The sequence below is a fragment of the Vigna angularis genome, chromosome 5 (assembly GCF_016808095.1).
Source record: "Vigna angularis cultivar LongXiaoDou No.4 chromosome 5, ASM1680809v1, whole genome shotgun sequence".
Classification (NCBI taxonomy): domain Eukaryota; kingdom Viridiplantae; phylum Streptophyta; class Magnoliopsida; order Fabales; family Fabaceae; genus Vigna; species Vigna angularis.
In genome coordinates, this window is record NC_068974.1 from 14,794,285 (window position 1) to 14,866,373 (window position 72,089).

At 33.7% G+C, this 72,089-nt stretch overlaps 3 protein-coding genes and 1 long non-coding RNA gene across 5 annotated transcripts; 3 read left to right on the forward strand and 1 right to left on the reverse strand.

The window, feature by feature from the left end:
* The first annotated feature begins 23,598 nt into the window (after positions 1 to 23,598).
* On the forward strand, positions 23,599 to 25,161 carry LOC108319080 (uncharacterized). The gene is made up of 4 exons (XM_017550099.1): positions 23,599 to 24,126; positions 24,210 to 24,433; positions 24,485 to 24,742; positions 24,930 to 25,161. The coding sequence occupies exons 1-4, from the start codon at positions 23,599 to 23,601 to the stop codon at positions 25,159 to 25,161; spliced, it is 1,242 nt and encodes a 413-aa protein (XP_017405588.1).
* Positions 25,162 to 32,507: 7,346 nt separating this feature from the next.
* On the forward strand, positions 32,508 to 35,043 carry LOC128196654 (uncharacterized). Its single transcript, XM_052878146.1, has 5 exons — positions 32,508 to 32,735; positions 33,088 to 33,180; positions 33,261 to 33,362; positions 34,670 to 34,885; positions 34,984 to 35,043. Exons 1-5 carry the CDS (start codon positions 32,508 to 32,510, stop codon positions 35,041 to 35,043), a joined length of 699 nt encoding a protein of 232 aa, XP_052734106.1.
* A 1,730-nt stretch (positions 35,044 to 36,773) lies between these two features.
* On the forward strand, positions 36,774 to 39,845 carry LOC128196534 (uncharacterized). 2 transcript variants are annotated; one of them, XR_008248947.1, is made up of 7 exons: positions 36,774 to 37,023; positions 37,265 to 37,280; positions 37,477 to 37,630; positions 39,257 to 39,370; positions 39,421 to 39,494; positions 39,576 to 39,626; positions 39,717 to 39,845. It is a non-coding gene; the product is annotated as an uncharacterized LOC128196534 (long non-coding RNA). The 2 variants fall into 2 exon arrangements; XR_008248946.1 differs by lacking the exon at positions 37,265 to 37,280 and having other exon boundaries at positions 36,775 to 37,023.
* Positions 39,846 to 67,175: 27,330 nt separating this feature from the next.
* Positions 67,176 to 68,052, reverse strand: LOC108319079 (uncharacterized). The gene is made up of 2 exons (XM_017550098.1): positions 67,867 to 68,052; positions 67,176 to 67,718 (listed from the first exon to the last, which is right to left on the reverse strand). The coding sequence occupies exons 1-2, from the start codon at positions 68,050 to 68,052 to the stop codon at positions 67,176 to 67,178; spliced, it is 729 nt and encodes a 242-aa protein (XP_017405587.1).
* Between the last annotated feature and the right edge of the window lie 4,037 nt (positions 68,053 to 72,089).

The window sequence follows — 72,089 nt, forward strand, 5'->3', positions numbered from 1 at the left end:
ACTCCAATTTAATAGATGGATAATATTATAGATTGGATAATTCAGGAATATATCATTTGTTTTATCTTGTTTTTAGACCTATCTACAAGCATGACAGTTTTATCTTGTGCTATATATTTTTGTTAACGATTATATGTAGTTTTTTGGTCAAACGGTTGTGTATGTCTCATTAAATTAAATTGACAAATTTTTATGATTGATAGCTTAGAATATATATAACAATATATTTCTTTTATTTCATTTTCTTTTATATCAATTGGTCCAATTATTACGGTTTCAATTTGATCGATCAAAGTAACATGCTATAAGAATATGAGAAGATGAGGGTGAAAAAAAAATTAAGTGAGCCAATGAGGCAACCCGTTTAACCCACCAACCCATGGTGGGACGGGTTGAGTTCGAATTTTTTTAACTCGCTAATAAATGAGCTGGGTTGGGTTGGCTCACTAAGTGACCAACCCGTGATGGGTCGGGTCGGGTTACCCGTTTTGACAGCTCTATTGTTGCTGTATTTTCCTCCATCGTCTTCATTTTTACTATTTCAACTTGGGTATTAATAAAATTAATAAAGTAAAGTAATTTTTTAACAACATTATCATCAATTTCCATTAAAGAAGAAAATTAACAAAAAATATTCTAAAAAAATAAGAATTAAGGTGTGTGAACAGGATATTAAGATATAATGTTAATTAAAACTATGAATATGTAACATCCTTATTATAGTGTTTTAAGACAAAAAAATCATTGAAAGAGTGTAATGTGATTACCCTGACAATTTTAATAGTTTTATTATTTTATACATTTTAAAATAGTCTAGTTCAAGTCAAAACTATACATAATTGATTAGGCTGTGAATTTTATTTAAGGATAACCTAGCTTGGCACATAACATATCTAGACTCATTTAATCTAAACTCTAGCTATGAAAACATGTAGCATACCTTAGCTTATTCGGACATCATAAAAAAAGAAACCTTTAAGTCCAATTGAATGATAGTGTGAAGGTTACATTACTATTATTTTCTAATTATTTATATTCTTAATAAACCTAAAGTTTTTTAAAATTATTATTACTTATACTAATTAAGAAATAAGTACGAGAAAGTTTATTATCTTCATTTTATAATTCTATAGTTTTATAATTCTATAGTTGTAATCAAACTTTATCATTCTTTAATAGAAAAATATTTTAATAGAAACATCGTTATATATATATATATATATATATATATATATATATATATATATATATATATATATATATATATATATATATATATATATCAGTCTTCTAATTTATGTAAGCTTCTTTTGTTCAGTTGGTACATTTTAGCGTGTACCAAGTTTTAGTAGACAAAAAAAAAATTTATTGATAAAAAAAAGCATATTATAACACAATGGTATTTTAATATTTTTTTTTAAATTAAAAAAAAAATCATAATCATTCTCCTAACCCTAACCCATGTTCCTCACCTATTCCATATGTTTTTCTCTCATCTTCATCCTCTTTCTCACCCACACATAACAAGCAACACACAACACCACAATATGTTGCTCTTGTATTGTTTGTTTATTTGTTTTCCACTTTAATAATGAAATAAATGATGATATTGATTTTTGATTGGAGGACTCTGTTATATCTTGTCCCTTCTCATTGTTATTAAATTTTATTTTTAAATTTTAGAAGCAGTAGTTTATCTTTAGGAGGTTAAATACTATGTATACTTTTTATTTTAGAAGCAGTAGTTTGCAAATAATTTAAACTTAAAATCTTATAATAATAACTTTGCATAAGTATTATCTTCTTTTTATAATTTTATAGTTGTAATCAAAGTATACGATCTTTTATTAGGAAAATCTTTCCTTTAGAGACGATGTTATATATATATATATATATATATATATATATATATATATATATGAATATGAATATATGAATATATGAATATACGAGTGAAATATAAATATATTATTTTTAGGACGTATTAATTAATTATATTTTATTGATTTAATTGTGTGTTGTTTTTTTTTAATTTTAATATTTTAATTGAATTTTCATTGGTAGGTATTTTTCTTAAATTTTTAAAATATTTAAAATAAATTTGTATTGTATAAAATTTTGCTTAAGTTGTGAGAATAAGAGAGTTGAGGTGGTATTATTGGTTTTATGCTTGATTTTCCTTGATTTGACAGGAATTAAGATGAATTGGATGAAGAAGTTGAAGTAGTAAGGAGTTGGAGTCATGAAAGGCTGGAAAGTAGCACATAGAAGAATCGCAATTAGCATTGAGCGCCAAATTCTTCTGTTTCACGCCTGTGTGCCACCACTAGCGCCAAATTCTTCTGTCTCACGCCTTAGCGCCATCGCTAAGCGTCAGTTTAGTGTCGCAGCCACCACTGGGCGCCCTTTTGGGCGCTGAGCGCCAACGACGTGAGCTTGGACCTGTTTTCTGTATTTTTAATTAACTATTTAAGGTTTTAGACGACCTAGAGACTGTATCTTTTGACAGAACGAAGCATAGAAACACTCATTTCATCCCTCGGAGGCGAATTTTGGATGCAGAAGCTCTGATCTTCAACTTTAAGGGTTTTATCTTCCATTTTTTTTCCATATTTTCATCTAGTTTCACCATGTTTATGGTGAACTAAACCTCCATTGTTGTTGGGGAAACGATGTAATCCTTTGAAACTCTCATGTGTTGAATTGATTTATATTATAAATGTTGTACTTCATTAATTGGTAGGGTTTTTCCTCTACGCTCTATGCATGTTTTGTTTAACTCATTCAATTGCACGATTATTGATGTTATCGATATGGAAACATATGGGTAAATCTAGAACTGGAGAAATTCTCCCAAAAGTAATATTACCTAGACATAGGGATAGGAGGGTTGATTGCCTTTAAGCTTCTGCGCGAATATAATGCATGATAAATTGCTGGGGATAGAAGACATTGTGATCTAGTAATTAAGAGTTGGTTTTCTTCACCGAGACATCGGATTTAAGGTAAATTAGAAAGTGGCATTAACATTAATAAAGAAGATGAATTCATAAATACATGAGAGTGGATAGGATAAGTCGGAAACCCCAACAACAAAATCATTCCATATTTTATACACCAATCACCTGTGCATTCTTCAAGTCAATTGATCAACACTTGCATTCATATTTACTTTTTAGAATTTGCCTTCTAAACCGAAAAGAATTTATTTTCAAGTCTTATTTAATCAAGAAATCACATAATTGTCTATGCCGTGAGTCTCTTGGGAAACGATACTCAATCTTAGCATTTATTATTACTTGATATGATTCGGTACACTTGCCGAAGTCTTAACAGTATACTAGATTATGTTAGAACAATTTTCCTCCAATAAAGCATACAAAAAATATGAAACAATTTAACTGATTACATGGATTGCTAAATGTTAACTCACTGGCAAGTGTACCAAATCATATCAAGCAATATAAAATGGTAAGATCAAGTATCGTTTCCCAAGAGACTTGTGTAACACTAGTTAATTGCACAATTAACAACTCATTTAGATTACCAAATATAAGAATAAGTGCAATAAAATAAATTGACAAAGAAAATAAAAGTGGTCTTTGACATCTAGAGATGCTTAAGAGCAGAAAACACTGGAATTGGTATGAGATGGCAATGTTAAGGTTAGTTTCACCTATTTAACTTTCATGCAAATTAGAACTCATCTGCTTCACTGGAATGCTAATGTCACTTACTAAATTACTTACACTAGTACAAAAAAAGCGTATAACATCACGCGTTCAACATCCAACCGTTGAATAACCAATGTTAAAAATGAGCGGTGGCATTTTTGTAAATAAATTCAATTATTAAATGTCGTTTAGAATTGTAATTTGACGTAAACAAATATGAAACATCGAATGGCTTTTAAAATTGATGTAAACAAATATGAAACCGTTATTTTTATAGTTAATTTTGACACTAAAAACATCCTTTATCACTTAGAAACTAGCTTGAAATCATGATTTTGCTTAAGTTATGGAAATAAGAGAGTTTGATAGGTTTTTTGCTTGGTTTTCCTTGTTTTGACAGGAATTAAGATGAATTGGATGAAGAAGTTGAAGTAATAAGAAGTTGGACTCAGGAAAGGAAAGAAAAGTGCACAAAAGAAGAATCGCAACCACTGCTCAGCGCCATTTTCACCGCTCAGCGCCAATATTGTTGTTGAGTTCTCTACCTAACGCCTAAGCGCCATCGCTAAGGGCTAATCCAATTATCGTAGTCACTGCTGAGCGGCAGAGTCTGCTGTTGAGTACATTGTTTCACGCCTGGGCGCCATAGTTGAGCGTCATTCTGAGTGACGCACCTACCGCTGAGCACAATTCTTACCGCTGAGCGCTGTCAACTTGAGCCTGGGGCCAGTTTTCTATTATTTTTATGTTATATTTAAGGACTTGCACGTCCTAGGTTTAGTATCTTTGGACAGAAAGAGGCGAAAATACACCCCTTTCACCCCTTGGGGGAGAATTTTGGATGTGGAAGCTCTGATCTTCAACTTTTAGGGTTCTATCTTTCCTTCTTTTTATTATTTTCATCTAGTTTCACCATGTCTATGGTGAACTAAACTTTCATTGTTGTTGGGGAAACGATGTAATCCTTTGAAACTCTCATGTATTGAATTGATTCTTGATTATATATGCTTTACTTCATTAATTGTTAGGGTTTTTCCTTTATACTCTATGCATACTTTGTTTAACTCATTCAATTGCATGATCATTGATGTTATCGATATGGACACATATAGGTAAATCTAGAACTGGAAAAATTCTCCCGGAAGCAATATTACCTAGACATAGGAATAGGAGGATCGGTTGCCTTTAAGCTTCTGTGCGAATGTAATGCATGATTAATTGCTAGGGAGACAAGACATTGTGAACTAATAATTATGATTAGGCTTTCTTCACCGAGACATCGGGTTTAAGGTAAATTAGAAAGTGACATTAATATTAATGAAGAAAGATGAATTCATAAATACATGAGAGTGGATAGGATAAGTCGGAAATCCCAACAACATAATCATTCCATAGTTTACATCAATCGGTTTTGCATTTTTCAATCCAATTAATCAACACTTGCATTCATGTTTATTTTCCGCAATATAAATACAATTATTTCGTTAACAAGTCTTGGTTAATTAATAAATCACATAACTGTTTAGACCGTGAATCTCTAGGAAAACGATACTTGATTTTACCATTTATTATTACTTGATACGATTCGGTAAATTTTTTGGAGTGTTAACAACACTATTTAGTTTTTTTAAAATAATATTTTATTAAAAATAATATTTAAACTTTCCAGAAAGTTGCTCCCCTTAACTCCACTTAAAGTAGTTTTTTCCTTTTGAAATAATTTTTTTTACAAAAGCTTCTAAAATAAATTATCAAAATTTTGAATTCCACCTTTTGAAATTACTATAATTCTTTATCCTAAATTTCTTATTAATTATATTTTCTATCCTTAAGATTATTACTGCTAACAAAGAAAAATTGATACTATTTATTAAAATAACTAAATTTTCATCAACTTTACAAATAGACATAAGAATACAACTAATTTTCTTATTTTATTGTGTTTTGGAATTCACTTAGTCTAACGTTATACTTTAAATAAATATTACACAATTGTTTTACAAATAGTTCCTTTTACTCAGCAGTAAATAAAATTTAAAGTAATTATTGTTTATAATTTTAAATGACAAAATGTTTTGATATTTGTGTTTCACGAAATAATAATTTAATAAGTTTTTATGATTTAGATATTCCCTTTTTACATCATGAAGAGATGACAATAGAACCTTATAAAATAATATCATTATAATATGAATTGATTATCTACTATGCACCAATTATACTTAGTCATGCATAATTGATATTATAACATTGCGCATTTAACAAAAGAAATTAAGATAATCTGCATAAAACTAAGATTTATATTACACCTACATGGACACATTAAATAGTCCAAAAGTAAAATAGAACAAAAAACTATTAATTGCAAAGAAATTATTACACTTTTATAATATTACATTAATTAATTTTTTATTAAACACTGCAAATATATATATATATATATATATATTAAATCAATTTTATATAAACAATTTAAATACTATATTTAAATATACGACACATAGTAAAAAACTACATTAGTTGAATATATTAATTATATATTAAAATAAGATGTAAATTAATGATATTTTTTTAATGAAAACATATTTTATTGACTAACTAGTTTTAAAAACGAAAAAGTATAAAAATAAATTCTTTATAAATTCGTGTTTAGATTTCAATATTTAAATATTGTATTTTAAATATCAAACACAGTCAAAATTTACCTTCAAAGTAATTATATCTTAATGTAATAAATAAGTTATTAATATTTTTATTATTAAATAGATTTAATTGATTAACTATTTTTAAATGTGAAAGCGTATAATAATCTTTTTTCTATAAATTCATTGTTAACTTTCTTAAAACAATTCAAAACCTCTACTCAAGATTTGAATCCTTAAACAATACTTAGAAAAGAAATATGAGAAAAGTTGAGATAAAAACTATTGGAGTTTTAATTGTTTTGAGTTTTTCACATGCTGAATTAAATGGCAAAATTGATGGACTTTTATGCGAAGTTAAATGTGCATTAAAATGTGATCTTGAACAAGCATTCCCTTCATTATATAGAAAAAGTTTTCAGGATTGTCAATCAAACTGTAATAAATTATCCTCTATTTATAAATGTTTTACTAGTTGTGACTTAGTGAAATCAATTGCCCAGAACACTACCATGCGCTCTCTCAAAATAATTAGAATTGTTTCCATAGTTTTACATTTTTATTTAGATTTCATTTTATTAAATATTTTTTCATAACTTTGATAATTAGCTTTCCTTTTTCTTATTATTTTAAGACTTAATATCACTAATGGTCCCAATATTTGTCAGCTTTGTTCGAAATTATCCTAATTTTTTTAAAATGTTCAATGTAGTCCTAAAGATGGTAATTTGTGTTAAATTTAGTACTTTTAGCTCGTGCCGTTTAAATTGTTAATGACCAGTTGTCCAACTGTGCAATATTCAAATATGATGGCATTTAATTGCCCATGTGGACGTTTTAATCGCGCCACCATAGAGCGCCACCACCACCGTTGTTCTTCTTCTCTGTCCAACAATCCAACAATCAACCAAAAACACCACCATGACCATCTTCCCTTTCCTCCACCGTTAAACGCCGTCAACATCTTGTCAAAAAGCATACCATCTTTAAGACTATATTGAACATTTTAAAATCATTAAGACCATTTTGAACAAAGCTGACAAAAATTGAGACCATCAATGGTATGTTAAGCCTAATTTTAACCGTTTACTTTACTGTCTTATCAAGTGTGCATGTTCTTACAAATAACATGATGAATACATGCGTGTAAGAGTTTACAAAAAAGTTATAATTTGTAAGAATAACTTTTGAGTGAAAAATTGATAGAAGAAATTGTATTCCTATACATTTTTAAGAAATAATCATGACCATTAAAAAATATTGGTTTATTTTCATACTTATTGTTGATGTACTTTCCTCCATCTTATGTCTTCATTTTTACTATTGCGACTTGGGTAATAATAAAATTAATAAAATAAAGTAATTTTTTAACAACATTGTCATCCATTTCTATAAGGAAGAAAATAAAAAGAAAATATTCTAAAACAGGTGATAATTAAGGTGTGTGAGCAGGGTATTAAAAGATAACGTTAATTAAAACTATGAATAAGTAACATCCTTTACAAGTTATTATAGTGTTTTAAGACAGAAAAATTATCGAAAGAATGTAATGTGATTACCCTGACAATTTTAATAGTTTCATTATTTTATACATTTTAAAATTTAAAGTAATTATTATTCTAATTTTACATGACAAAATGTTTTCATATTGGTGTTTCACAAAATAATAATTTAATAAGTTTTTATAATTTAGATATTACCTTTTTACATCATTAAAAAATACAACAGAATCTTATAAAAAATATCATTATAATATGAATTGATTATCCACTATGCACCAATTATACGTAGTCACTGTATAATTGATATTACAACATTGCGCATTTAACAAAAGAAATAAAGATAACACTTTGCATAAAAAATAAGAATTATATTACAACTACATATACACATTAAATAATCAAAATTTAAAATAGAACAAAAAACATTAATATAAAGTGACTATTTACACTTTTGTAATATTACATTAACTAATTTTTTATTGAACAATGTATATATATATAGTAAATATATATATATATATATATTAAATAAATTTTTATATTAACAATTTAAATACTATATTTAAATATATGACACATAGTCAAAAAGTATATTAGTTGAATATGTTAATTATATTGTACCACTCAAAGAAGTTGCAACCAACAAATTCTCCACTCCTCACCCTCTTCAACAAGAACACACTCCTTTGTCAAAACCTAAATAAATAGACAGAGATTTATGGTTATATCAAACTGACCTTGAAGTTACGGCAACCCCATAATTTTTTCCCTTGTTTTTTTAGGAGTTCTCGCAATACTGAACAGTGCATTCTGACCGTAGAAGCATGTTGGTTTTTTCCCTTGTTTTTACTACTTGTGACTTAATGAAGTCCATTGCCTACAACATTGGTATGAACTCTCTCAAAATAATTACTTGTTTCCATAGCTTTACATTTCTATTTAGATTTCATTTTATTAAATATTTTTTCATAACTTGGATAATTACCTTTCCTATTGCTTTTAATTTTAACCATTTACTTTACTTTCTTATCAGGAGCTCATAGTCTTGCAAATAACGTGATGAATACATTATCATCAATTTCCATCAAGAAAGAAAATTAAAAAATATTCTAAAGAAAGTGATAATTAAGGTTTCTGAGTAGGGCATTAAAATATAATGTGAATTAAAATTATGAATATGTAACATCCTTTCCGAGTTATTATAGTGTTTTAAGATAAATTTTTTATCCAATAATGTGATTAAGGCAATATTTTAATAGTTTTATTCTTTTATACATTTTAAAATAGTTTAGTTTCAGCCAAAACTAGCTTGACACATAACATACCTTAACTTATTTGGACATAATACAAAAATAAACCTTTAAGTCCAATTGAATAATAATGTCAACATTATATTATTATTATTTTATAATTATTTATATTACTAATAGATCTAACGTTTTTTAAAAAAATTATTACTTATGAGAAAGTTTATTATCTTCTTTTTATAATTTTATAGTTGTAATCAAAGTATATGATTTTTTAATAGGAAAATATTTTCTTTAGAGACGATGTTATATATATATATATGAATGAAATATAAATATATTATTTTTAGCACGTATTAATTAAATATATTTTATTGATTTAATTGTGTGTTGTTTTTTTTTTAATTTTAATATTTTAATTGAATTTTCATTGGAAGGTATTTTTCTTAAATTTTTAAAATATTTAAAATAAATTTGTATTGTTTAAAATTTAGAACTTAAATAAAAATATTTAAATATGTAAAAACTTAAAATTTAATTTATTATTTTAAATTATCTATGAGTCAAACTATGCAACTCTATCCGATAATATTATCTCTAATCAGAACACTACAAAAATAATACATTTTAGGAGGGTTAGTTCCTGGGAGTTTTAGAAACCCCGAATAATTTCCGACGGTGTAGGACTAAAACCGTAGTTACCTTTTTTTTTTTTTGCTTCTATAACAGAAGATGACCCTAAAATTTATTTTTTTTAATGTATTTCCCTAAATAATACCCATCCCTCTTCACGCCTTTCATTTCTTCTATGTTTACTCATTTTCCCTGATTCTCTAATTTCTCATAAACCCTAACTCTCTCCCTCCCCTTCCTGCGTCTTCATTTCCCTGCATCATAATTATTTCTCCCAAAACCCTTCCTCGCACCATCTTCGTTATGGTCTTCCCCTGCTAGAGTTGAGCGAAGTGTCGTGGCGTCGAGGCAGCGTGGAGGTGCCTTATTGTTCGTCGAGGTGCTCTCGGAATTCCTCGCATCTACGGTTCATGCAACTCAAAAAGCTGGCAAGGTCACTTCATTTTCTCTTCGTTCATTTTCACTCTACATGTTTGTCTCTTGTACGTTACTCTATTGAACGCGTTATTGATTCGATTGTGTCTAACTCTTTTATTTTGCTGTTGTTGTTAACTCTTGTATTCGATTATGCCAACTACTATTACGATTGCCCCACATCCACCAGCAGTGCGACCTAGAGTGCGCGCTAGAAGAGGATAAGCTACAAATCCACACAGTATAGCTGAAAGGGTGGGCCACTTGATATTTTGGATAATACAAACCTTTTACTTGTTGTAGAGATTATTATTTAGAATAATGACAAAATAAATGAAGTTATTTTCATGATTTTCTAATTTTTATTTTTCATGTATCCATTCAATGACAATTGCGTAAAGAGAGAATAGCTAAAAGAATCAAGGTTTTGCAAGAATTGGTTCCTAGTGTCAACAAGGTATTCTTGGATATGCATGCAATTTTATTCCTAAATGTAGTTTGATAGTTATCTGGAGGACTTGTGAGATTTTGCTCGTGGATAAGTAATGGATTGTGTTTCATCACCAGACTCTATAATCACACGCTTCATTAATTTGTGGATAAACAATTAGAGATTTTCAAGGAGTGTGCGTGAATGTCTCTGTAATTTGTCTTGCTTGATTTTTTAACTATTTAAAGCGTTTCTAGTTTTCTCCTCAATATAAAACTATTGTATCAAAATGAATGTTAAACATGATAAGGTGATACTGACTAATCAGATAAAAAGCACTGATGCTTCTAATTTTGAACTTGGAAGAAGGCCAGAGAGGAGAACCATCATATAAAATGACCACATTTCCAAGCTGTTCGAGATAACATAAATAAAAAATGGAAAAAGAAATTGTGTCTTTTGAATTAAAAATGTGTAGGATTGGGAAAAGCAATGTAACTTTGACATGAAAGAGTGTTGATAAAAAATGTGCGAAGAGAATATACCAAACCATAAAAATGTGTGAAGAGAATATACCAAACCATAAAAATGTGTGAAGAGAATATACAAAACAATACTGTATAACAGCACACTCAACTATAAGTCCAAAGGTTACACTGAACCTAAATATGTCCAACAATGTGTTTGGGTCTATATAATTCAACATCATCACAACTATACTTATTTCTCAATCAAAATAAATCACTATCATATCAATTTGTTAATAGTTACGTATTCTATTAAATCCTATCAAAGTCTCTTTCTCTCTGTTATCATTCATTTTCTAAATACACCCAAACCCCAACCAAGTAGATGTGTTGAGAAAGTATTTAACTTATTCTTAAGAAACTTGAACAAAAAACCAAACATATCATTCTAGACTTAGATAAGAATCCATATTTCCATGTTAGATTATATACAAAAATACCCCAAAAAACTACATGCATGCAAGAGAATATTAAAAGATAAAAGAAAAGATAAAGTAGGAAAAACTTACTGAAATCAAAATTCTAATTGGTAGAATTTGATTATTATCAGCACACTAATAGCTACCTGGTGAAAAAGATAATAAAAACTTAGGTATCACATAAAGAAGACAAAGTAAATTACGAGGTTTAGAATTTTAAATAGATAGTTAACAAATTTTGGAAATACAATTTTCATTCATCATCTATTTTTAATCTCTGTTATCTGATAATCCTAAATGTATTCATTACAACTTAAGAAAATAGTGATTGATAGATGTCTCTGAATTTTACTGTATTGAAGTTCGAATGTCAAACTCAAACTAACAGATTTAGGCAATTTTAGCATGATAGAATTTAAGATTTTAACTTATAAGATGAAGTAAAAAGTAACACCTAGATCAGAAAAGTCATTAAATATTTCTAAAAACTGACATGGACAAGTTCAAGTGATTGTTGTTGGAGTTGAAAAAGACATATATCAATGCAGGTTGAATCTTCTCCTCGCGTTGCCGTGCTCATTACGAACTGTGATTGATTTTTTTCAGTAGTTGTTTAGTTTAGAATAGTTCTGTGTGTAATCAAATTGTTCATACTCTCTTTAAAATAAGAATTGTAATCAAATTTTCATATTGATGTCAATAGATGATGACATTAATCTTCTTAACAGGATATTTTGGGTAATTTGTATTTCTTAATTGACTTAGCCTTGCTGAACGTAAACATAAGGTGTGTTATGGCCTTGTGAAAGTTGTTTTGCTATCACATCCATCATTTGTCCAAGTGAATAACTTCCGAGGTGTGAGTTTTCATCAATGTTGATTATTTCTTAATTTACATATTTACATAAAACAAAAAAACAATATATATATATATATATACATAAATTTATTTTTATGACATTTAAAAATATTTTGTTAATAGTATTAAATTGTTTCTTAGAAGTAGTGATTCAAAGTCTAGTAAATATTATTCTTGAGCAATGTTATCGTAGTTGGTACTTAGTGTTTTATTCACCATTTACTTTTAACATTAAGTAGGTGTACTACTTAGTATTCAAAACTTATATGAAGGATGTGATAAATATTCAAAACTTTCTTTCTTGGTGAAGTTGTATCACATCAAATGTCTATGCAGAATAAGTGACAAAGCTATGTCCATGATACTGTAGTTGCTAGCAGATGCATTTGAACATGCTAAAATTCCAAATTCATTCTATGAAGTCAAAAAAGCTTGGTCTTCATTATACACCAAAATTGATGCTTGCCCAAATGATTGTATGTTGCATGTTGGAGAAGACAAAGATAGAGATTCTTGTAAGAAATGCAAGACATCAAGATGGAAGCCAAAAAGGAGAATACAATTGGTGACGATGTTGTTGTTAATAAGCGAAAGAAGATTCCCGCAAAGGTGTTAAGGTATTTTCCTTTGAAGCCTCGATTACAGAGGATGTTTTTGTCATCTAAAATAGCTAAGCATATGAGATGGCATGCATCAGAAAGTACAGATGAAGGCATGTTATGACATCCAAGAGATTCTGAAGCATGGAAGAAATTTGACTTGATGCACCCTAAATTTGCCTTAGAGCCTCGAAATGTGAGACTCGGTTTATCTACTGATGGGTTCAATCCATATGGCAACTTGAGCACCAATCACAGTATTTGGCCAGTTGTTCTCATACCATACAACCTTCCTCCTTGGATGTGTATGAAACAAAGTTCATTCATTCTATCCATGATCATTCCTGGAAAGCGAGCACCGAGCAATGATATTGATGTTTACTTATAACCATTAATAGAAGAGTTGAAGGAGTTGTGGAACACTGGCATCAAAACTCTTAATTCATATGGGAATGAAGTATTTGATATGCATTGATGACTGAAGGCTTGAGCGGAATCGGAGGACGACGTGAAATCTGGACTTGATCGAACTGAAGATCCGGGAAGCAGCGGAAGAAACAGATTTACTCGAGAACCCTAGGTTTTGGAGGTTTAATCGGAGAAAACTCTAGGGATGAAGGTAAGGGAGGATTTGATTGGTGGAGAAGAAGATCTAACCGATGGAACTGAAGGAAATCTAAGAAATAACCTAGAGGCGGAAGAAACCCTAGGCTCCTGATGATATTCGGTGAAGAGGCTCGAATGGATGTAGTTCGAAGGTTGGATCGACGACAAACTGAAGCGAGGAACCTGATTGGTGACGAGAAGCAGCACGGTTAAGGTCCAGCGATGATGAGGATGAGGTTTGTGGTTGAAGAGTTTTAGACAGAGAAAACGGAGGTGAAGACGTGAAATGAGGATATGAAAGCTATGCTGATGGAATCTCATAAGAGAAAAGGCACGCGTGGTAGTAGACCTGACGCAAGCCACGAGGACGCTAGTAATTGGTGAGAGTGGCGTGAGATGGATGCTACGAAGGAGAGAATCTGATAATGGAAAATGAGAGAATGATAGTGTGAGATGGAAGGTGGCTAGAGGAGATCCTCTGGGATTCTCTAACCTTGACTTTCAAGGGAACTATATTCTGGAGTTCTCTCTACAGAAAGTTTAATTCATTATTCTCAAAAGTATCTTACAAGAGGTGGTGACATGTCTATATATAGGACTAAAAGTCTCTCCTATCTAGCACATGCCTAACACCTTTTACACATGCTTTAATAAAAGTAAAAGAAATCCTACACTAAACTAATTGGGCTTGGGCCCAAGTCATCATCCCCTCCCCATTGGAAAGGATTTGTCCTCAAATTTGATGGTGCTTCTGAAGACTTATTTTTGTTAGCTTCATAAGGGTTCCTCCTGGGTCAAATATCCATCTGCAATAAGCATCAAACATATCTCTAGTTAGTTTTCTTTGACCCAATAAGATATATAAAAGAATATGTGTAGAAGAAGGTTTCCTAATTTTGATGTTTTTAATTTTAATATAACAAAGAAACCTTTCTTCATTTGAAATTTTATTTGTATCTTGAGTTATTTGTAACCATAAAGGTAACCATAACCCAAGTTGTGACTTTGCATGTGTTGAAAGTGATAACATTTTTAAAGATTGAGTGACAATTTCTTTGAAAGAAAAGTGAAATTTGGGAAATTCAAATATAAATGGAGAAAAGTGAGAGGATAGAAAACCTCCCCTTAAGAATCTAGCTTCTAGGATAGGAGGAGATGTTGCCTTTAGTTGCTTTTTCTTTTCTTCCATTTCCATTCTTTCAACTTCTTCCTTTTCTCTTCTTTCAACTTCTTCCTTTTCTCTTCTTTGTGCTTATTTTCTCTCTTCCTCTCTTCTTTTCTCTTCTTCTCTTCTTTCTCTTTCTTCCTCGTCTCTTCTCTCTCTTTCTTCCTCTTTTCTTCTCTTGTTTTCTTCTTCTTCTCTTTTATTTCGTTCTTCCTCTTCTTTTCTCTCTTTTTCTCTTCTCTCTTTTTCTCTTTTCTCTCTTACTTCTTGCTTTTGTTTTTCTCTTTTTAATCTCTCAATTCTATATTTGCTTGTCTCTTCCCATAGCCTCTTATGTTTTTCTAGAAACTCACTTTCGCTACGAGAGAACCCACTTACATGTTGAATGAACGACTCACCTTCTCTAATAAGCTCTCTCATAAGTTCTAAGTTTCTTTCAATTTCTCGAGGCACAAACTTTCTTCTCATACAAGCTTTCAATTCATTCCAATCATGAATGGGATATTTTCTACCTAACTTAACATGATATTGTCTATCATCCCACCACTCTCTTCCATGCTTTTCAAAACTAGAAGTGTAGAGACTAAGAATATAAGATTCATTATCTCTAGAATAAAAGGATTCAGATTTACTTTTTCTAACCATGAATGAATGCATGTCATCAATTTCCTTTTCCCAAGCTAGGTATGTTAATGCACCTATATCATCACCAAAGAATGGAATATTTTCACTAGCTTGTTTATACAAATCATCTTCAATCCTATCAAATTCATAAGATGAACATGACTTCCTTCTAGCTTTATCATGTTCTCTTTTGATGCCTTTGTAACTAAGTTGCTTATCAAAATTAAAATTCCTAGAAGACCTATATGAATAACAAGACATCTTTGTTTCTAAAAGTTTTTCTAGTATAAAAGATATACAAGATTCACACTTAGACAAGTCCCAGGTAAGAGAGGTGAGTCATGAAGACTGCTTAAGTACCAAATCTTGCCTTGCCAGAAATGTCTTAGGTTACTACAAGTTACCCTTTAAACTAAAATCACTTTTAAAATCAAAAGACACAACTCACAAACAATCACAACAATTAAACACTAAAAGACGAGACTCTTCGGACTCTAATGTGACAAGGCTTAGAGTTTAATCCCTTTTAGCCTAAATCACCCCTAAACGTAAGACACAAAAATTTAAACACAAACAAGAAAAGTTTTGCCAATAGTTGAAAGAGCACCAAGGACTCTTCCAAGACACTTGGACTTTGAATGGCCTTTTACAATGAAATTAAGAAAACTAACAATAGAGCCTATTACAAAACCAGATGAACTCAAATCAATTACAAATAAAGACAACTGCTACGGTTGTGGTCCACTTCTTGTGCTCAACGAATACACTCTTATTGTTGTTAACCAGCCTTGGATCTCCTAGCTTTTGCCTACTCTTCCCTTTCACTCGGTCTTGTGCAAATGAGACATTGAATAATTCCTATTTTCTCTCAAACTGTTCCAAGTATTCTGCACAGTTAATTTTCAACCAAAATCAGCAGGATATTCATTCAATATTATCACTTACATCACTTACAAGCTAAAACAGAATATCAATTCACAACAAAGGGTAAGTTAGACAACTTCCCTGTTTGAATGGTTGTTTCTAGCCTGTTCCAAACTCCACACTGAGGTGTTTCTGCTACTATTTCTTCAGTAATATGCTGCTCAACTAATGATTCATTCACATCACCTATGCACACATAAATCTCAACAAAATCAAGCAAGTGCAAATGGACAGTGAATTAAATTCAGATTGGATGTAATTCAATGCAGAAACTAACCATCTAATTAATTCAACCGCCAAGTCAGAACTGGAATTTAGGTGCTTTAATCATTTCTTAAAACTGGAGGATGCATTGGCAATTAAAAAAAAACAATTTGATGCACAACTGATTATGACAAGAGCAGCCTTTTCAGCAAATCAATGAACTACACTGGGTAGAAACAATGGACCAAACCAGTCAAGAATAATGTCCTAAACTAATTCAGAAATCAGTGGACCATGCTAATCAAATCAATGGACAAAAAGTAATGTGAGGCAACTCAGAAATTGGCAGTTTTAAAATAGTGTTGTTGCACTTCCAGAGATGCTCATAAAACAATCAGCACCTTATTTGCAATTCTTATGCATCTACCAAATTCCCATATGTCTTATCAAATAAGACTCAGCATTCACATTCAAAACAATTAATATACCAATGATTTTAGTAAACAAATTAAGATCTAAAATGAATGCAACAGAATGCAATAATCAGATTCAATGCAAGAAAACTTTCTCTCTTGGTCAAATGGGTTGCATTCCCGCTTAATCAATCTCACTTTCCTGCACAAGTAAACCGTCAGCACACAGTTAAGTAAAACTGATTCTCTCATACAAATGTGCCAAGGAATTACTTTAATTTATTTTCCTACACAATGAACACAACAATAAATGGTTAATTGAAACTGAACTCTCTTGCAAATGCCAAGGAATTTAGGCTAAATTAGCCTTACTAAGCTCACAACACTAAGGTTTCTCTTGAAAAATTTAAAGCACTCAAATGAAAGGTTTGGAAGAGAAATTTTTAGTTTAAGCCAGAGAATCCTATGGATCACCACCACCTAATATGCTACCATTCACACTTACCTTCTTTCAAATCCCAAAAACCAGAATGGAATCAGATTTCTCAATTCAGGAAAATGGTTAGGCTAAGACAAAGTGATGGACAAACAGGACAACCACTCAAACAGCATAGCAGACTCTAACCCAGGAAACTCTAGACAAGATGAAATAAGCAATTAAAAGCTTCAATTAAAGATTGGCAGAATAGTTTTCACATGCATTGCAGACAAAACTAGATAACCAACAAAGATAAGCAAAAAAAACAAAGTTATCAAGAAGGGAAGCACTCAAAAAATGAACCTAATGAATAGAGCTAGAACAGATTTTTAAAGCAAGAAAAGACAAACAAGAAGCTGTTGGACTGTCAAGGATAACCCAGGTCCAATTTCCAAAGTCTGATTCTGTGTTTTAGTTTTTAAAATATGGATTGCACAGGCCTATTTGGCTTTTCAGAACTTTTTCTTGATCTTTTGAAGGATATTTTTAGGCTATAGATAATGTGACCATTCCTTTTGCTACAATCCAATTACAATGCTCAAAACCAGAATCATAATTATACATCTGCTGCAGCAACTTGTGAATGAAACATGTCAAAATTTTGGTGGTTTAAAGCATGAAAATATGTATGGCAGCTATAACTCATACTATTTTTGCATCAACAAGTTTAATGCATAATTCAAACTAGTTTAAACAGCTTAATGATGCAGAAACAAAATACTTCATAATTTTGATGTTCCAGCCCCCCATATTCATTCAAAACAAGCAAATCAACCCACCAAAATTTGACTCAATGATTCAAAAAGAAACTTTCTCACAGTTTTCTGGACACAGGAATATCTATTAAATCTTGAACAAAACACTAGAAAATTAATGCAAGATGTCCAGCAATGATCTAAAGGCCAAACAGATTTAAAAACATAAAAAGGACTCAAGAAAGCATGTGCAGATCGGCCAACTGCAATTTGAACTCTGTTGGAGTTTTCTCAGTGCAACCAAGCATTGCCTAAGCAAGTCATTACTTATATGGTATGCACATGGTACTTGCTCAAATGTCTCACAGAGTTCAACTCTCGTTCACTTGCAAATGAACACAAAGGCAATTATAATACTGTAAAACAAATGAAGGCTGAATCTGATGTCATCCATCATGCACTCGAGCGCTAAGTGAGTTTATCATAGCTCATATGGGGTGCAGATAAGGAACATTCAATCAGATTGTTCAGCTCAATCAAAGCACGGTTTCAACCCAGAATTTATGACAAATAAGCAACTCAACATGACTTTGACAAAAAAAGAATATGATGCTCAAATAAAATGACTCAAACAACCGATTAAGATGAGGAACAACAATCAAAGTAAAGTTGGCACATACAAATTGACTCAACCAGAACCTACTGTAGGTAGCAATGGATGTACAGAAACCAACAATAAACAAGACAAAGTAAAATATTCAAGACATTGCACACGAAAAATTTGAAAACAACCAACGCACAGATTAAATCTCAAGAATAGAGAACAGATCGACACCGAAAATTTGAGAATCGACGAAGAGTAAAACTCAGATCAGAGAAAAACGAGATACTTAGCTCAAGCGGACGCGCCTAACCTAGGCTCTGAATACCACTTGATGACTGAAGGCTTGAGCGGAATCGGAGGACGACGTGAAATCTGGACTTGATCGAACTGAAGATCCGGGAAGCAGCGGAAGAAACAGATTTACTCGAGAACCCTGGGTTTTGGAGGTTTAATCGGAGAAAACTCTAGGGATGAAGGTAAGGGAGGATTTGATTGGTGGAGAAGAAGATCTAACCGATGGAACTGAAGGAAATCTAAGAAATAACCTAGAGGCGGAAGAAACCCTAGGCTCCTGATGATATTCGGTGAAGAGGCTCGAATGGATGTAGTTCGAAGGTTGGATCGACGACAAACTGAAGCAAGGAACCTGATTGGTGACGAGAAGCAACACGGTGAAGGTCCAGCGATGATGAGGATGAGGTTTGTGGTTGAAGAGTTTTAGACAGAGAAAACGGAGGTGAAGACGCGAAATGAGGATATGAAAGCTATGCTGATGGAATCTCGTGAGAGAAAAGGCACGCGTGGTAGTAGACCTGACGCAAGCCACGAGGACGCTAGTAATTGGTGAGAGTGGCGTGAGATGGATGCTATGGAGGAGAGAATCTGATAATGGAAAATGAGAGAATGATAGTGTGAGATGGAAGGTGGCTAGAGGAGATCCTCTGGGATTCTCTAACCTTGACTTTCAAGGGAACTAAATTCTGGAGTTCTCTCTATAGAAAGTTTAATTCATTATTCTCAAAAGTATCTTACAAGAGGTGGTGACATGTATATATAGGACTAAAAGTCTCTCCTATCTAGCATATGCCTAACACCTTTTACACATGCTTTAATAAAAGTAAAAGAAATCCTACACTAAACTAATTGGGCTTGGGCCCAAGTCATCATCCATGATCATTCCTGGAAAGCGAGCACCGAGCAATGATATTGATGTTTACTTATAACCATTAATAGAAGAGTTGAAGGAGTTGTGGAACACTGGCATCAAAACTCTTAATTCATATGGGAATGAAGTATTTCATATGCATGCAGCCATATTGTGGACTATTAGTGACTTTCCAAGACTTGTAACCTTATCTGGGTGGAACACACATATAAGATTGGCATGTCCAATATGTAATTTTGATACTACTCCTAAGAAGCTTGTCAAAGGTGGTAAATTTTGTTTTATAAGTCATTATCGTTAGTTAGATGGAAGACATAGGTTAAGATTGGCTCATTGGAGGTTTGATGGAACTATTGAAAATAGAAGCGAACCAGTGACAATCTCAGGACATGATATCTTACAACAAGTTGGTAATGTTCACGTTGAATTTGGGAAAGAACCTATAATTGAAGAAAGCTTAAAAAGACAACGCATCTCTAAGGTAGAGACTCTACAATGGCGAAAGAAAAGTGTATTTTTTGACCTTCCTTATTGGGTAGATAACTTATTGCACCATAATCTGGATGTTATGAATATTGAAAAAAATGTTTGCGACAATATATTGTTTACATTGTTGAATGATAGTACAAATAATAAATGCAAAGACAATCTAAAGGCAAGAAAGGACTTGCAACTTTGGGGTATAAGACTAGATTTGTGGTCTGACGAGCATTCTAGATATCTTCCTGCTATATATACATTGTCAAATGTAAATAAGGATATGTTTCTGAAAACTTTGAAGAATATAACTGTACTTGATGGTTACTCAAGTAATATCAGTAGATGTGTTGATGTCAAACAACGTAAGATTGGAGGAGTAAAAAGTCATGACTCACATGTGTTGATGGAGCAACTTCTCCCTTTGGCAATAAGAAAGACACTCCCTAAAGAAATCTCGTCTATTTTAGTGGATCTATGCTCTTTTTTTAAATAATTATGTGATAATGTTTTGAAGATAGATGAACTTGTCCAATTACAAGATAGAGTTGGAGGTTTCACTTATTTCACTCTATCTGCAAAGGAAAAGTTACAGGCACATCGTCATAGCCTAACAAATAGTTCCATAGTTCACCCATTTCTTCAGTAAGTATTTTCACTTCGTCAATTCTTTTAATTAGTCTTTTATTAAAAAGTAACTATGTATAATTTGGACACTTCGTGTAGGGAATTTAGAGACACTATACAGAGGCAATTGAGAAGTCGGAGTCGACAATCATCTTTGATAGACTAGAGAGTTCATAGGGAATTTGCAAATTGGTTTTCACGTCGTGTACGTATATTTATGCCAATGAACATTTGTTTCATTCTATGTTATAATTGATAATTGATATGGACATGTTATTTTTTTTGCCTTTTAGATAAGGAATGACTCAACTAGCCTTGACTCAACTGATTTGAAATTCTTAGCCATGGGTCCGATTGATTGTGCAAAGCGATATAGTGCCTATAATGTTAATGGATTCAAGTTTAGGATCTCCATGAATGAAGTTGAATACAAGATGAATGGAGTATGAGAGAATAAATGAATTAAGTGAAGTCCCCCCTAGGTCTCTTTATATAGGGCTTGATTGGGCTTGGACTCTGAATATTCAGTTGACAAAATCTTTTATCTTATATCTTCCAAATAACTAAAAGATTTGAATAATTATAACATTATTTGGAAGATATTTTCTGTTGATATTCTCTAATTAAATTAATTTAACAACTGAATTTTATCTTTTAACTTTTCTAACTTTCCAAAATTGCACAAATGCCTTGAAATTTCCCCTATCTGCACTTTAGCCCCTTCAGAATTCTCCAAATTTGCACCAGAACCCCTGTTGACCAGCTTTGACCAGAGAAAGGACACGACCAATAATGCGCTGCCACCTGGCATGATCTGGTGGAGTCTAGCTTAGGAGGGGTATGGGTACGAAAATTTAGGAGGTGTATTTAGAATAAGGTTATTGTTTGGCTTAGTATTGGGCCTGTTTAAGAGAAGAGGGGTGTATGTAGGGAAATTGGGAGATGCAAGGGTAAAAGTTGCCTGTTTGGCCCATCTGTACATTATTTTTCTAATAAAATCTGATTTTGGGCCTTGAATTGCCATTTGGACCAATAAAACTTATATTCTCAGCTGCACAAATAAACATTAGAACATCCAAGAATAATTTATGCGCTAAAACTTACTTTTTACGTCTCTTTAATTCCCAAATCCAACAATTCCAATCATCACAAATTCACGTAAAATCAATCATTTAAGCATAATTATCCTATCAAAAATTTGAATTTTAAAGCATAAATGTGAGCATAAATATGCACTCATCAGAGAGAGCAGAATGGTCTTGTGATCCAGACCTATGGAGCTATTTTTGGCATAGTAGCTTCTGTCAAAGAATTAGGTCATATGGACATCAAAGAATTATGGTACGGTTTAGGAGGTCAGTCTGTGGACCAAGATAGGTTAGAATTATTAACTGATGATAGGGGTGCCATGCATATGTTGAACATTGCTAGGTCAAATGATGAAGTTCATATGTATGTGGTTCATAATATGATGGAAATGGAAATAAGAGAAATGATTGATTGAGTTGGTGGTCATCTTGATGATGAAGGTGATGTTGCAACACAAGTGTAGGAGGTTGAGGTTGTTGGTGATGGTCAACTTGGAACAGAAATGGTGGAGGGTGAGGGGGATGCCCATGAGGGTGATGGTGAGGTCCATACTGAAGTTGGAACAAATATGGTGGAGGGTGAGGGGGATGCCCATGAGGGTGATGGTGAGGATCATACTGAAGTTGGAACAAAAATGGTTGAGGGTGAGGGTGATGCCCATGAGGGTGATGGTGAGGTCCATACTGAAGTTGGAACAAATATGGTGGAGGGTGAGGGGGATGCCCATGAGGGTGATGGTGAGGATCATACTGAAGTTGGAACAAAAATGGTCGAGGGTGAGGGTGATGCCCATAAGGGTGATGGTGAGGATCATACTGAAGTTGGAACAAAACTGGTTGAGGGAGAGGGTGATGCCCATGAGGGTGATGGTGAGGATGTTGAGGTCCATGAGGTTGAGGATGGTGAGGTCCATCATGTAGAGGAAGCTGAGGTACATGATGTACATGATTTTGAGCTAGAGGATTTAGGAGAGGATGATGATGTAGAGGATAGTGAGGGTGATGATGTACATGAGGTAGAGACTGAGGACGAAGATGTAGATTGAGTGAAGAAAGTCTAATTGATGTCAGCGTGCATTGTGACATTGGGACTTCTAAAGGAAATGTGAGACAAGAAGCTTCCAATGCAGTACTTGAGTCTTGACGGTCAACAGATAATGATTGTATTCATGATGGCCGTGGGTTGTCTGACAATGAGTGGCTATCAGAGGAGTTGATTAGTGGATCAGATAGTGAGGACAATGATGGGTCCACTAAGATAAGGTTTCCCACTTTTAGTATGCCTAAAACTTTGGAGGGTTATAAATGGGAAGTAGGAACCTATTTTGCTGAGAAAAATGAATTCACAGATTCCATAAGGACTTATGCACTAAGTAATGGGAGAAGTTTAAAATTTATTAAGAATGACAAGAAAAGGATTTTTGTGAAGTGATTGGGTGGAAGAGGAAATTGTAAATGGTACGCCTATTGTTCCTTTAGGAGTGATGTCAATGCATGACAACTAAGAAAAGTGTTTGATGCTCATAGCTGTAGTAGAGATTGCAATATAAAGTTGATGACTTCAAAGTGGTTGAGTCAAAGGATGGAGAAAACTGTGAGAGAAAACCCTACAATGAAGGTCATGGACATTAGGGACAAAGTCACTAGGAAATGGAATGTAGGAATTTCAAGAAATATGGCTTTTAGGGCAAGAGCCATGGCAAAAGATAAGGTTGAAGGGTCATTCAAAGATCAATTTATAAGACTTCATGATTATGGTCATGAGCTGCTGAAAACAAATCCAGGTACAACAGTACAAATTAAAGTTGATAACAGTAATGGTGAGGTCATATTCCAAAGATTTTATGCATGCTTGAAGGCATGCAAGGATAACTTCATTTGTTGTAGACCTATTATTGGGTTAGATGGATGCTTTTTGAAAGGCAAGTATGGAGGAGAGTTACTAACAAGAGTGGGAAGAGATGGAAATGAACAAATGTTGCCCATAGCAGATGTTGTTGTTGAGGCAGAAAACAAAGACTCCTGGACTTGGTTCTTGGAGCACCTTATTGAGGACCTTGGTGGGGCAGCTGTATGTGCACGATGCACATTTATTTCATGCCAACAAAAGGTCAGTCAATGTTCAATATCTTGTACATATAACTGAATATCTTCATTACACAAATGTTAATTAAAATATCTTGAATATGTCAGGGTCTTTTGCCAACTATCCAAGATCTTCTGTCTGGTGTAGAACAAAGATTTTGTGTTATGCATTTATATTCGAACTTCAGAAAAAAAATTCCTGGAAAAAACCTTAAACGTCTCATGTGGAGGGCAACAACAGCCACACATCCACAACAATGGGAGGCTGAAATGAGGAATATCAAAGACATAAATTTAGACGCATTTAAATATTTGCTTGCCATCCCACCTAGGTATGTATTAAGTCTTATAATTATTTGATAATTATTTGCCATCCCACCCAGGTTTTGGTCAAGATCTAGATTCACCTCTAGATCACAATGTGACACTCTTGTAAACAACATGTTTGAGGGCTTTAATAGTGTGCTAGTTGATAGTAGGTCTAAGCCTATTATTAGCATGTTAGAAGACATTAGAGTTTACATAATGAAGAGATGGGCTGCCAATAGGACAAAGATGGCATCATATCAAGGTTCAATCTGCCCCAAGGTTTTTAACAGATTTCAGAATGAGTCCTGGTTAACTAGATATTGGTTACCAAGGTAACTTTTATGATGTGTGTTTCCATTCATGTTAACTTTGTTTCCATTTATATTGATCCACCTAATTGTGTTACGAATTGTGTATTAAATACAAGTGGTCAAGAGAAAAATTATTTGAAGTGAAACATGTTTTACAATTTTGTCAGCAATTTGTTGTGAATGTTGACAACATGGACTGCACATGTAGAAAATGGGCAATTACTGACATTCCTTGTACTCATGCCATAACTGCAATGAAATTTTTGAATATAAATGCAGAAGAATACATTGGGCACTGGTTTAGGAAGTCTACCTATGAAGAGACTTACAACACAATAATTAACCATATCAATGGTCAACATGTCTGGGATGTTACACCCTATTCAAATATATTACCACCAAAGAAGATGACAATGCCAGGAAGGCCCAAGAAGAAATGAAGACTGGAGGATTGGGAGTTGAAGAAGAATAACAGTGAATTAAGAAAACTAGTTTGACACATAACATACCTTAGCTTATTTGGACATAAAATAAACCTTTAAGTACAATTGAATAATAATGTCAACGTTATATTATTATTATTTTAATTATTTATATTATTAATAGATCTAACGTTTTTTTAAAAAATTATTACTTATGCTAATGAGAAAGTTTATTATCTACTTTTTATAATTTTATAGTTGTAATCAAAGTATATGATTTTTTAATAGGAAAATCTTTCCTTTAGAGAGGATGTTATATATAAATATATTCTTTTTAGGACGTATTAATTAAATATATTTTATTAATTTAATTGTGTGTTGTTTTTTTTTATTTTAATATTTTAATTGAATTTTCATTGGAAGGTATTTTTCTTAAATTTTTAAAATATTTAAAATAAATTTGTATTGTTTAAAATTTAGAACTTAAATAAAAATATTTAAATTTGTAAAAACTTAAAATTTAATTTATTATTTTAAATTATCTACGAGTCAAACTATGGAACTTTATCAGATAATATTATGTCTAATCAGAACACTACAAAAATAATACATTTTAGGAGGGTTAGTTTCCGGAAGTTTTAGAAACCCCGAATAATTTCTGGCAGTTTAGGACTAAAACCGTAGTTACCTTTTTTTTTTATGTTTTTTGCTTCTATAACAGACGATGGCCCTAAAATTTATTTTTTTAATGTATTTCCCTAAATAATACCCATCCCTCTTCACGCCTTTCATTTCTTCTATCTTTACTCATTTTCCCTGATTCTCTAATTTCTCATAAACCCTAACTCTCTCCCTCCCCTTCCTGCGTCTTCATTTCCCTGCATCATAATTATTTCCCTCAAAACCCTTCCTCGCACCATCTTCGTTCTGGTCTTCCCCTGCTAGAGTTGAGCGAAGTGTCGAGGCGTCGAGGCAGCGTGAAGGTGCCTTATTGTTCGTCGAGGTGCTCTCGGAATTCCTCGCATCTACGGTTCACGCAACTCAAAAAGCTGGCAAGGTCACTTCATTTTCTCTTCGTTCATTTTCACTCTACATGTTTGTCTCTTGTACGTTACTCTATTGAACGCGTTATTGATTCGATTGTGTCTAACTCTTTTATTTTGCTGCTGTTGTTAACTCTTGTATTCGATTATGCCAACTACTATTCTAATTGCCCCACATCCACCAGCAGTGCGACCTAGAGTACGCGCTAGAAGAGGATAAGCTACAAATCCACACAGTATAGCTGAAAGGGTGGGCCACTAGATATTTTGGATAATACAAACCTTTTACTTGTTGTAGAGATTATTATTTAGAATAATGACAAAATAACTTAAGTTATTTTCATGATTTGCTAATTTTTATTTTTCATGTATCCATTCAATGACAATTGCGTAGAGAGAGAATAGTTGAAAGAATTAGAGATTTTCAAGGAGTGTGCGTGAATGTCTCTGTAATTTGTCTTGCTTGATTTTTTAACTATTTAAAGCGTTTCTAGTTTTCTCCTCAATATAAAACTATTGTATCAAAATGAATGTTAAACATGATAAGGTGATACTGACTAATCAGATAAAAAGCACTGATGCTTCTAATTTTGAACTTGGAAGAAGGCCAGAGAGGAGAACCATCATATAAAATGACCACATTTCCAAGCTGTTCGAGATAACATAAATAAAAAATGGAAAAAGAAATTGTGTCTTTTGAATTAAAAATGTGTAGGATTGGGAAAAGCAATGTAACTTTGACATGAAAGAGTGTTGATAAAAAATGTGCGAAGAGAATATACCAAACCATAAAAATGTGTAAAGAGAATATACCAAACCATAAAAATGTGTGAAGAGAATATACAAAACAATACTGTATAACAGCACACTCAACTATAAGTCCAAAGGTTACACTGAACCTAAATATGTCCAACAATGTGTTTGGGTCTATATAATTCAACATCATCACAACTATACTTATTTCTCAATCAAAATAAATCACTATCATATCAATTTGTTAATAGTTACGTATTCTATTAAATCCTATCAAAGTCTCTTTCTCTCTATTATCATTTATTTTCTAAATACACCAAAACCCCAACCAAGTAGATGTGTTGAGAAAGTATTTAACTTATTCTTAAGAAACTTGAACAAAAAACCAAACATATCATTCTAGACTTAGATAAGAATCCATATTTCCATGTTAGATTATATACAAAAATACCCCAAAAAACTACATGCATGCAAGAGAATATTAAAAGATAAAAGAAAAGATAAAGTAGGAAAAACTTACTGAAATCAAAATTCTAATTGGTAGAATTTGATTATTATCAGCACACTAATAGCTACCTGGTGAAAAAGATAATAAAAACTTAGGTATCACATAAAGAAGACAAAGTAAATTACGAGGTTTAGAATTTTAAATAGATAGTTAACAAATTTTGGAAATACAATTTTCATTCATCATCTATTTTTAATCTCTGTTATCTGATAATCCTAAATGTATTCATTACAACTTAAGAAAATAGTGATTGATAGATGTCTCTGAATTTTACTGTATTGAAGTTCGAATGTCAAACTCAAACTAACAGATTTAGGCAATTTTAGCATGATAGAATTTAAGATTTTAACTTATAAGATGAAGTAAAAAGTAACACCTAGATCAGAAAAGTCATTAAATATTTCTAAAAACTGACATGGACAAGTTCAAGTGATTGTTGTTGGAGTTGAAAAAGACATATATCAATGCAGGTTGAATCTTCTCCTCGTGTTGCTGTGCTCATTACGAACTGTGATTGATTTTTTTCAGTAGTTGTTTAGTTTAGAATAGTTCTATGTGTAATCAAATTGTTCATACTCTCTTTAAAATAAGAATTGTAATCAAATTTTCATATTGATGTCAATAGATGATGACATTAATCTTCTTAACAGGATATTTTGGGTAATTTGTATTTCTTAATTGACTTAGCCTTGCTGAACGTAAACATAAGGTGTGTTATGGCCTTGTGAAAGTTGTTGTGCTATCACATCCATCATTTCTCCAAGTGAATAACTTCCGAGGTATGAGTTTTCATCAATGTTGATTATTTCTTAATTTACATATTTACATAAAACAAAAAAATAATATATATATTAATTTATTTTTATGACATTTAAAAATATTTTGTTAATAGTATTAAATTGTTTCTTAGAAGTAGTGATTCAAAGTCTAGTAAATATTATTCTTGAGCAATGCTATCGTAGCTGGTACTTAGTGTTTTATTCACCATTTACTTTTAACATTAAGTAGGTGTACTACTTAATATTCAAAACTTATATGAAGGATGAAATAAATATTCAAAACTTATATGAAGGATGTGATAAATATTCAAAACTTTCTTTCTTGGTGAAGTTGTATCACATCAAATGTCTATGCAGAATAAGTGACAAAGCTATGTCCATGATACTGTAGTTGCTAGCAGATGCATTTGAACATGCTAAAATTCCAAATTCATTCTATGAAGCCAAAAAAGCTTGGTCTTCATTACAGCAAAATTGATGCTTGCCCAAATGATTGTATGTTGCATGTTGGAGATTGCATGTTGGAGAAGACAAAGATAGAGATTCTTGTAAGAAATGCAAGACATCAAGATGGAAGCCAAAAAGGAGAAATACAATTGGTGACGATGTTGTTGTTAATAAGCGAAAGAAGATTCCTACAAAGGTGTTAAGGTATTTTCCTTTGAAGCCTCGATTACAGAGGATGTTTTTGTCATCTAAAATAGCTGAGCATATGAGATGGCATGCATCAGAAAGTACGGATAAAGGCATGTTATGACATCCAAGAGATTCTGAAGCATGGAAGAAATTTGACTTGATGCACCCTAAATTTGCCTTAGAGCCTCGAAATGTGAGACTCGGTTTATCTACTGATGGGTTCAATCCATATGGCAACTTGAGCACCAATCACAGTATTTAGCCAGTTGTTCTCATATCATACAACCTTCCTCCTTGGATGTGTATGAAACAAAGTTCATTCATTCTATCCATGATCATTCCTGGAAAGCGAGCACCGAGCAATGATATTGATGTTTACTTATAACCATTAATAGAAGAGTTGAAGGAGTTGTGGAACACTGGCATCAAAACTCTTAATTCATATGGGAATGAAGTATTTGATATGCATGCAGCCATATTGTGGACTATTAGTGACTTTCCAAGACTTATAACCTTATCTGGGTGGAACACACATACAAGATTGGCATGTCCGATATGTAATTTTGATACTACTCCTAAGAAGCTTGTCAAAGGTGGTAAATTTTGTTTTATAAGTCATTATCGTTGGTTAGATGAAAGACATAGGTTTAGATTGGCTCATTGGAGGCTTGATGGAACTATTGAAAATAGAAGCCGAGCAGTGACAATCTTAGGACATGATATCTTACAATAACTTGGTAATGTTCACGTTGAATTTGGGAAAGAACCTATAATTGAAGAAAGCTCAAAAAGACAACGCATCTCTAAGGTAGAGACTCTACAATGGCGAAAGAAAAGTATATTTTTTGACCTTCCTTATTGGGTAGATAACTTATTGCACCATAATCTGGATGTTATGCATATTGAAAAAAATGTTTGCGACAATATATTGTTTACATTGTTGAATGATAGTACAAATAATAAATGCAAAGACAATCTAAAAGCAAGAAAGGACTTGCAACTTTGGGGTATAAGACTAGATTTGTGGTTTGACGAGCATTCTAGATATCTTCCTGCTATATATACATTGTCAAATGTAAATAAGGACATGTTTCTGAAAACTTTGAAGAATATAATTGTACCTGATGGTTACTCAAGTAATATTAGTAGATGTGTTGATGTCAAATAACGTAAGATTGGAGGACTAAAAAGTCATGACTCACATGTGTTGATGGAGCAACTTCTCCCTTTGGCAATAAGAAAGACACTCCCTAAAGAAGTCTCGTTTATTTTGATTGATCTATGATCTTTTTTTAAATAATTATGTAATAAAGTTTTGAAGATAGATGAACTTGTCCAATTACAAGATAGAGTTGTCCTCACATTGTGTCACATGGAGATGTTATTCCCTCCTTCTTTTTTCACAGTGATGGTTAATTTGATTGTGCATTTAGTAGAAGATGTCAAGCTTGGTGGACCTGTCCAATATCGATGGATGTATCCTATTGAGAGGTACTTGGGAAAATTGAAGTCTTATGTGCGTAATAAGGCACAAGCTGAAGGCTCAAAAGCTGAAGGTTACATGGTTGAAGAGTGCTTAACTTTTTGTTCTAGATACTTAGATGGAATTGAGATTGTGTTTAATAGATTGCGTCGTGTTAATGATGAACCAAGCATTGGCTCTTGTACTGTAAGCACTTTATTCCCACCAGTCGGAAAACCAGTTGGAGGTTTCACTTATTTCACTCTATCTGCAAAGGAAAAGTTAGAAGCACATCGTCGTAGCCTAACAAATAGTTCCATAGTTGACCCATTTCTTCAGTAAGTATTTTCACTTCGTCAATTCTATTAATTAGTCTTTTATTAGAAAGTAACTATGTATAATTTGGACACTTCGTGTAGGGATTTTAGAGACACTATACAGAGACAATTGAGAAGTCGGAGTCGACAATCATCTTTGATAGACTAGAGAGTTCATAGGTAATTTGCAAATTGGTTTTTACGTCGTGTACGTATATTTATACCAATGAACATTGGTTTCATTCTATGTTATAATTGATAATTGATATGGACATGTTATTTTTTTTCCATTTAGATAAGGAATGACTCAACTAGCCTCCACTCAACTGATTTGAAATTCTTAGCATGGGTCCGATTGATTGTGCAAAGCGATATAGTGCCTATAATGTTAATGGATTCAAGTTTAGGATCTTGGAGCGTGACATATGGCTTAAAACACAAAATAGTGGAGTGTTTGGTACATTTGGGACAAGGAGTTATGCAAGTAGTAGTGATAATCAAATGCAATTTGGAGATGTGCCTTATTATGGTCGATTAGTTGACATAATTGAAATAAATTATCATGGTTGTTTCTCAATTGTCTTGTTCAAATGTATGTGGGCTAATACAACAACATGTAAGGGGATTATGACTGATGAGTTGGGATTTACAAGTGTAAGTTTTGGACGCTTGATTCATAGCGGTGATAATGATGATGATGAACCATACATTCAGGCGTCAGAAGCACAAATGGTATATTATGTAGATTATGAGTTTGATAAAAATTGGTGCATCCCAATACATATAAAGCCTAGAGATTTGTACAACATGGGTGAAGATGATGTTGACAATTTTCATGAATGTGAACCATTTCAACAACAAAATTTAGAAATATTATTTCTAGATGATGAAAGAAATATACCATTAACAAGGTTTTAATTTGAATTATTAGTTATTATATATATTGTTATTCTGTTTATTTTCTTGTTTATTATATTTATAGCTGGTTTAAGTTTTATTTATGAAATTGTTTGTAGAGCACCTGAAGATGAAGAGAATGATAGTTAAGAACAATGAGACACAACATCATACACAAGCACATAATACATGGGGTCATATAGTAAATCATCCACCAGCACCTCAAAGTGCAACACCTAAAGTCCAATCATCTCCATCTCTATCTACCCCTCAAAGAAGTAAGTTCCCTTTACTGATTGTTTAATTAAAATTTATTTATGTTGTTGAAATTTTTTGACATTCATTTATTTGTAGAACATACAAACTAAAGTTACCTCCGACAAGCCAAAGCCTATGCACTCTTGAAACCATTCAGCCCCCAAATGCAATTGGTGTTCAATCAGCAAATCAAGTATTTTCGTTTGGTCAACCCCCAAATGAAGTTATCCAGTCACCCGTTGAAGTTGATGTAAGTGTTCTTTCAAATATGTTAAATATGTTCTTTCAAATGATAAAATATGTTATCTTAGCATATACTTTGATGAATTTTGATAGTCATGTTGTGACATTTCTAGGAACCAGAAGTACACCTTGAAACTAAAACTAATTAGAAAAAAGAATTTGTCAATATAATTTGTTTCTCTGTTGCTTGCATCTGATCTCTATTCCTATCAACTACATTCATTTAATCTGACATTTAACCTTGTGTAGCAACAAGAAAATTCACATGTACAAGATGAACATGAACAAGATGAAAATCAAGATATTTTGTTGGAAGTGCAACAAGAAAGACCATCAACATACAAGAGATCATGGTTGGTTGATGTTATTGGTAAGCCACTGTTACTTATATCAATAAATATTGTTGAAGTTCTTTCACACAAGGGTATTTGACACAAATTTGATTTCTTCACATATGACCAATGCAAGATGACTACCAAACACTTAAAAACAAATGATGTTTGGAATTTGCCTCAAAATGAAAGGATTATTGTACGTTGGAATGAGCAGCATCAACCAATTGGAGATGGTGGCGCATTATTGAATTGGTTCTTAGGGAGTATTACTAGAAACTTCAAGGCATTCCTTATTTGTTATTCTACTTGGAAGAAGATTCGTAAAGATTACAAAGAAGACATAATTCATAATACCATTCAAGTAAGTAATGTAAATTTTCAATTCATAATTAAGTTATTTGATAATTGTTGTTGATTTTGATTAAAATATGTTTTTGAAGACAAAGTTTGCAGTTAATTCTGATATTCAAATCAATTACATCTTGAAATTGCTTAATCATAAATGGAGAGATTCTCGGCAAGAATTGTGGCAACAAAGAGATGATGGCACGCGTACTAGAGATGAATTGATTGCCATGGCTCCAGAAGGAATAGATAAAGATCATTGGCTTCTTTTGTTGATTATCGACTTGATGAAAGAATAAAGGTAAAACCTAAATTTCTTTTCTTAAAATTCTGATATAATTTATTAACTTTTTTTATGATAATGTTAGGAGATTGCCCTAAAAAATAAACACAATAGGACAAAGCAAACTTTTGCTCACACGGGGGGTTCGAAGAGCATTGCAAGAAAGAGGGAAGAAATGGTGAAGTAATATTGTTCTTCAGTTTTCTATTTCTCATTATATTTATGACACACTTAATATGTGTTTGTTCATTTTCATAGGAAAAAGAGTGTGGAAACAAAGTTAGCAGAGGAGAAGTATGGATAGCTACCCATAAGAAGACCAATGGAGCTTATGCCAGTGATGAGGCAAGGAAAATTGGTGTAAGTTATCTAAGCCTAATTATGGTATAGTTACAATTTAAATGTCATGAAGTATTTTTTCCAGTGGCTGAAACTAGTTTTCACCAATTTTCAGAATCTGAATGTAAGACAAACATGTGAACCATGTATTGTAATTTATTTGGTGCTTTAGGTCTTACTATAACGATTGAATGCATTCTGGTGAATTGTTGTGAAGTAATGTGTTGACAAAGATGAAATAAAACCTGTTGAATGGGTACAATTTGTTGAAATTAGTGTCATCCCCTTCATTAGACACTAGAAAACGACATAACCAGACAAAATAGGAAACCATTTATACATTGTAACCCTCTACATTAAACTCCAAAGCCTTCATAAAAAGTAATAGATAATTTTTTTACATAAGTGAATCCCCTACCCCGCCATACCAGAAGAAAAGAAAAAAGAGACTTCATTTTTATTAGGTGAGAGGCTTTGTCTGACAGCGCATAACACCTAGCGGTACCCAACTTTCTTCTCTTTTTAACTTGTTAGTGTTATCCATATCAAACACAGAATAACCAAAAGTTACGGCAAACAAAGAAAACATAATCTTCACGCATTTTCTCTTTCTTCCATAACACTACAACCAATCATCACTTCCAAACATTTCACACCTTTCTCATACTGCAATTATCCTCCATTACACTTACCGTCTTTTCCTTACTGCAAACCACAAAATCATCATATTTATAACATAAATAAAAAGACATGAATCAGATACCTGTAGGCACTATAATTCGTTTATGAAATGATTAACGACTCTGCACATACAGTGTTTCTTTTCCTTAAACCTTAAACTCATTTCTCCAATCATCATTCCTTTGTACCCTCTCCATCAAGTATAGAAGAAATGATTAACAACCATTTATTACAAAAAAATATATAAGACAATACATAAAGTAAAAGAGGTATACATCATCATGCCAACAAATATTTCTCCATAACAGAAATTGTTGAACTATTGAATAATCTTACTGTATTGAATAATCCCTAAAGCAGTAGACATTAATTCCTTAAGAAACTGTTGAACTTTCTCAGTAGCATGTTATTCAAACACTATGGCCACATTAGGGAAATTCTCTACTTTGAGTAAAACTAACTATTTAAGTACTGGAATCACATTTAACTATTTGAGTTATATACAATTTTTCATTTTCTTTGTTGTATTTTTGCTCCTCTTAACAAAGGAATCTCACTTATTTATGTATGGCCTTGTTGTTTTGGAATTGTGCACTTGTTTTCTTTGATTTAGACAATTTCACTGTTTTATTAAATGTTGAATGTAGGAACAAATTGAAGCATATGAATCCACAACATCGTCTCAATCAAAAAAAATATCCAATTCAGATTCATTGGCTCATGCTTTAGGAATCCAAGAGCATTGTGGACGCGTTCGCGGTCTAGGTTTGGGTCCTTGCCCATCTAAAGTCTTTGGAGTCAAAGTTCGTTCTCATAGTGGATCATCTTTAGCTGCCCCTTTTAATGATGAAATACAAACTCAGGTTAATGAATATTTTATCCATTACTTGATTTGTTCCTTTTATGATTAACTTGTTAGGTATCATTTTTCTTACTTTTTAAATAATTTCATCTGTTACAGGTATCTTCATTGACATCACAAGTCAATGAAATGAAAGATATGATAGCATTTATGTTGTAAAATTATCAAGGTCAATTGCCTTCAAAGTTTGCCGTATTTCAACCATCGGTAATAATTGCTAAATTTATTTGTATGATTTTTTTTTAAAATATATAACCAACTAACTATTATGTTATATTGTAGGTATCTGATCAAAGAAGCGTGTCAAACGATGAATGCAATGAAGATCAAGAAAATTAGACATGCATGAACAATTAGTTATGTCTCCATTGATATCCAATATATGAATTTTTGAGGATGCAAATATCACCTGCCATCCTTTTAATTGTGTATGTATTGATATGCTAGTATCTTTAAGTGATTTTATTCACATGCACTATGCAGTCACCAGTAGCAAAATTAGTAACAAGTTTGAGCATGATAGTGTCAATAACTTGATTAGTAGCTGACATACTCTTTATACTCATCATGACACTGATTACAAATAAGAAATTTGAGAAAATTTGAATTTAGATATCCTATTTTAGCACCTCCTCACCTACTTGATTATATTAGAATCTTGTCCTTAATGTTGTATAGTTTTTACTCGTCTTTAATTTAATCACCACATCTTCTTTTAAATCAGTTTTCCCATTCTTAGATGTTTTGAAATTAATTTCTTCTGCTAATATAGTCCATAAAAGACATTTTACATTGATCGACAGAACATTTAAAGAAGCACCTACCAAATTGAAAAAGGTGCACATAATTGGTTAAATTGGCCATTTCAATAAAGAAGTAATATATACAAAAAAGAAATTTCTACCAGGTTATCCAGATGAAAGTGTTATGATAGAAAATGACAAAGGGAACTATTTCAACAATAAGTGTGAAGACAAATTTAAAAAGCAAAAAAGAAATGTTAAGGAACTAAAACTTTAATTTAACCTTTACATCTTTAATTATCTAAACATGAAAAACTAATTTGAACTAGAAGCATGGAGTAACAAATGTCACGACCAATAAAAATTTGAGCTATCACTACATTTCCGACAGTTTTGTAGGAAATCCCTGGAAATCGTCGGTTAAAAGAAACTCCGGCTATTCCCAACGGTTTGCAAAAACCCCTGAAAATAATGGCGGTTTTTCCATAATCCCGGGAAATTGTGGCGGTTTCATACAAAATTGCCGGTAATACTTAACGACATTGCTTTTCCCCGAGACTCTTGTAATCGGGGAAAACAAATTTTCCAAGGGTTAAAACCGCCGGAACTCTAAAAATAATCCTGAAAAAATTATAATTTTTGTAGTGAAAGATGCATATTTTATTTTTTAATAATGTATTATTTGTTAATTTTCAATTTTATAATAACGTACATTAATTATAATAAACAATTGGTTTGTTATAATTAATGTTAATGATAATTAATTGATAATATAAGATACTGTACGTTTTATATATAATGATTTGACTATAACTGTTCAACGTTCACTACAAAATTAACGTATTTTAGAAGGGGTTTATTACTGGGGGTTTTGAAAACCTCTCTTAATTCCTACGGTTTTTGTCGAAAACCGCAGATAAATTGTAATTTTTTTTAATAAAATAAATTCCATGGTTTAATAAGAAACTGCCATAAAAGTATTTTTTCGTTTTGCCGCGCTCATAATTTACATTTCGTCTTTCTCGAAAATAACTTTCATTCTCACACCGTGCCCATGTTTCATCTTCTTCTTGACCAGAATCACTGCGAGCATGGTGGCGACGGTACTGGTGCGGCCAGCTCCACTCTCCACTCCTTCTTCTTCTTCTGCACCTTCGTCTAACGGTTGAAGCTGTCGTCATCCAGCTCTCCTTCATCGACGACAGTAGTTGCTTCTGGCCTGACCGGCATCGTTGTGAGCTCCCTCCCTTTCTTCATTCGATTTTTTCATCTGGTGGGAGGGGTTTTGCTCTTCCTTCTTCATTCTTCCCAAATCTGGTTCCCTATGAAGGATCTAGCGAGGCGTGTCACCGCATTCGGTATCGGTCAGAGTAATCGTCGTGCGATGCAACATAGGGTTTTCATCCTCCCTTTCTTGTGCTAGTAAATTTAAATTTGATTTGAGTATAATGTGATGGTGAAAAGGATATATATTTGGTAATGGAGACAGAGAGAAAAGAAAACCTTGTTCCTTTTGTGATATCCTCTGTCATGGCTTCCTTGGTTTTCTTGTTGAGCATTCTAATTTTTTTTTTTTACATTCTTCCATATATTTTAGAGTATGAATGAATTCATAAACTTGGTTTTGTTTTTTGCAGCTCAACATCAATCACGGTATTGAATAATAATTCTTATTAGATAAAAAGAGCTAAGGTATTGAATAATAATGCTTATCAGATAAAAAGAGCTAAGGTATACTAATTATTATTATGCAAGACATATTGACAAACAGGTTGTGTTCAAACCATGTGGTTAATCTCATTTTACAATGGTAGTTTAAAAAAAGACTGAGAGTTTTTCCTGATGCCAGTGGGAAAGTGAAGATAAAGATATCAAAGAAGGAGTTGGCATAACTTTATGAGAAGCAACACCCGAGAGCTTCTGCAGAACAAGTTCTGCTTCGCTTGATAAAAGCCAGAAATGATGTTAAAGTAAAGGCCCTGTATAACGAGCTTAATCTTAAGGTTTGAACTTCATCTACATCTACCCCATTAATAATTCCATAGCCTTCTTCTCTTTGCATCACTTGGTTTCTGTCTTTTCAAAAGTTTGTTTTAAAGAATATTTTTTTTTAACATCAGTCAGTATTTTATTTTAAAATGTACATTAATTATATCAGTAATATGAACCTAAGGATAGTGATGCTGATAGAGAATTTGAGGTGATGGTCCTTTAGAATTATACTTGAACATGTATTTCCTGGGATATGATATTTCTCTATATTGTATTTCCTGGGATATGATATGATATTTCTCTTTATTGTATTTCCTGGTATATGATATGATATGATATTTCTCTTGATTCTCTTGATCACTTTCAAGATTAATTGTTACAAGCCCTGGAACTAACAAATAAGATAATTTCTGAATGCTTGTTGTGCTTGTCTTGTTTCTCCTATACACACTTCTCTTCAGTGGAAATCATGCTGAAACTGGTATTTATATGAGAGCTGGAGGGGAGCTGGTAATCCAATGGAATCTTGGATAGAACCAATAGAAAACCCAACTTAATCCTTGTGCGGTGACCTGAAAATTAGATATTATTCTTTCTTACTTTTGTTCACCAGTGGACCCCATTTTCTAGTTCCATTTTCCATTCTCAGATAGTACTTTCCATTTGAGTTCCACAGCAGTAATAAAACTTCGGAAATAGTCTACTTTTATTTCCATGCACAACCTTTTTTCCACACACATCATGGGTTTCCTATGCAGGAATTGCATATAGATCAAAACATTTTTAACATTTAGATATGTAAAAAAAGTTATGTGAAAATATCAATTTCTAAACTGCATTAGGTTCCAGAATTGATCCTTCAAATTTTAACCCAATATGCATTTTTATTCGTTTGCCAGGTAAAAGTGGGAATCATATGCTCACATTTGAAGGAGTATTTCCTTTTTTTTTCTGACTTGGTTCTGGAGAATCTGATATCCCTCTCGACTTGGAACAACCATTATTTTTGTTTTAGAGGAAGATTCTTAGAACTTAGAAGCCTAAATTTGTTTGTTTTCATAAGGCTTAACTAGTTATTCTAACTTTTAAGATGTATGTTTCCAAAAATTTAATTGAGAGCCATTATTATCGAAAAACTATAACTTTACAAATTTGTTTTTAGTGTGAATCATATAAATTTTCATTTTCATTTGAGATTTTTGTTATATTAAAATAAATATTAGATGTGTCCTATACTTTGGACATTAGCCATATCCTGATGTCCATGTTAGTTTGTGTCTGGTGTCTAGATCAGAGTTGGTACTTCATTATAGTTGTACCAGCTTTAAATTTATTCCCTACATGAGAGAATATTAAGTACTAGTCCCTACATTTGTATAAAAGATAAGTTTTTGCCTTGTACCCAAAACTAGAGATTTTTCTTGCAGTGTAAATCTGCTACTAAGCCTTGCATTGTTTAATTTTCTTCAAAATTTTATTAGGGACTAAAAATTACAATTTTCTCGTATAGACTTAAACTTAAAATGAGGAAACGGTTGAGACCCAATGAATAGTTTAAATTATTCTTTACTGATATTTGCTTTCCTATTTTCTATTATTTAATTTCTTACATGTATTTCATGTGTCTCCTTTAATAGAGATAAGGCGTTTCTATGGGGTGGAGCATGGTGGGGGATATGATGCTTGGAGAAAAACTTCAGCTTTAGCTACCCCTTTTGATTTTGACAAAGCACAATCCACAAAGCCAAAAGGTCATTGTGTGGCTGTGCGAGTGACAAAGCACAATCCACAAAGCCAAAAGGTCATTGTGTGGCTGTGCGAGTGACTAGTGAGGACCCCGATGATGGCTTTAAGCCTACGAGTGGCAAAGTGCAGGTTAACTACCAAGTCCAACATCAATATCATCTGTTGCTTCATTCATCTTGTAACATGTACTAAGTTCAAGTATTTGTGCAGGAGCTTAGCTTTAAAAGCAAGCCAAATGTGTGGGCATACTTCTCTGTCAAGGTAAGCCAAATGAGTTCATTCTTTTATATTCATCATTAGATATTGAAGCCGCGTTTTAAAATATTAACTAATTATTGTTTTATATTTTAGGTATTTGAAAAAGGAAGCATATCAAATGATGGAAAAAATGAAGAAGTACCAAATGACGAAGACAATGAAAAAGTATCAAATGATGAAGACAATTGAAGAAGTACAAAACTATAATTATTATTCATAACATGTTAATTTTAAATTTTAAGAAACATTAATTGTATTTCTAATGTTTACAATTTATATAATAATATTTTGGTTTATATTTAATGTTTACATTTAATTTTGGTTTCATATTATTTAATTTTGGTTTATTAATGATAATCAAGTCATTTGAATAATAAAAAAAATTAAATTATTTACATTTCCGGCGGTTTTGGAAAACCCTCAAAAGTACCGGCGGTTTTCATAAACCCTCAAAATTACCGGCGGTTTTTTTAAAAACCCCCACTACTACCGGCGGTTTTTCAAAACCCCCGCTAATTGCGGCGGTTTTTAAAAAAACCGCCGGTAATTACTTAGCGACGCAGGTTTTCCCAACGGTTTTCCTAACCGCGGGTAACATATTTTCCGGGGGTTAAAACCGCCGGAAACGGAAAAAATAACCCCCGGTAAAAATCTAATTTTTTGTAGTGGTTAGACTTCGGAAAGAGTTTTAATTAAGTGATTTAAGAACTAGTATTTAACACCATATAAATTATATTGAATATAGGATATATATTTGGATTACAATGTTAAAGAAAACTTAATAATATTCCAAAATTTCTTATAAAATATTTTATTTTTAATATTTTTATTATGGATATAACAATAAAAAGAAATAGATAAAAGGTTTTGGAATATTTTGTTTAAATATAACTAAAATTAATTTTAATTTGTTACAAAATCACTAGGAGTTAATGAATTAGAAATAGTATAACACCCCAAATTCTAATACTGAAATTTAATAGATAATATAATTATTAGACATTTAATTTACTATCATGTCTCGCGCGTATAAAGAGTGCATACTGAAAAATACATTATGCTTTCAAACATCACATAAAACACTCATATTTTTTTTTCTTTCTTCTTAAACTATTCTTCATCTTTTTGCTGCCTCCTACTTAACTTGTATTGATTCAGAAGTCGTTCCCTCAACCTCTGTATAACATATACATTATATGATCATCGCAAAAATAAGATTTTCGACACAAACTAACAAGTAACATGCAACTATTATTATACATAATACATTCACCATTATTATACATAATACACCATTCTAAAAAGGAGACATTAACACTATTATTATACATAATATATTTATCATAAATTCATGTAAGATGCAACTATTATATTAGACTCTATCATTCGGATAAATTAATAGGAAAATTTTTTCTTAGAGACCATGTTTTATATCTATATATATATATATATATAAATGAAAAATAAATATATTATTTTTAAGACGTATTAATTAAATATATTTTATGATATTGAATATTATTTAAATATGAATAAGATCATTATAATATGAATTGATTATCTACTATGCACCAATTATATATAGTCACGTATAATTGATATTATAACATTGCGCATTTAACAAAACACTGCATAAAAACTAAGAGTAATATTACAACTACATGGACACATTAAATAATCCAAAAATAAAATAGAACAAAAAACTATTAATTATAAAGAAATTATTTACACTTTTATAATATTACATTAATTATTTTTTTATTAAACAATGCATATATATATATATATATTTATATATATATATATATATTAAATCAAATTTTATATAAACAATTTAAATACTATATTTAAATATACCACACATAGTCAAAAATTACATTAGTTGAATATATTAATTATATATTAAAATAAGATGTAAATTAATGATATTTTTTAAATGAAAACATATTTTATTGACTAACTATTTTTAAAAACGAAAAAGTATAAAAATAAATTATTTATAAATTCGTGGTTAGATTTCAATATTTAAATATTGTATTTTAAATATTAAAATAGTCAAAATTTAACTTCAAAGTAATTATTATCTTAACGTAATAAATAAGTTATTAATATTTTTATTATTAAATAGATTTAATTGACTAACTCTTTTTAAATGTGAAAGCGTGTAATAGTTTTTTATAACATAACTACTTTTGAATACAACTAATTGTCTTATTTCATTATTTTTGGAATTCATTAGTCTATCAAAATTCACTTAGGCTATCAATAAATATATATATATATACGTATTAAAAAAATATGTTAACAATTTAAATACTATATTTAAATATATGACACATAGTCAAAAACATATTAGTTGAATATGTTAACTATATACTAAAATAATATATAAATTAATGATATATTTTACACTTTTGTAATATTACATTAACTAATTTTTTATTGAACAATGTAAATATATATATATATATATATATATATTAAATAAATCTTTATATTAACAATTTAAATACTATATTTAAATATATGATACATAGTCAAAAACTACATTAGTTGAATATGATAATTATATATTAAAATAATATATAAATTAATGATATATTTTAATTAAAATATATTTTTTGACTAAATATTTTTAAAAATGAAAAAGTATAAAAAAAATTCCTTATAAATTTGGGTTTAGCTTTCAATATTCAAATATACTAATTTAATTATTAAACATAGTAATTATATATTAGAATAATAAATAAGTTATTAATATTTTTCCTATTAAATAGATTTTATTGACTAACTATTTTTAAATGTGAAAAAGTATAATAATTGTTTCTCTATAAATTCATGGTTAGCTTTCTTAAAACAATACAAAAGACTTTATCTTCTATTCAAATTTAGAATCCTTAAAAAATACTAAGAAAAAAGATATGGGAAAAATTGAGATAAAAGCTATTGGAGTTTTAATTATGGTCATGATTCTTTTGGGTTTTTCACATGCTGAATTAAATGGAAAAACTTATGATATTTTTTGCGCAGAAAAATGTGCATTCAAATGTTATTCTGAACAACCACTCCCTGTATTATATAAAAATTGTATTAAGGATTGCGAATCACACTGCAACAAATTATCCTCTGATCCTGTTTATAAATGTTTTACTACTTGTGACTTAATTAAGTCCATTGCCTACAACACTGGTATGCGCTCTCTCAAAATAATCACTTATTTCCATAGTTTTATATTTCTATTTAGATTTCATTTTATTAAATATTTTTTCATAACTTTGATAATTACCTTTCCCCTTACTTTTAATTTTAACCAATTACTTTACTTTCTTATTAGTAGTTCATGGTCTTGCAAATAACATGATGAATACATGCATGCAAGAGTGTACAAAAAAGTTATAATTTGTAAGAAGAACTTTAGAGTGAAAAATTGATTGAAGATATTGTATTCCTACAAAATTTTAAGAAATAATCATGACCAATAAACAATATTGAGTTATTTTCATACTTATTGTTGATCTACTTTCTTCCATCTTATGTCTTCCTCTTTACTATTGCAACTTGAGTATTAATAATATTAATAAAATAAAATAATTTTTTAACAACATTATCATCAATTTCCATTAAGGAAGAAAATTAAAAAATATTCTAAAGAAAGTGATAATTAAGGTTTGTGAGTAGGGCATTAAGATATAATGTGAATTAAAATTATGAATATGTAACATCCCTTCAGAGTTATTATAGTGTTTTAAGACAAATTTTTTATCCAAAGTATGTAATGTGATTAAGGCAATATTTTAATAGTTTTATTCTTTTATACATTTTAAAATAGTTTAGTTTCAGCCAAAACTAGTTTGACACATAACATACCTTAGCTTATTTGGACATCATACAAAAATAAACCTTTAAGTCCAATTGAATAATAATGTCAATTTATATTATTATTATTTTATAATTATTTATATTATTATTTGATCTAACGTTTTTAAAAATAATTATTACTTATACTAATGAAAAATTTTATTATCTTTTTTTTATAATTTTATAGCTGTAATCAAAAGTATATGATCTTTTATTAAGAAAATCTTTCCTTTAGAGACGATGTTATATATATATATATATATATATATATATATATATATATATATATATATATATATATATATATATAGGCCGTTATTCTCTGGTTGTTCGTACACTTTGGATGCTTAGTTCAGATTTAGTGGCTTGTGCTTGTCAGGAAAATGCTGTCTTTGAATGACTGACCCGGCTAAGCTTATGTGTTGTCCTGCAAGGAAGGATGCTTGGGATAGTAATAACCTATCACACCCTAAAACTGGATAAGCCGCTTCTATCGAGAAAAAAATAAGAAACGTTATTTCATTATATTTCTGACCAAGAATAGGGAATGAACTTCCTTGGCCCTAGCTAAGAACAAATAAGAGGAAAAACCCTTGTATGCTCTTTAACCAACCTCAACAGTGGAGAACTCAACCACCTGCCACGATGAAACAAGGGAATGAAAGGCCGCTTTGCGTTGAATGCTCTTGATCCTGCCCACAATGATGGCTCTATTGTCTTGGGGAGCGTTGAAGCTTGCTTCTTCTCCAGAGTTTTCTTTGTCATCAATACAACTTGTCCTTAATAGAACTGATCTTATTCTAGGAATTGCGTACTTTTGTCGGATCCTTCCTATCTCCTGATCGAGCTTGTGTAGAAAGATGTTGCATAGTATAAATATATTATTTTTAGGACGTATTAATTAATTATTTTAAATTATCTATGATTTTATCAGATAATATTATGTCTAATTAGAAGATGCATATTTTGTTTTTTAATAATGTATTATTTGTTAATTGTCAATTTTATAATAACGTACATTAATTATAATAAACAATTGGTTTGTTATAATTAATGTTAATGATAATAAATTGATAATATAAGATACTATACGTTTTATATATAATGATTTGATTATAACTAATCAACATTAACATTAGACTTCGTAAAGAGTTTTAATAAAGTGATTTAAGAATGATTGAATATAGGATATATATTTGGATTACAATGTTAAAGAAATCTTAATAATATTTTAAAATTTCATATAAAATATTTTATTTTTAATATTTTTATTATTGATATAACAATACAAATAAATAGATAAAGGGTTTTGGAATATTTTTTTAAAATATAACTAAAATTAATTCAATTTGTTCTAAAATCACTCGCAGTTAATGAATTTGAAATATTGTAACACCCCAAATTCTCACACTGAAATTGAATAGATAATATAATTATTGTATATTTATTTTACAATCATGTCTTACGCAGTATAAAAAGTTCATACTGAAAATACATTATATTTTCAAACATCACATAAAATAGTCATAATTTTTTTTTTCTTTCTTTTTAAAATATTCTTTGTTTCGGTATAGTAGTCGAGGCCGAGATGCGAATCCGATGAGTCACGTCTTCTCCTTCCAGCAATGTAGTTATTTTTACGTCTTCTTCCTGCCCAGAATTCTTCAGCGATAATGGAGCGAGTACTTGCGAAGGCACTCCGACTCTCAAATCAGAAAAAGGGAAATGATAGCTTTTTCAGCCCAATAATAGAAGAAATAATGTATTCTTCTCCTCTCTCTTGATATTCAGAAAAATGTACCTTTTTTCCTTCTGGTTTTTCATATTTAACCTACCAGTAAGATAAACCGTTTACCTGAAAATCTGGTTGGTTGAAGAACTTAACTGCTTGGAAAACACAACCGCTTGGTCGTGCCTAATATTGGGTTAGTTGGTTCCGCGATTTGCGACATCATGGCCACATATTTCTAACCGCTTATTCTTTGGTTTATCAAGATTAAAAGATCCATTTTGACTAAAACTGATCGAATGTTTGTTGACTCTAACCTTTGAATGGGTTGTCGTGACTCTACGAGCTAAAGTTGACCATTTGGTTTAACCATCAGACGATCGCTAAAAGACGATCACTGGATGATTGATGTTAGAAGCGCCAATGATGAGCATATGATATGACGATCGTTCTGCCTAGCGGGTGGACGATCGTTCGGGAATGGTCATATGACAACTCGTTATTGTGTGACTTGTTTATCCTTGGTGATCGTTTGGATTTCTAGTCGGTCGACTTAGATATCCTACCATACATAATGCCCCTCGAGTCCGAGTAAACGAACGCGATTTAAGCATGTGAGTTTACTGTAGGACGTTGAGGGTACATTTATTGAGTAAGGTAATTGCTACGCACCGTTTTGTGGAAAGGTTTTAGGGTTTCCCGCCTTTGGAGGTATATGTAACGACACGCAAACAGAGCCATTGGATGAAGCTAATCTTACGGTGCGTGGCGTTATGCCTTTAGTTGTGCGTTTAATAACACGAAAGGAAATGTGAAGAGGCGTAACACTTTGTAGTAACACAAAAGCATCCTTTCTACTCCGTTGACGGTTCTCCTGCTTTGCTTCGAGTTGATTCTTCTCCTTTATGAACCCGCCAGGTAAACCTCAACCCTTTCTCCGCTGTAGTGTGTTCATCGTCGATAATGGAAGAAAAGGGGCAGAATGCACGTGTTGATACGCCGGAAGCGTCGTCGACGGTGGAGCGCCATGAAATCACCATTGTTCTTAGCGGCGAAAGTGCGTTTCTGTATGGAAATGTGTTGACTGAAGGTCCAGAAGACTGCGCTGCTCCCTCGACTTCTGGTAACGACTACGATTGGGCTTCGCGGGAAGTAAGTGATTTCCGTAGCTTATTTAGAAGTAGAGTAGTACTAGCAGATTGGGTAGAGAATAGTTGCGTCTTGAGAACCCTAGGTTAAAGATCTTGCGTCAAGTTGGTGGCTTGTCGTGAGAATGAAAGAGTTTTTCAGGGAAGAGAGAACGCCACCAACGATTTCTTCTATTTTTATTCTTCGTCGTTCTATGATTTGTATATTAGGTTGCCCTTAACTATTTTTCAAATGGAGGTTCTAAGAACCCTAAACGTAGAACCAACCCAACTGCATCCCAATAGTTGGGGGTACATCCAGGCGTTCACTGTTATTTGTCAGGCCTTGGCTATTAGGCCTATTGTGCCGCTGTTTTTGCGTTTTTTTAGATGTCATCCTGTCGCTAGGAGGGGTTGGGTGTCTTTAATTTTTGAGCTGGGTAATGCCGTCCTAGAACTTTACTCGTAGTCGTACAGGGGCTTTACAAACAAGTTCTTTAAAGTGTCGATTCTCGACTCAAGGCGGACGCTCTTTTTTGATGAAGATGGGAGCCCGAAATTTTCGTTGTATTGGACGCAGAATCCATTAAGATTCACCTTGTGGTCTGAGGATAAAATGACCATTGAAGAATTAGAAGCTCTGAGTGTGTTGACGACACTGCCTCGCCCCTTTTCTTCCTGTCAACTCATAAATTATCTCGAACATGATGATTTCGACTCGAGGGTATTTGGTATGTTTCTCTTATTGTTGTTTGTGTATGTTACTTGATTGTTGCTGACCGTGTTGGAGGAAGTTGTACTTGAAGAGATAATGGGGAGAAAGGGACCAGTTCGCAATTGGTTCAAAGCCATCGACAGTGGTAAGGAGGGTGTCGGACATCTAGGCCCATCCTCAAGAACTGCTCAAACTCCTCCACCTCCTCCTAATGTGCGGTCGGCTTCTCCGGACGAAGTGGCGATCGTTGAGGAGCAGCCGCTGGTAAGGAAACAGAGAGGCAAGACTGTCGACACCACAGGCACTGCGTCAAAGAGAATGAAGGAAGCTGTAGAAGAGACGAATTGTCCTGTTCCTAACGACGTGTGGGATTCATCCTTCTGAGCCACAAAATTGAGTTCAACCTGGATGATTCTGAGAAGAAGGTAGTGGAGAACATGACGGAATAATAAATGGCTGATGCCATGTTGGAATGGGCGAGTCGAACAACTATGGCTTCTTGGCACAGGGCATACGCCTCCGACAGGGGCGTGTTGAGGGTCGAGCTGGAGAAAGTGCAGACTCAACTGAAGGAGCTGGCGGACGTCCACTCTAACTGTGATCAGAGGCAGAGGTAGTCGGAGCAATTGATGTGTGAGGCCCAAGTGCTATTGAATACTACTCGGTCAGTCGGCCTTGCTCTGAAGAAAGAACGGGATGAGCTCCAGATAGAGCAGGACCAGATGGTGTCCGAGTTAGAGCAGTCAAAGAAGATTGTGGCTGCATTGACTAAAGAAAGGGACGATCTGACTAAAGAAAGAGACGATCTACTTGTTGCGGCTGCCGAGGAGCGAGAAATTAGAGAAGAAATGAGCAAAGCCATAGTCGTGGAACACACTAGAGGTTTCAAGAAGGCTTTGAGGGAAGTCGCGCATCTCCTTCAAGTGTCCACTGAGGGAGTGACATTTGATCTGAGGAAGGACGTATATGAGGGTCAAATGTTGCCCTTAGATGAGATTCCAGATGATGCTTTCATGGAGGCTGAAGTAGGTGTCGACGATGGAGTGGCTGTTGCTGAGGAGCCCAATGCCGAAGCTGCTGGAGGATCCGTTGTCAGATCTCCAAATATTGTAATAGATTAGGTTGTAGGATTTTGGCGTGGCCATGAACTCTTATTTGTTTGTTTCGAACTTTCGTTTTGTAGATACTGATTACCTATGAAATAGATGTTTGCTATCGTGTTGTTATTATTGTTGTATGAACGGTATAGAGAGTAGACGGAGGAGAAGAATCCGTACATCTAGAGAACTTTTTCCTTCTCCGGAAACTCTGTTACAACCATCACCACAAGGTTCTAACCATAGCACTGAAAATATGGAGAATAATAATGCCAGAAGAACTCTTGCAGATTACACAAATATAGCTGGACCTCAACATTTTAATAGCATAGCAAGACCGAGGGTCAATGCAGCCAACATGGAGGTTAAGCCAGCATTAATCCAACTGGTGAAAAGTAATCAATTTAATAGGTTATCTCACGAAAGCCCATATGAGCACCTCACAACTTTTAATGAGATCTGCAACACGGTGAAAATAAATGGGGTGCTAGACGAAGCAATCAAACTTAGTGGGAAGCTTTACAGAGTGGGAAGCAGAGGTGACCAAGTTCCTAAACAAATACTTTCCACAATCAAAAGTAAATAAAGGGAAGCAAGAGATTTCATCATTCAGGCAAGGCATGGAGGAATCACTGGGGCATGCATGGGACAAATATAAAAGCTTATTAAGAAAGACACCCACGCATGGATTTGATGAAGTGGAAGTAGTCCTAATCTTCCTTGGAGGTCTTGGTTCATAAACCAAGATGATGTTTGATGCCTCAGCAAGAGGAAATATCAAATGGAAGACTCTAGAGGAAGCTATAGAAATCATTGACAATATGGCTACTAGTGACAATGAGCTCAACAGTGAAAGAGGAGCTCCTATACAACAAAAAGGAGTTGTACAGTTACAAACCCATGATGCCTTGCTAGCACAAAACAAGATACTAACTCAACAACTGGAGACTCTTACAAAAACACTTGCACAACTGCCAAAAGAGTTAAAGACTGTTGCACAGGTTCAATCACAGTTGTGTGAATTATGTGGAGGTGACCATATCAATGGTTAATGCGCTTTTCCAGCAGAAGCCTTAGAGGATGTTAACTTCATGGCCAATCAATACTGTCAGGGGAATTTTAATCAAGGGTGGAAACCACACCCAAGCATTGGTCATGGACAAATTAGGCCAGCTGGACAAACTGGGCAATTCAATAAGCAACAACAACAATCAACCTTATGGCAACATATTTCTATACTTAACGAAAGGTCAATAAGGATGGAAGAAACTCTTCATCAGTTCATGCAAAAAACTAAGTCTACTCAAAAGAGCACTGAAGCTGCTATTAAGAATTTGGAGACTCAAATGGGTCAGATTACCAAGCAGTTGGAAGAGAGGCCAGACAAAAATTTTGGGGCTAATAATGAGGTTAACCCCAGGGAAGAATGTAAAGTGGTGGAGAGTACAAATGATGAGAGAGTTGAGTTAGAAGAAGGAGAGCAAGAAAAAGAAGAGAGAAAAGAGAGAAAAAGAAAAAGAAGAGAGAAAAGAGAAAGGAGAGAGAAGAGAGATAAAGAGTAATGATATTTTTCCTTTTCCAATAAATCAAGAGAAACAATTTGATTTTACAGAATTATTCAAGATGGTGGACAATGATGTACCTTGGAATCAGATATTACAATAAATTGCAGTTTATACTAAACTTGAGAAGAAGTCTCTACAAAGAAAAGACGTAGAGATGATGATACAAAGAAGTATAAAGCTGTTAAAAAGGAGCCATTCCCTCCAAAAGCAAAAGATCCAGGAGGTTTTTCCATTCCATGCACAATAGGAAAGAAAAGGATAAACAAGGCCTTACTTGATTTAGGATCAAGTGTTAACTTGATACCTTATTCTTTACTGGAGCAGATCGGTGATATTGATGTGAAGCCTGTAAAGGTTAACTTAGTAATGGCAGATGGATCTTCAAAGGAACCCTGTGGAATAGCAGAAGATATTATAGTTTGTGTAGACAAACTCCAATTCTTGGTAGACTTTGTGGTGATGGAGATGGAGACGAAAAAGATACCCATTATTCTTGGAAGACCGTTTATGAAAACGGCCAAAGCCATCATTGATGTGAACGAAGGTATAGTAAGAGAGGCAGATGCAGGAGGAAGAAGCTAGTCATAAAGCTGCATTTCAAGATGTACTCATGACTAGCCCTGAAGATAAAAAGCCCAAGGTTAAAGGTAAACATTGTTTATTGTTTCAGGTACAGGAAAAAGAAAAGATTGGAAGAGGAAGAAAAGTTCCTGATGACTGGATGAAAGAACAACTCCAACTGGGTACACCTGTGAGATTCAAAAACAAGTTGTGGGTTGTAAAAGGCTACAAAGAAAAGGAGATGATAGAGATAGAGTCTGCATATTCTAGAAGAGTCAAAACAGTACACCGGAAGCAGTTGAGGAGTTGGTGGGATATGGACATCAACCATGAAGAAGGAACTTGAACTTTATTGGGTCAAGCTAATGACATTAAAAGAGCGCTTGCTGGAAGGCATTCCAGTGATTTGAGGACAATATTTCTTTTGATTTTATTTTGGTTTTGTAATTTTTAATCAGTTGGACATTATTTCTGTAAATATTTTGTTGGGATAGAGCATCTACTGAAGGATGCTAGGTGGTTAAGTATCAACTGAAGGATACTAGGTTTGTTACACCTACTGATGGGTGTTGGTAAGAAAGTTTTGCACCTACTGATGGGTGTTGGTGGATTTTGGGTCAGGCTCGTGACGTTAAACAAGCGCTACCTGGGAGGCAACCCAGTTGATTGATCATATTATTTCTGTTTGTTTTACTATAGTTGCATAATAGGGTTTTGCATGAGTAATCTAAAAATTCAATTGCAGGGAACCAGTGAGGGGCATGAGAAGGAGGCATCTAGGTTAAGCTAGGAAGAAAAAGAAAACTTCCCGAAAGTGCCGCTGAGTGGTAGTATCGCAGACTGGGCTTAGGTTGCCCCTTAGCAGAACCCGAGCCCATTAGGGTATTTTTATACCTTAAGCTGCGTTTTAGTTTCTCTTTTCAGACTCTTCTCTGCACACACACTCCTACATACCTCTTCAAAGGTTCTCTACATCTTTTCCCTCTTCCCTCTTGAGAAAATCTCCCTTTCATTCACTTTCTCACTAGTGTTCCATCTAAGTTTGGGGTTGGAAGAGAGCATCATAGCTTGAAAGCATTCTCATTTCATCTAGCATATCCACCCAAGTAAGTCAAGCATTTTTCATTCTAGGGTTCTTGAGTTTGAATGTGATTGTTAAAGCATGAAGCATTAGGGGTTTTGATTTTTATGCATGATTTGATGATTTAATTGATGATTAATGTAACACCCCTTATGGAGTGCCACTAGAAAATAACAAAAATCCAAATTTTTACACCAATTTTTTTTTTTTTAAAATTAACATCACGAAACTAAACCATCAAAAGTTTAAGCGTCTTACAACATAAGGTTAAAACATTACAAATATGAAATCCATTATTCAAAGACATAAAATTACATTTAAAACATGATAAATTCCCTATAGTTATTCCCATAACTCTCGTCGTGCTACTTCATCTCTGCCTCATCTGCAACGCCATCTACTCCCGTACAAGTACGATCATCGTAGGAGGAAACCACAACCACAACATTTCGGGGTGAGTAACGAGGAACCTGACATAGCATATAATTTCAATATCAAAGTATCACAACTTAGATTTTCCTAATCACAACCTTACAATACAACATAATATTCAACTCGTAACTCAGATCATCACTACTCAGACTATCAATGTCACAATATTACAATACATCACAGTATTAAACTCACGACTCGATCATTTACTCAAGCTTCTGTTGTTTCCTTGAATTTTTGTCGTACCAAACCTGTTTCACAAAACAGGGCGATTCGAGCCGTCTTCCATCGCAACTTCAGACCTATCTCCCCGACCTCTCAAGGAATTACGAGTAAAAACTTCGGTTAGGCGCACCCACCGAGCACTATACTCACACGAGCTGAAGTCATTGGGCGAGACATTCAACCCTCTCTAGTCCCCGTGCACGAGGAAAGTGTGACACTCGAATCTCAGTCTCCGTAGAGACTCAACACACTATCGTATCACAATACGAACACCATCGATTCGACAAGAATTCTAAGGAAATGACAGACCGCTTGTTCTCACAATTTTACCATCACAATCATCACCCAACATCTCTTTCACTCCTCTCATTCTCATAATTCATTCTTTCCTCTTCCAAAAATGGAAGAGAAATCACAATACCCTCTTACCCACACTCTTGGCCAAAGAGTGTAGATAAGTATTCCCAACGAGTAAAATTGAATGTTGTCTACACTGACCTTTACTTGTTATTTTACTCATAAATATCTGTACATAACTCCAAATGAGTTCATTTCTTTTTTATTGGAAACTAGACTCCAATATATTTCTTTGGACATATAAATCTAAATTTTTGGACTACAGATCTAGCTGCAGTAAAATTATTAAAAAGTGGAAAATTTCACCACGCTCTGGTCTTCTCAGTTTTAACCTTTGCTTACTGTTTTACTCATTACTCTCTCTACCGAACTCCAATTCCGTTGATTCTTACGTTTCCGGAAACTAGACTCAAGTATCTTTCTTTGGACATATAAATCTAAATTTTTGGGCTACAGGGCTAGCTGCAGTAAAATTATTAAAAAGCGGAAAATTTCACTACGCTATGGTATTCTCGGTTTTGACCTTTTATTACTGTTTTGCTCATTACTCTCTCTACCGAACTCCAATTGAGTTGATTCTTGCTTTGTTGGGAACTAGACTCAATTATCTTTAATTTGACTACTCATAAAACTATTTTGGACATCGGGAAGGGTCTCAAATAAATCTGGGAAAAATCGCAGCAGTTCAGTTTTAGATTCTGCGTGTTATATCCAGAACTCATGTTATACTCAAAACTCATAAAACTTACAACCAAGGAGAAAAACACAAGCATCAAGATGTTAAATTTAATCCCAACACACAAGGAAGAAAGCATGAAACAACTTTATATGGTTACCTTCTACCCATCATGTTATATCCCAAGTTAAACCCCCTTACCTTTAGCCTTGAACACTTTAACTTGATCTCTTCTACAACCTTGGTAGAACTCTAGTTTCTTGGAATTCCTCTCTTCTTGCACAGGCCAAGACAACCTCCACACTTAGCACACTTAGAATTTTCGAAATACTCACACTAAGAGCCTTACTCTTATGTCCAAAACACCCATTCAGCTTTGGAATTAAAGGAAAAGATTCCTAGACACACAAGGACCCATGGAATTGTTATTTACTAATGATAATTCAATAAAACAATGCCCCATACTCCTTTCCAGCCCCAAAACATGGAGGGAATGTCTGAAATGGTCCCCAAAATTATTCCCACAAAAGGAACCGCAGCCAAGCCAACTCACATTGTCTACAATCCAAAAAAATTACTGCTCACGCAAATCCCCAACAGCAAAATTTATCGTAACTTTGACAGTCCGGTTGACCCCCTTACCGAAGTCGAAAATACGCGTATGAGTACTCAAATCGAAGCTCTTTGAGTGTACTATCCAATAAAAGAAGAATTAGCTAAATTGATATTTTCCACAAAAAGTTATAATTAAAATAGTGAACCATGTCAAGTCTGACAACACTTTATTTTTACATTATAACTTAACTTTTTACAACTAGGTAAGTTCATGAAGTTCTAGGGTCTTACAATTAAACCGATTGAATTGTTTGATTTTAAGCTGGAAACATGAAAATTGTATATGGGTGGAGTTAGGATAAGCCAAAAGAAGTTTTTCAAAATTCTGCAGATGTACCGCTCAGGGGTAAATTGCCGTTGAGCGGGACTCTGACAGACTTGTGATTTTTGCTGCATTGTGTTCTGGATTGCTGCACTGGTGGCGCTGAGGGGTGATTTTGACCCTCAGCGGTGGTTTAGCCTCGAAATAAGGTGTTTTCGAGGTTTTACTAATGATTAAAAACATGTTTTGTGGTTTGGTATCTGTGTTTGATGTAGGAATGACATCCTCTTCAGGCAAAAGATTGAAGACCATGGCATCCAAAAGAAAAGAAAAGGAACCAGAACAACCCCATTCTAGTAGGTTCCTATCTCGCAAACATGAGAAGCACTTCAAGGTGGTCCAAGATAGGAGACTCCTTATGGAGAGAAAGGTGGGAATGATGCCTAACTTTGCTCCTCAATTTGGAGAGCAATTGTTAGGGAATGATTGGGGGAAGCTAGCCACATACCCTACACCTGCCAATATAGCTATGGTGAAAGAATTTTACACTAATGCAAGAAAGATTGGTGATTATCCAGCTGAGAACTACCTGGGCTATGTCAGAGGCCATGCTATTAGGTATGATCCTGATTCCATCAACAACTTCTTGGATACTGTGTGGGCTGGTGAACAGTCCCAGTTTGCTCTCTATATGGAAGAAGGCGCTGATTTTGATGATGTGGAGAGAGTTCTATGTGTACTTGGAGGACATTTTCAAAGGAATAGAACTGGCTCTGTAGTGAAAATTAGGAGGACTGACTTGACTCCTCTTGCAAAGTATTGGATGGCGTTTTCTCATGCCAACATTCAGTCATGTTCTCATGTGTCAGACATCACTCTTAGCAGGGCACTCCTCCTTTACTGTGCAATCAGGAACTTGAATGGCAATATTGGACAGGTTATAGCTGATGAGATAAGGGTGTGTGCTAACACAACAAACAACAAAGCACCCTTAGGACATCCTTCTTTAATCACACACCTCTGCAAGATAGCTGAGGTGGATACTTCTGCTCCACCATTTGAAAGGCCAAGGAAAGCAATTGATGAGGCCTACTATAGACAATACTGTGTAGGTGAGGAAGCAGCTCAGCCAGTTCCACCACGTCGTACTTGAAGAGAAAGAGGGCAAGCATAGAGTCAAGCATCTGCTAAGACACATGAAGCAGAACCTTTTCAAATGAGGGACATGTACATGTCTCTTATAGGTGCACAATTACAATCTATCCACAGAGGGCAGGTGGCTACTGCAGAGATGATTGTTGGAATGTATGATACACCTCCAGCACACAGGTGGACTATGAAGGAGTTTCATAATGTGGTAGCTTGGCCAGCAGAGCAGGTACAAGGAGGTAGAGCTGAAGCAACTAAAGCTTCAGCTATGGAGATGGATGAAGATGATGTTGATGATGAAGATGATGCATTTGAGGATGCTGAAGATGAGGAAGAAGAGGAGGATACAGATGACAACTCAGATTGATGAGGAGTTGAGATAGCATTTATGATGGAAGACCATCTAAGACGCACATGGGACCTCTTACTAGAGCAATGGCAAAGAGGATTCAAGAGGAAGAAGGATCACCTACCATTTTGCTTTTATGGAAGGTAATTTACATTGATTCTTTTTCCCATAATTAAAAGCACATTTTTCCTTCCATTGTAGGGAGGCCTTCTGAGCTGTGAGGTTCCCACACATACACATTCCACTCAAACACACCAACCATCAATCAATCTCACTCAATTTCCGCTGCATCCACACTACTGATTTCAATCCGCTGCACCAATCTTGTTCTCGGTTTTTTAAGCTTTGTCTGCAAGGTCCAGGTCATTCTAAGCATGGCTAAGTTTCCATCAAGTGGTATCATGAGCTTAGGTCGTCCACGCACCAAGAGCTAAGCTATTTCATCCATTTTTATTCCAATTCTGTTTCTATTTTTGCATTCTGTCCAGTTTTTATTCCAGCACTGTTTCCATTTTGTTTTGGTTCTGTTCTTCTTAATTTGGAGTGTTTAATCATTGTTCGGTGTGCTTCCATTCTGTTATCATGTTTATCCTTTATTTTAAACGGTGAATTTTCTTTGTTTGAGTCATTTCTAGCTTTAATTTTCAATTTCAGTGTTGTCTTGGTCATGTGCAAGTGAATATTGCAGTTTTAATTTCTGTCACTGCTTTGGTATTCTTTTCTGCTGGTTTAATTCGTTTTTCTTGAGTTCAAGTGCTAGATAAGCTATATATCAACCAATAAAGGCAATGAGAATTTGTTGTAGCCTTTGTGATACAAGCTAAAGCACTAGAAATCCATTTTGATTTCAAATCTGTGTTGAACTCTGCTGCAAAATTTCAATTCTGTTTTTAAATCATGAATTTGTTTTCCAGTTGATTTCTTTTTATTCTAGTGCTTTATACAAATTTGGTTGATGATATGGAATGATGCTAAAAGTGTAGCAGACCATTACAAGCAATGAAATGCAATTTGCATAGCTTGGTTGCTCACAATTAATAGCATTCCACTGTTTCAGCTTTTAATCCAAGCTTTTCACCATGCTAAGTTTCTTTGAATTGTCTAATCTGAGTTTGGTCATGCTAAGCACATTAAATCTAGCTTAGATATGTGTTTTTTACACTTCTTAGAGTCATTTCCTTTGCTGTCCAGTTTTTGAATCCATGAAAAACTAAAAGTGGTTGGTTAATTGATGGTTTTTGCTGCATAATTTGGCCATAGCAAGGGTGATTTTCGAATCTTGTTGTTTCTGTTCTTTTGGAAAGCTTGAGCAAGTCTAAATGGATGTTTGAAAGTTGTTAATACTGCTCATTTGGTCAAAAATGAATTTATATGCAGATTGGATATTTAAACTATCATTTTTGAGTTAAAAATGGAAGTGGATCAGTGATTCTGAATATTAATCATTGTTTCAGCTGTTTAAGAGTTTAAACATGTTTAATATCACCAAGAAAAGTTGTTTGAACATTCATTAAAGTTTTTGAATCACTGCCACTCATTTTGGGTTCCAAAACCACCATTTTAGTTCATTTTTCTGGTGCAATTTCTATTTTTTTTTCAGCCACTGTTTTGGTAATTTTAGTGTAAAATTCATTGCTGGATTGTGAAAAAGCTGGTTCAATGTTTAAAAATGAAAATACATGATCAAAAGAAGAAGTATCAAGTGTTAAAAAGTTGTTAGAACCAACCAATCCAGATTATAGGCCCTAAAAAAAAATCAAAAACACAAAATCTGAAATTCATTGGGGCATTTTATCAAACACTTCTGAAAATTATCAAATAGTTTGCATTTGGAATAATTTCTGAACTGTGCTTGTGTTTTTTTTTTGCTTTCTTCATCCATTCTAGTGCCTTTGATAAGTTCCTTCTGTGTACATTTCATTGGTGTGCTGTTCCAAATTATTGTGTCTATTTTTTTTGGCATCCTAAGTTTCAAAACAGCAGCATAGTTTGGTGCAGATTTTTAAACTGAGTGGTGTGATTTTGCTGAGTTTTGGAGTGTATGTGCAAGCTGTTTGGGGCATCCAGCACCAGAATCCTTCTCCTACATTGGTAGCCTCCTAGGAAGTGGTTTGAGCATTGAAAGTGGAGCAAGAAGGAAGACTCAACAGTAGCTAAACAACATTGTCCAGCAAGCTGTAAATTCTGTTACAGCAAGCAACTTGCATCTCCAATTCAATTAGCTTTATGCAGCAGCAAGAAGACAAAGTTTTCATTAAATTCTTGGCCTCATTTCAAGTCTATATCACAGAATTTGCTATTTGAAAAGTGTATTTAGGTTTACTTTTGCTGTTTTGAGTTAAGTGACTTGGGAAAATGCTCTTGAAGCAATTCCAAGTTCACAATTGAACATTGTAATAGTCCAATTTCATTTTCTTTAGTGTGGAAGTGTGTCAAGAGGCTCCAAGTGTCACTTGCACTTTCACTTAGGGCCGTCTAACATTTACATTTTGCATCTTTATTGCTTTCTTTAAATTGCTTGATTGATTCTTTTTTGTTTTAAGTCTCCGTGGTATATAGGATTGCATAGCATTTAGTCAACCTTTCTTTGGTTATAGGTTCATTTCATAACATTTGAAAAGAATTTGAAGAATTTCTAATTAGAAACTTAGGTAAAAGATAACTCTAAGGAAACTCTGGCTAAGGAAGAACTTGGTTTTTAAGCTTGTCCATTAGTGACTCACCTCTTCTTCCTGGGGGCTACTTAGAAACATCTTTCACCTTTAGAATCTCTTTAGAAATTTTTCACCAAAAACAAAGAAAAATTGTGAAAATCTTTTCATTCATTACTTGTCAAATATTTTGAAAACCTTGTGAAAACCTTTTTCATTTGACAAGAATGAGTCAATCAAGTGTGCAAGGTAGCATCAAACCCAATAGTGAGAGTTCTTTAAGGGAGGAATTTCAACAAAAATTTGAACAAAGGGATAGAGAGATTAGTGAGCTCAAAGACATGATTAGTCAACTTTTGGATAATCAAGACAAAAGAAAAGAGAGATCTTCCCATAGGAGAAGAGAAGAATCATCATTTTCTCCTAGTGAGCTTGAGAAATATAGTAGTCATCACAATGATGACCACTACCAAATGCTTCCTAGAAGACACAATAGAGTGAGAGAACACCATCCAAGAGAGCCCAAAATTGATCTACCTTGTTTTCATGGAAAGGATGATGTGGAAGAATATCTAGAGTGGGAAATGAAAGTTGAGCAATTGTTTGAGTGCCACCAAATAGATGATGAAAGGAGAGTCACCATGGCTTCTCTAAGCTTTCAAGGTTATGCCTTAATTTGGTGGACAGCCTTGGGTAAGGATTATAGGCTAAGACACTTACCTCCCATCAGATATTGGAATGAGTTGAGAACTTCCTTGAGAAGAAGGCATGTACCAACCTATTATGATAGGGAATTAATGGATAAGCTTCACAAACTCCAACAAAGGAACATGAGTGTTGAGGAATATAGACAAAAAATGGAGTTACTCATGTTAAGAGCTGGGATAAGAGAAGAACCTAGGATAACAATTGCTAGGTTTCAAAGTGGACTCAACTATGACATAAGAGATAGGGTTGAACTTATACCCTACAATGATCTCAATGAGTTAGTCTAACTTTGTGTGAGGGTAGAGCAACAACACAAGAGGAAAAGCTTCACCAAGAAAGATTACCCTCATAGTTCTAACCATAAGAAAGAGTATAAGAGGGAGGGTAGTCTAACCAAGCTAAGATATGAAGAAGTTAGAGAGAGAGAGAGGAAAAGAAAAAGTCAAAGAACCTTCAAGAGATCATAAGAGTAAGGAGACTAAGTGCTTTAGATGTGGGGAAAAAGGGCACTATGCATCTGAGTGTCGTAATAGAAGGTCAACTTACATCCTTGAGCATGACAGTGAAAGTAAGGGTTTTTCATATAGTGAGTCTGAAACAACCACTTTTGAAGAAGAAGAAGCTTTACCTTGTGATGGTGACTTACTTATGGTAAAGAGACTCCTGGAAAGTAAACATGTAGAATTAGAATAGTCACAAAGAGAGAACCTATTCCACACAAGATGCAAAGTTTTGGAAAAGACATGTTCAATGATTGTGGATAGTGGTTCTTGTTGTAACTGTTGTAGTTCTAGAATGGTAGAGAAGCTTGGCTTAACCATTACTCCTCATCCTAAACCTTACAAACTTCAATGGATCAAAGAGGAGGATGGAATAATAGTTAAAGAACAAGTAAGAGTACCCATTTCCATTGGCAAATATGAAGATCAAATTTTTTGTGATATAGTACCAATGGAAGCTGGGCACATATTACTTGGAAGACCTTGGCAATATGATAAGCAAGCTTTACATGATGGAGTCACCAATAAAATCACCATTCAACACAAGGGAAAGAAAATTATCTTGTGTCCTCTTACACCTTCACAAGTAAGAGAGGATCAAATAATTCTTAAAAAGAAGTTGGATGGAGAAAAGAAAAGTAGGAAAGAAGGAAAGGAGAAAACCCTAAACCATGCCTCAAATAAGGAAGTTGTCCAACCTCAAACTTTGAATATTTCTAAAAATCTTTTTCTTGGACAACCTCCTTTTCTTCTCTATTGCAAAGAGGCACTTGTTTCAATAAATCATGAACTTGGTTCTCTACCAAAGGGGTTGCAAAAACTTTTAAAAGAATTTGATGATGTATTTCCTAAAGAGGTACCAAGTGGATTACCACCTTTAAGAGGAATAGAACATTAAATAGATTTAGTGCCTGGGGCCAGCCTTCCTGACAGGCCAGCCTATAGGACCAATCCCATGGAAACAAAAGAAATAGATAAACAAGTCAATGAATTGTTGAATAAAGGGTGGATCCAAAAGAGTTTAAGTCCTTGTGCTGTGCCTGTGTTGTTGGTTCTTAAGAAGGATGGATCTTGGAGGATGTGTACAGATTGTAGGGCCATCAACAATATAACTGTCAAATATAGGCACCCCATTCCTAGATTACATGACATGTTGGATGAATTACATGGAGCAAACATTTTTACCAAAATTGATCTCAAAAGCGTATATCATCAAATAAGAATTCAAGAGGGAGATGAATGGAAAAATGCTTTTAAGACCAAGTTTGATTTGTATGAATGGTTAGTCATGCCCTTTGGCTTGACCAATGCTCCAAGTACATTCATGAGGTTAATGAACCATGTTCTTAGAGAATGCATAGGGAGGTTTGTAGTGGTCTACTTTGATGATATCCTAATCTATAGTCAAGGCCTTCAAGAACATCTTAACCATGTCAGAAAAGTCTTGCTTCTTCTTAGAGAATATCATCTCTTTGCCAACTTTGACAAATGTACTTTTTGTCAAGAAAGTGTGATTTTCCTTGGATTCAAAGTTGGAAAAGAAGGTGTACATGTTGATCTAGAGAAGATCAAGGCTATACAAGAATGGCCAACTCCCAAAAATGTAGGAGAAGTGAGAAGTTTTCATGGATTAGCAAATTTTAAAGAAGATTTGTGAAAGACTTCTCCACCATAGCTGCTCCTTTAAATGAGCTAGTCAAGAAAGACAAACCTTTTCTTTGGGGTGATAAGCAAGAGTTGTCTTTTGAGACTTTGAAGCACAAGTTAACACATGCACCTATTCTAGTTTTGCCTGATTTTTCCAAAGCCTTTGAACTAGAATGTGATGCATCTAGGGTAGGTATAGGAGCTGTTCTAATACAAGGAGGACATCCCATAGCTTATTTTAGTGAAAAACTTAGAGGGGCAACTTTGAACTATCCTACCTATGACAAAGAATTGTATGCCCTCATTAGAGCTTTAAAAACTTGGGAGCATTACTTGGTAACTAGAGAATTCATAATACATACTGATCATGAATCTCTCAAGTACATTAAAGGGCAAGCAAAGCTAAACAAAAGGCATGCAAAGTGGGTGGAATATCTTGAGCAATTTCCCTATGTCATCAAACACAAAAAGGGGAGTACTAATGTTGTTGCGGATGCTTTATCTAGAAGACATGCATTGTTAATAACCCTAGGATCTCAAATATTAGGATTTGATGACATAAAAGACTTATATGAAAATGATGAAACATTTGCATCTACTTATTCATCATGTCTTAAGAAGCCTTTTGATGCATTCTATCTTTCTGAGGGGTATCTTTTTAATAAAGGAAAACTTTGTATACCCCAAGGATCCATTAGAAAACTTCTTATCAAAGAGAGTCATAGAGGAGGTCTCATGGGTCATCATGGAGTTGATAAAACTCTAAATATTTTGAAAAGTAAATTTTATTGGCCACACATGAGAATAGATGTTCAAAGGCATTATTCTAAATGTATAGCTTGTTTACAAGCTAAGTCCAAAATTATGCCTCATGGACTCTATACACCTCTTCCTATAGCTAATACCCCTTGGGAAGACCTTAGCATGGACTTTGTTTTAGGATTGCCAAGAACTCAAAGGGGGTATGATTCTATATTTGTGGTAGTAGATCGTTTTAGTAAAATGGCTCATTTTATACCTTGCCACAAAGTAGATGATGCTAGCTATATCTCTAGACTCTTCTTTAAAGAAATAGTGAGATTGCATGGCTTACCCAAAACTATAGTGTCTGATAGAGATGTAAAGTTTCTAAGCCATTTTTGGAAAACTTTATGGGAAAAGCTTGGAACTAAACTTCTATTTTCTACTACATGTCACCCACAAACTGATGGGCAAACTGAAGTAGTAAATAGATCTTTATCTACACTATTAAGGGTAATATTAAGAGGTAATAACAAATCTTCGGATGAACATCTACCTCACATTGAATTTGCTTATAATAGAGTAGTCCACAAAACTACTAATCTTTCTCCTTTTGAGGTTGCTTATGGCTTTAACCCTATCACACCTCTTGATTTACTACCTCTTCCAGAATCATCTTTTTTTTTTCATAAAGAAGGTAATTCTAAAGCAGAGTTCATCAAGAAGTTACATGAGAAGGTCAAAATCCAAATTGAAAAATAAACTCAAAAATATGCAGAATACAACAACAAAGGGAGAAAGAAAATAGTTTTTGAAGAAGGAGACCTAGTTTGGCTTCATTTGAGAAAGGAAAGATTTCCCTCTCAAAGGAAATCCAAACTTAGTCCAAGAGGAGATGGTCCATTCAAGGTGGTCAAAAGAATAAATGATAATGCATACATCTTAGATCTCCCTGAAAGTTATAGTGTTAGTCATACTTTTAACATCTGCGATTTAATTCCTTTCACAGGGAATGATCAACAGGGTGAATCAGATCTGAGGACAGATCCATTTCAAGAGGGAGGGTCTAATGGAAGACCATCTAAGACGCATATTGGACCTCTTACTAGAGCCATGGCAAACAGGATTCAAGAGGAAGAAGGATCACCTACCATTTTGCTTTTATGGAAGGTAATTTACATTGATTCTTTTTCCCATAATTAAAAGCACATTTTTCCTTTCATTGTAGGAAGGCCTTCTGAGCTGTGAGGTTCCCACACATACTCATTCCACTCAAACACACCAACCATCAATCAATCTCACTCAATTTCCGCTGCATCCACACTGCTGATTTCAATCCGCTGCACCAATCCTGTTCTCGGTTTTTGAAGCTTTGTCTGCAAGGTCCAGGTCATTCTAAGCATGGCTAAGTTTCCATCAATTTACTGATGAATGCTATCATAACTAGAGCAGGACTTATGCTTTTATTTGGTTTAGTGTTCTGAACTTATTCACTTTTGTTTTTAGAATAGGATTTGATGTATTCAATTGGAAACTTTGTCTGTTATGATGGTTTGCTTATGATTGTGATTGTTTGATAAGTGATGCTTGATGATACTTTGATATGGATTGATGTTGAGATGTACATATTAGATTCTTATACAGGTGATTCACAAGCTTTGTGAACAAATGCATGATGTTGTGATTGTGATTGTGATTCTAAGCAGGATGTGTATGTCAAATGTGAATGAGCTTATATGTGAGGTTTTGAGCTCTAGAGTTTTTGTGAATGAATGCTATTATTTTGGAAGCATGAATAACTTTGCCCAAGTCTTCTATGATTGAATTACTTGCTTGTTTGCATCATATGATCAAGGCCATTTGTTGGTAACCCTTATATTAGCCAATGTCATGAAATTAGCCACTAAAAGAGAGCACTTTGTGTTCTATCCTTTGAACCCTTAGCCTTGAACATTATTTGAAAACCCTTATTGAAAAGCTTTACCTTGAGTTAAGTAGAAAATATTGTGTGGCATTGATAAATGTTCAAGTTTGGGGTTGTTGGAAAATAGAAAGGGAAATTAAAAGCATTGAGCTAAGAATTAAAAAGTAAGTATGTGAAAAGCAAAAGAAAAAGAAAAAATTAAGAAAAGAAAAAGCAAAGCTCAATGCAAAGGAAAGTTGGAAAAGTAAGAATGATTGTGTTTATATGATTCTCTTAACTCAAGGGTTTTGTGATCTAGGAAAACCAATTTTCTTGTTAGCTCAACCACATTATAAGCCATTGAAAAAGTCCTTGTGATGATGCATGCTTGTGAATTTATTTGATTGTGGTTAAATGAAAGGCAAAGTCAATTCATGTGACATTGTGATAGTAGAGTGAATGAGTAATTACCTCTTCTACACTTGTGTTTGAGTGAAACACTTTACCTAGTGAGGAAATATTCCATGAGCACATGAACATCCATGCTTAGTTGATTGATCATTCATGAGAAATAGCATTCGTTGGATATTAAGTGAATTTGTGCACACCAAAGCATATGCACGTCTTGATTGAAATCTTTGTCATGAGTTTGATTGAAGTTTTTACTTATTTTGAAAAGAGGATTTTTGAATGAGTAAACCATTATATGGATTGGTAGAAGATTGAGTTACATCTTGTTTACTTGAGGACAAGCAAAGTTCTAAGTTTGGGGTTGTGATAACAGTTGAAAAACTGTTATTTTCATGCTTAAAATTGATACTAAAAGCAACCTTTCACACATAGAAACTAGCTTGAAATCATGCTTTTGGTCATATTTTTAGAAATAAGAGAGTTGGACAGGTTTATGCTTGATTTCAGTGTTTTATACAGGTTTTAAGGTGAATTTGGTGAAAGAAGTGAAGAAGGATAGAGATGGAATCAAAAAAGACATCAAAAAGTGCAAAAAGGAGAAGCCGCAAGTACCGCTCAGCGGCAGTTTACCGCTGAGCGGCACTCAGAAACCCGCGTTGGCTCCGCTGAGGAGTGAAAAGGCCGCTGAGGGGAGAAAAACAACTCACGCACTTACCGCTGAGCGGTAGTTTACCGCTGAGCGACACTATTTTGGGCTTGGGCCTAATTTTCTGTATATTTTAGAATAGTATATAAGCTTTAGACGTCCTAGGGTTTGTATCTTTGGCTAAGACGAAGCAAACACTCACTTTTCCACCCCTTGAAGGAAGATCGTGGATGCTCAGGCTACCTCCTCCTCTTTCTAGGGTTCTATCTTTCTTTCCTCCATTATTATTCATCTAGACCTTGTAGTCTTGAAGCAAACACTCACTATCTTTCTAAACCTTGTATTGTTGTTGGGGAATCAATGTAGTCTTGTGAAACTCTCATATATGGAATTTGTTTTAACATCTTATTTTAAGACTTATGCTTTCCTTCATCATTAGTTAGAGTTTTTCCTCTTTGCTTAATGCTTGCTTTGTTTAAGTCATTCATTGCCATGATTATTGATTTTGTCGATATGGGAACGTACGGGGAAATCTAGATCCGGGGAATTTCTCCCAATAGCATATTGATTGCCTTTAAGCTCCTGCACTTCAGAACTAATTACTAGGAATGCTAGGAATTGTATGAACTTGTAATTAAGGATAGGCCTTCTTGCAAGGTGATTTAGAGAGTGACATTAACATTGATGAAAAGAATGATGAATTCCTAAAAGTATATGAGAGTGGATAAGATGAAATTGATAACCCCAACAACATACTCATCCATCTAATTCATTAAAGTGTTTGATTTCTTCTTTTCCATTGATCAAATTCATGCATACATGTTTAATTACTGTCTTTTGCATTTAAACCTACAATCAATTGTTTACAAGTCTTAAATAATCAACAAATCATATAACTAACTAGGCCGTGAGTCCTTTGGGAGAACGATACTTGGTCTTACTGAGTTTATTACTTGATACGATTCGGTCACACTTGCCGAGGGTTAAACAAGTTTTTGGCGTCGTTTTTCGGTGTTCATAAATTTGTCATCAGGGACTCCAAAGGTGCATTTAGAGGGGTTAAGTCGCATGTTGTATCGTCGTATTTGGAGGAAAACTTCTGTCAAATCCTTGAAATGTTGTTCCACAGATTGATTGCGGATGACCATGTCATCTACATAGACATCCATGCATTTGTCGATTTGATGGTGGAAGACTTTGTCCATAAGGCGTTGATAAGTGGCACCCGCATTCTTCAGACCGAACCACATTACTTCATAACAGTAATTTGCGCGCTCGGTAATGAAGGTTGTTTTATTCTGATCGGGCGCGTACATGGGGATTTGGTTGTACCCCGAGTCTACATCAAGAAAACTGAGTATAGTATGTCCTGAAGCCCCATCTAGCAACCGATCAATGCTCAGAAGGGGATATGAATCCTTAAGGCATGCTTTGTTAAGGTCGGTGAAGTCCACACACATTCTCCACTGGCCGTTCGACTTCTTGACCATGACCACGTTCGACAACCACGTGGTGTAAGTTACTTCCTTGATAAACTGGGCGTTCATCAGTTTGTTGACTTTTGCTTGGATGGCCTCTTGTTTTTCTTCCCCGAATCGTCGTTTCTTCTACGCAACCGAACGCGCTTCCTTGAAGATCGACAGTTTATGCACCATCACCCCTGGATGGATTCCCGACATATCTGCGGCCACCCACGCAAATAGGTCAGCGTTGGCTCTTAGTATTTCGTTAGATCTTGCTCATCATGCAGCGCCAAGCTACTACCGATGGTCGTGGTTTTTGATGCATCTGCTTCCAATTGGAATGTTTTGAAGTCTCCTTGTGGATGGAGACGTTCGTCGACATTGGTTCTGGGATCCGAGTTGATCGTCGTTGTTTCGGCTCCTCTAGCTCTTCTAGGTGGCATGAAAGGGGTGACCTTTAAACTGGCGACGTAAAACTGTCGAGCCATTCGCTGATCAGCCCTAACGGTACAGATGGTACCTCTTTCTATCGGGAATTTCATAACTAGATGGGGGATGGACAAGATGGCTCCGAAAGCGTTCAAGCAAGGTCGTTCTAGTAAGGCGTTATACGAGGTATTTGCCTCTACTAGTAGGAACCTGACTCTAAGCTCTCGCGCCTCCCTGCCTGTTCCGAGTTGAGTTCGTAAGTCGAGGTATCCCCAAGTGTCGACTCTTTCCGCTGTGAAGCCTACAATCTGCTCGTTGAAAGGGGCTATCAGGTCTTCGGATAAATCCATTTTTTGGAAGGTGGTCCAGTACAAGATATTGACCGAACTACCTTGATCAACGAGCACTTTGCTGACATCGTAATGGGATATTTCGGTCGTGATGACCATGGGATCATCGTGGTCAGGTGGGGAGCGTGGAAATTTGCGTCAGTAAAAGTGATGCTGGGCATGGATCGAGGTTGTTGATCTACCATGTCCACCGTCTTAAAGTTTCTCAAATGTCGCGTCCGGGTGGAGGCTGATGCTCCTCCCCCTGCGAAGCCGCCGAATATGGTGTCGATTCGCCCTCGGACCGACCTCTCCCTCTCCGAGTGTCAGGGTTGGCTCCGGGATCGTCGCCTTCGTCGGTCATCCCTGGGAGGTGATCGTTCGGGACTTCGCCGGGAGGTTTCCTTCCGGCAGGGAGTTGCCGCTCTGGTGGATGTTCTCTCCTTTATGTATTTTTGGAGATATCCCGCGCGGATGAGTCTTTTTAATTCATATTTCACCATGTTACATTCTTCTGTATCATGACCATGGTTCAGATGAAGTCGACACGCTTCACTGCCATCAACATTCTTTGGAGTAGCCTTCCGTCGAACGGTGAGGAATTCTGCGTGCAGTGCCTCTTCGAGCACCTTCGCCCTGGGTGCGCTGAGGGATGTATAATGATCGTATTTGGGTGTCCACCCCGACTCTTTTCGAGGGGGTCGATCAGTTTTATAGTCGTTGGACGACCATTTTATGTCTTTTTTGGTACTATTGTTCGGACTTTCATGTTGTTGCTTTTTCCTGGAGTTCCTGAGGTCCTCAATGCGAATGAATTTCGCGATCGTTGCTTGGAGTTCCTCCATAGACTTTGGAGGATCTACATACAGCTGTTCCGCAAAATATCACGGTCGTAAACACGAGGGTAGATTGCTGATTATAAATGTGTGGTTTCACGTCCTTTACACGTCGGGCCGTCTCGTTGTATCTTTGCATGAAAGCCTTTAGGGTCTCATCTTTCTCCTTCTTGGTGTTTACGAGCTCAGCAGGAGTCATCTCCAGTCTTCTGTTGGTAGCATACTGTTTTCGAAAGAGAGCTTCTACGGTGGCGAAGCAGTCCACCGAATTTTGAGGAAGAGTGTGGTACCACTCGAGTGCCTCATCTTTTAGGGACAACGAAAAGGCTCTGCAAATAATGGGATCGTTATCCGTGTAGAACGCCATGGCATCTATAAAGTTGTGGAGATGATTGTCGGGGTCTGCTGAACGGTCGTATCTTTCTAACGTCAGAGGGGGCTTTTATGGCATATGAGCTTGCATGATGGCTTCCGTAAATGAAAGCAAGTTAGTGAGCTGTAGAGAGGTGGGCCCCTTCCTTCCTCCTCCGACAGGTTCAGATGGTCCTCCATGATGGCTTCCTTCATTATCGTCTTGTCGGTTGGAGGCCGATATTTCCGGCGGAGGACGCTGCGCCTTCAGCGCCGCAAGCTCCTCTGTTTGTTTCCGTTGAATTTCCTGTTGTTCTCGTATGGTCTGCGCTTGCGCTTCGATCTGTGCTTGTAGTTGCTTGATCAAATCTCGGGTGTTGTTGTCCTCCATAGCTTTTGTGGTCTTCTTTGGGATATCAAATCTCGGCCCCACGGTGGGCGCCAAAATGTTTCGGTATAGTAGTTGAGGTCGAGATGCGAATCCGATGAGTCACGTCTTCTCCTTCCAGCAATGTAGTTATCTTTACGTCTTCTTCCTGCCCAGAATTCTTTAGGGAGAATGAGCGGGTACCTACGAAGGCACTCCGACGCTCAATTCAGAAAAAGGGAAATGATAGCTTTTTCAGCCCAATAATAGAAGAAATAATGTATTCTCCTCCTCTCTCTTGATATTCAGAAAAACGTACCTTTTTTCCTTCTGGTTTTTCATATTTAACCTAGTAGTAAGATAAACCGTTTACCTGAAAATCCAGTTGGTTGGAGAACTTAACTGCTTGGAAAACACAACCGCTTGGTCGTACTTGATATTGGGTTAGTTGGTTCCGCGATTTGCGACATCATGGCCACATATTTCTAACCGCTTATTCTTTGGTTTATCAGGATTAAAAGATCCATTTTAACTAAAACTGATCGAACGTCTATTGACTCTTACCTTTGACTGGGTTGTCGTGACCCTGCGAGTTAATGTTGACCATTTGGTTTAACCAACAGACGATTGCTAAAAGACGATCGCTGGATGATTGATGTTAGAAGCGCCAATGATGAGCATATGATATGACGATCGTTCTGCCTAGCGGGTGGACGATCGTTCGGGAATGGTCATATGACAACTCGTTATTGTGTGACTTGTTTATCCTTGGTGATCGTTTGGGTTGCCAGTCGGTCGACTCAGATATCCTACCATACATTCTTCATTTCTCTGCTGCCTCCTTCTTCACTTGTATTGGTTCAGACGTCGTTCTCTCAGCCTCTGTATAACACATACATTATACGATCATCACAAAAATAAGATTTTCAGCACAAACAAATAAGTATCGGTGAACTACCATACAAAATTCTAATTAGGAGACAATAACACTATTATTATACATAATACATTCACCATAAATTCATGTAAGATGCAACTATTATATTAGACTCTATAATTCGGATAAATTAATAGAAAATCTTTCCATTATTTTTAGGACGTATTAATTAAATATATTTTATGATATTGAATATTATTTAAATATGAATAATATCATTATAATATGAATTAATTATCTACTATGCACCAATTATACATAGTCACGTATAATTGATATTATAACATTTTGCATTTAACAAAAGAAATACAGATAATCTGCATAAAAACTAGGAGTTATATTACAACTACATGGACACATTAAATAATCCAAAAATAAAATAGAACAAAAAATTATTAATTGTAAAGAAATTATTTACACTTTTATAATATTACATTAATTAATTTTTTATTAAACAATGCAAATATATATATATATATATATATTAAATCAAATTTTATATAAACAATTTAAATACTATATTTAAATATACGACACATACTCAAAAATTACGTTAGTTGAATATATTAATTATATATCAAAATAAGATGTAAATTAATGATATTTTTTTAATGAAAACATATTTTATTGACTACCTATTTTTAAAAACGAAAAAGTATAAAAATAAATTCTTTGTAAATTCGTGTTTAGATTTCAATATTGAAATATTGTATTTTAAATATTAAAATAGTCAAAATTTACCTTCAAAGTAATTATAACTTAACGTATATTAATATTTTTATTATTAAATAGATTTAATTGACTAACTACTTTTAAATGTGAAAGCGTATAATAGTTTTTATAACATAACTACTTTTGAATACAACTAATTGTCTTATTTCATTATGTTTTGGAATTCACTTAGTCTATCGTTATACTTTAAATACATATTACCTTTAATATTATTTAAAATGTTTTCATATTGGTGTTTCATAAATAATAATTTAATAAATTTTTATAATTTAGATATTACCTTTTTATATCATTAAAAAATGGCAATAGAAACTTATAAAATAATATCATTATAATATGATTATCCACTATGTACCAATTATAGGTAGTCAGTATAATTGATATTACAACATTGCGGATTTAACAAAAAAAATAAGATAACACTCTACATAAAAAATAAAAATTATATTACAACATCATAGACACATTATAGAATCCGAAAATAAAATAGAACAAAAAACATTAATTATAAAGTAACTATTTACACTTTTGTAATATTACATTAACCAAATTTTTATTGAACAATGTAAATATATATATATATATATATATATATATATATATATACGTATTAAAAAAATTTATATTAACAATTTAAATACTATATTTAAATATATGACACATAGTCAAAAATATAATAGTTGAATATGTTAATTATATACTAAAATAATATATAGATTAATGATATATTTTTAATTAAAATATATTTAATTGACTAAATATTTTTAAAAATGAAAAGGTATAAAAAAAATTTCCTTACAAATTTGATTTAGCTCTCAATATTTAAATATTGTAATTTAAATATGAAACATAATATTACATATATATATATATATATATATATATATATATATATATATATATATTAACACCATTTTTATTGAACAATGTAAATATACATATATATTGTCACATTCCAAAATATTATATACACATATAATATAAAAGGATTCAACTATTATAATATGTAAAAACAGTTGAGAGATAGAGATAATAGTATTTAAATATGTATACAGTCATCCAAAACTTGAGTACAAGTTTCCAAAGTTCTCCAAAATACAAGGCTATTGAAATTTTAAAGAGACCTAAAACGTTTTCCAAAAGTGTCGAACTATATAAAATAAAAGCTAGGAGTTTTTCAAAATAACACGCTAATCAACTAGGAGCTAGTAGAGGGCCTAAGTACTAGGGGTTGGGTCTTCTTTAACCTCCAAAGCTTGCTCCAATGGTACATTGATGAATCGTTATTTTCTACACTTCACTTAGTTTATTGTGCTAGAATTAATCGGGGAATTGTGTTTAATTGTCCGGTATTTTTCCGTTTTTGCTAATTATGCTTAATTTGACCAGAAATTCTAATTTTAATTAATTTGAATTATTTTGAGTTAATTATTTGTATTAGTAATTGCAGGAAAAATTTTTGAAATACAATTAAGAACATTTGAAAATTAAATGAAATTGAAAATTTGAAGTTGTGCATGGTTCATAAATGCTCACGGCTGTATTTACAATTTGGACGTGAAAATGGTATGTGAAGTTAACGTGAAAGCAAATGCAACAATGAGTGTACAAAACTCTTGGTTTTATTTTTATAAAATAGAAGGAAGTGCACACTCTCTCACGGAAACAACACTAAGCCTAGAGCCCATGGAAAATTTATTTTTTACAAGCATAGCATGTTTCAGAATAAAAGATGAAAAGGGGGGCCACACTCTTGAAAGTTTACGGCCATACCACCTTGGCTCATTGAATGATTCAGCAAGCATCACATATTGAATGGAGTGACACGGCTGCAAAATGATTGATTTCAATTGGGCCTTTGAAGAAAAAAAAACACAAGGGACCACCACTCATGGCAAAGTTCACGTGCATTTTATTCAATTACCTTGCAAGTGCAGCCCACGGTTTTCTATACACAAGGTCCCATGAAAAATTCATTTTCAAAGTAGCAAAACACAATTGGAACAAAAGAGGGGCA

What these genes read in the sequence shown, in the direction of transcription:
- LOC108319080 (XM_017550099.1), top strand. Translation starts at nt 23,599, where the DNA reads ATGGAGAAAACTGTGAGAGAAAACCCTACAATGAAGGTCATGGACATT. An exon ending in TTGCTTGCCATCCCACCTAG is followed by an intron (nt 24,434 to 24,484) that starts GTATGTATTAAG and finishes CATCCCACCCAG; the next exon opens with GTTTTGGTCAAGATCTAGAT. An exon ending in ACTAGATATTGGTTACCAAG is followed by an intron (nt 24,743 to 24,929) that starts GTAACTTTTATG and finishes CTGCACATGTAG; the next exon opens with AAAATGGGCAATTACTGACA.
- LOC128196654 (XM_052878146.1), top strand. Translation starts at nt 32,508, where the DNA reads ATGACTACCAAACACTTAAAAACAAATGATGTTTGGAATTTGCCTCAA. An exon ending in CAAGAAAGAGGGAAGAAATG is followed by an intron (nt 33,181 to 33,260) that starts GTGAAGTAATAT and finishes TCATTTTCATAG; the next exon opens with GAAAAAGAGTGTGGAAACAA. An exon ending in ATGAGGCAAGGAAAATTGGT is followed by an intron (nt 33,363 to 34,669) that starts GTAAGTTATCTA and finishes TGTTGAATGTAG; the next exon opens with GAACAAATTGAAGCATATGA.
- LOC108319079 (XM_017550098.1), bottom strand. Translation starts at nt 68,052, where the DNA reads ATGGCGTTCTACACGGATAACGATCCCATTATTTGCAGAGCCTTTTCG. An exon ending in AGATGACTCCTGCTGAGCTC is followed by an intron (nt 67,719 to 67,866) that starts GTAAACACCAAG and finishes TTTGCGGAACAG; the next exon opens with CTGTATGTAGATCCTCCAAA.